This window comes from Onthophagus taurus, chromosome 8 (assembly GCF_036711975.1).
Source record: "Onthophagus taurus isolate NC chromosome 8, IU_Otau_3.0, whole genome shotgun sequence".
NCBI classification, from domain to species: domain Eukaryota; kingdom Metazoa; phylum Arthropoda; class Insecta; order Coleoptera; family Scarabaeidae; genus Onthophagus; species Onthophagus taurus.
Window position 1 is genome coordinate 10,638,336 of NC_091973.1, and position 72,089 is coordinate 10,710,424.

A 72,089-nucleotide genomic window follows, 5' to 3' on the forward strand; every position below is an offset into this window, starting at 1 on the left:
AGAAGAGTGTATAGAGTTGATTTAATCTTATTAGCGTAGCTGGCTGTACTGTCTTCTTTTTGTGGAACCAAACTATTCAAATCATAAGCAAGAACCTCTTCGGATCTTTTATCACCGAATGAATTAATTAGAATTTGTTTAAGTTCGGGCCAAGTGGTGGGTGTTTTATTTGCATCCACCGCCTCGCGTGCTTTGGCACGTAGACTACCCATAAAAATCATTAAGAGTCTTTTAGGTGTGCGAATTTCTTCTGGTCTGGCAGGTGCTGTTGGTAAATACTCTTCAATTAAGAATTCGCAGGCATTAATATAACTCTTCAGACTTATTCTGTCTCCGTCAAAGACTGGTATCAAATCTTGATCTACTTTCGATATTTCTCTCGCCATTTCTATTTCGTTGATTGCCTCCAGTAAGTCGTTTAAATAGTCCAGAGCGTATTAGGTTTAAGTTAGGTTAGTTTATTAGGCGAAAATGAGAAGGAATAAAAGGATGACAGAAAATAAAGATATTTACAGTGCGATAGGAATGAATAAAATTGTCGTCATTGATTCTCTTTTGACTAGTCCCGGGAATCGATCGGCAATTGGAGAGGATCCAAATTCCTCGGCGGGTTCTACTTTTCTTCTTTCTTCTCGTATCCGGTAATAAAGAACTAGAAAATTTACCACGAGTGTTCCGTAAATCGGACCGATTTTAGGCACGATACAAGATTTTTATCACTCGCGTTTACCGGATCCTACTGACTGCGCCAATTAAATGATTTGATTGTTGTTAAGAGTTTTTTTTATTGAAAGAACGTTTTAATTCTTTTACTTTTATTTAAAATTACTATTATTTTATAATACGTTATGAAAACGGAAGCGTAATTCGAACACCGTACTGACGATTGGAGTACCCCGTGGAGTCGCAACTACAATTCCCTTGAATCGAAGTATTTGCTGTTATTTATAATAATTAATTGGTGACGCTTCACCTTCGGTCATTACCGGTGTTAAGGACGGCTACATTTGGTAGCTCTATAAGGAGAGATGTGGCACTAGCGATCCAGATCAAATATGAAAGGAACACAATTGTTTTGTACTCTTTGCAACTTTTTACACAGTGTAATCGATAAATCGGTGCAGACTGTATCAGCATAATCTAAATGAGGAAAAATTAACGCGTAGTACAGATTACGACGAATTAAAAAGCGGAAGGAAACATCTTAGCCTACGTAGAGAATGAAAACAAAAATACACTTATCAAACACTATTATCAAGCATCCAGGCCCTTAACATATTCTCAGCATCCTGATTACATTGTTCTATACTGCCCTGTGACTGTGGATGTCGTGGACACCCATGAATAATTTTCAGATCAGGCCATAGTTTATCCAATTCGATAATTACACTGTTTACGAATACGCGACCATTGTCACTTTGCAGTATTGCAAGTGCTCCAAATTCAAGGAAAATTTTTAATAGTTCTGAAGCCAGTTCAATGGACATTTTTGATCTAAACGGACGCAAACAGATAAACTTTGTTAAATTGTCTTGGTAATTTAATACCCATTTGCAGTTTCCATCCTGACATGATTGGTAATTAATCAAGTCTATTTGACCCCGAGAGCAAAATTCTCTTGAAATTTATTATTTATTTATATTGGAGAGCAACAACAGGACATAACCAATAAAAAGAATAAGCAAATATTGAGTCTACAACCAAAGGGGGGTTAAATTAAAAGACCTCCTTTTACTGAGCCAAGCTTTCGATTTCATTTTCAAATCTTCTTCTGGGCACGCTACAAAGACAACACTCCCAATGAGAGTGGTTACATATAATAATTTAAAACACTTACGTTTAGAGGTTAAATATGTCTCATAGACATAGATGTTGAAGTTAAATCCCTCAAAATGACAATCTTAACCACGATCTTTAGCGAAAAAAGGCCAGCGAAACAAGCACGCGTTATAACAAGATCCACTGTCAATATTTGGCGCGAAACGCGCGACGGCAAACCGTCTCTGGGGGGAAACTTGAAAAAGTTAAGAAACGCCAAATGGAATTGACAGTTGGCAACAACATGACAAAACAAAAGAAACCAACGAAGAGGACAGGACCCAATATGAGAAAATAATGGAAGTTATGAATTGGAAAAGGAACCAGAGACTCACAAACGACCTTAAAAATACATATAAAATATAATTAACAGTACCCACTAACACTAATTACAATAATTGTAATAAAATTCACATACGGCAGAAGGCCGACACAAGAGATAATGTTGACGTTAGCAAATAACGCAACCAAGGGGGTAGAATTTAAAAACAAAATTAAAGGGGCCAAACAAATGGCCGAAATATGCCCAATAAAGAATTTTTGAACCTAAAACAAGCGAGAAAATCTTTTTTTTATAATTTTTTTAACAGAAGAATGGGAAATGTCACTTAGGCCTTAAAAGTCAGTCCTAAAGTTGACCGTGTTCGTCAGGGGAGCTATGTAGAACATTTCTAAGAACATACGCTTAGAATAAGTGGCTTCTTTACATAACACCGAGGCATTTGGTAGGTCGAACTTATGACCTGTGGTGACGCTGACGTGATGTTCAGCTAACGCGGTTCCACCCGAACGTTTCTGTTCACAGTCCGTTCTATGTTGAGAGACTCTAGATTTTAAATATTGAGAACTGGTGCCAATATAGCAGCAATCACAACCTAAACAATCCACTTTATATATCACATTGGACTGTAGTAAAAGGGGGGTTGGGTCTTTTAATGTGGAAAACATAGACCTGAGAGGTTTAGCAGTGCATTTGGCAACCTTCAACGGGTCACAATTAAATATCTTAATCAAACTATCTGTAAGGTCCGGTATAAACGGACCAATAACCGCCACCAATAAAGTTGCTACACATAATTAGTTATATATAAAACGCTTTTTTTAATTAAATTGTTTTAAAAAATTTTAATTTTTGTTTTAAATTAAAAAAAAAATTAAATTGCTTTTTTCGTCCCGATGCATAAGAACAAAATAAACAATATTAATTTTCAAAGTGTCCCGACGTTTCTGATTAGCGTCTAAAGCTCTCTAACTCGTTCTCTATACAGCCTACGGTTTCTGATAGAATTTAGAGAAATTCAGTTTAGAACCAATTGTATCTTCCATAAATTTTGCTAGACCATTCTAACGTAGTTATTGTCTCAATTCTTATCAGGTTCATAATCGTTCTCAGATAGCGTTCTACCTGACCATTTGAACGATGAACATCTGGTGTAGTGTAGTGATAAGATACACCAAGGTCATCTAAATATTCGGAAATCTTCAAGTGTTTGAAATTCTGTCCAACGTCCATAATAATTTGACCTGGTGTTCCAAATAGAGATTGGAACGCATCTTCGTTTCATCTGCCGTCACAGTTTTCAATGGCAACAGTACACAATACTTCGTAAATGCGTCGATCATAACTAAAATATGTTTGTATCCGCGATGAGTTTCGGCAAGCGGTCCTAAACAATCGACATGCAGTACCGACATAGGTTTGTTGGCTTTACAATATTCTTCATAAATCCTTGTAAGGGTCCGAAAGATACATAGATTCGTGTCTTTTTTACTGCACACATCAAACAGTGCTGTATGTAGTTCTTAACAAAGTTTGTTAATCTAGGAAAAATACATAGTAGCCCTAATCTACTGTGTCTGGGCACAAAAGGTTTGTGAATACGACCTTGTAGCGTCTCAATCAAATAATGAAGGATACCGTCTCGTGCAGCATACAGTGACTTGTCCAACCTTCCATTTTAAGCGTCTTCAATCTGGCTTAGTTCAGCATCACCTCGTTGTTCAATGTAAATCCAGTTTCCTTTAACGATGCGACGTATAGTTATAGAATTTCGACTTAGGTAGTCGACGTGTGGTAACGAACTTCCAAGCAACATTTGTTGGAACATTTTTCCAAGCATGTACTACCGCAAGAGATTCCATTTCATAGGAGTGGTATCTCGATTCGGTTAGAGTTGTCCTTCATCTTTCTGAATTACCATAGCTCCGAATCCCATGGAACTGGCATCTGTGTGAAATTCAGTGTTAAACTGGAATTTGATGAGATGCAGACGACATATCAAGAGAAGTGAAGAACTTTCCCTTTCCCAATCGGCCGAATTGATCTTCAATTAGCAGTAGGAGATAACGATCCTTGATTATGTTACGATTCAACTTCCGATAATCCACACACATTCTATAAGCTCCTTCTCTTTTTCGTACTAACAGAATCAGACTAGTGAACGGTGATTCGCTTTCTCGTATAATACCATGTTCTGCTTCGCGTTCAACTGGAGCTAGACGGTACGGGTTTCGATTAACGACAATATTTTTATCTGTTAAGCGAATCTGCAAACCGGTGTTCTTAAGAGCAGGTATAGTATTTCCGGAAGCAAACAAATTCGGAAAACGATCAAGTACATTGTTGCGAGGTATTAAAAATTAAACCCAACTCTGTCTTTTTGTTCAATTTATTTTCAATTATAATTGTTACAAAGGTGTTGACATTTCGGTGGTAACTTATGATCTAAAATTCTTTATTGTTGACTCCCAGTTCATCGAAGTTCGCACCTAAATCGTACGATTTTCTTAGTCAATCAAATTAAAGAATAAAAAAAACACGTAACAAAGCATTGAACGATTATTTATTGATTTTGCAAAAAAAAGTAGAACTGAGTGTCAGCGATTCACGTGTGCAGAATTTGTCGAATCTAAACAAAGAATTTAATAAAATAACAAAGATAAAATGTATATATATACTTATATTATATAGGAGGTAAAGCAGGGCTTTACAACACCTCTCCCTTAGTTTTGAAAATTGTAGCGAGGATTGGTACAATTTTCATCGCTAACATTACTAACATTAGCTTCTGTATCAAGCTCTATTTCAGGATTAGCTTTGTTTGACCTTTTTTCAATTTTTTCAATACAAGCTTGAATGTTAGCTAATTTTGAAAAACACAAATACAAAACAAATATGACAATAATTGTTGATAGTGCTGTATTAATGATCACATAGTGGAGATGCGTTTCATCTGCGGATGAAGTATTTTCTAACATTTTTAAAGTTTCTAACCGTTGCCCTAAATTGCTTAATTCCTGCTCGCTGTTTGAGATTACAAGTGAAGATGAAATTGTAGGAACATAATCGCTATTTTTGGTCAGGCTATCTAATTTAAATAAAATTCGAAATAAATGTATTACAACTGGTTTATTTTAAGTTTAATTTCAACCTGACATGTTTCGGTCTTTCAAATGACCATCATCGGAGGTCTATAACATACAGTTAGAGATGTACATAGATAATGAACTATATTATTTGAGGTTGTGTTGTCAAAAACTTTAAAATAATTCCAATAAATCATTAAAAAAATATACTCACATCGTAAAAAAGTGACACACGAGGAATAACATATAATAATATTGCTGCTAGCAGAAATGTATGGAAGATATCTTCGTAGAAAAGATCAGGAAATGCGGGAACCACGTTATAGTAGAAGGTTAGGTTGTCATGTAAGAGGGATGCGCATGTGTAAGGGGATAAATTAGGAATGGCGAGAGTGGGAGGGAATATAAATTTAAATTCACAATGATGATTCAAATTGTAAGGAGAAATGATATCAACTTGATCTAATTAAAAATCTAATTGAAATGTTGATTTTTGGCAAATAAATCACAGATATTTGATCATTAAATATGTTATAAGTTGTCAATGAAACAGATTTTGTGTAAGCTGAACAATTGGAATTTATGCGTAAGATGCCCGTTGCATTTAGTATAAGTGTTATTTCCCTATTATCAAATTTGCAATTTATATGAAGATAATCCTGCAGAGGTGTAGCAAAAATCCAAGAATTCGGTTGAGCCAATTGTATGAAAAGTGTTTCTTTAATGATGACTATTCTTTTGTCACATTTATCAAATGATTTTGAATTTAGTGTTAAAAAATTTATTTCACAATCTGTGCTTAAATGTGAACTGGTTTTATGTGTTTACAAATGTAAATTTGAGATAAATCTTTACACTTTGAAAATTCATCATTAGTTAAATAAAAATAGTTTTTAAATAGATTTTGGTAAGATGATAGAAAATGTTGAGTTAGATATTTGATTTGGTGTACTAGAGATTTTCAAAATTTCGTGCACACGTGGCTCAACTAAAGGTATGTATTCAACACATTTTAACTTATTATTAATGAAAAATATTCCGATTTCAGCGGTATTATAAATTAGCAGAATGTTTTCTAATTTCTGTGCCACAGGAAAATTTAAACCTGTTAAATAGGTTTGTTTTTCTGATAATTCATTAAGAATGCGTTGCGGACTTAAAACTAGTGGATGAGAATACCTCGTTCGGCCATTGATATAATATCTACAAGGTTATTTTGTGCTAATCTAAATGTACCTAATAAAGAACTTGAAACAATAACTACGTCGTTTATTTGTTGTTCTAGCCTATTCTTATAAACAATACTTGTTACATTTTTTAAAACGGAACGCAAAGATTTAGAAATATTGTTAACATCTGTCTTCATTTGGTGTAATACATTTGATTATTTCTGGCAGTTGAATTTAAAATGTAAACCGTACTTTCCAATATTGAAGTTTGCTCTTTGATTAAATTGAGTACATGACTTTGCTTGGATTTCAATAATTCAATTTGCGTGTTATAATAATTCGCGTCGTCTTCTTCTAGCGTGCCGAAAAGCGAATTGATAAATTAAATTGTTTTGTAACCGAAGAGTATAAATTTCAGTACCCATAGTCGAATTTATCAAAGAACAATAATCTGATGAAATATTTTTGTCTACTGATAATGCACATAGAGAGCTTACTTGTGCGTATAACCTTAAAATTGTGTTTAGTTCTGTGTAATAGTTACCTAAATCCAAATATGTGACCAGTTTCCAAACGGTATGGAATAATTTTAAATTTCCTATTTTTTCATCATACAAGCTGGAATCATTTAGTGGTTGTAGGGAATATGGACCTGGACTTGCCAAGCACAAGGTTGTTATACAGAGTACTACAACAATCGACATCCTGTAACAAAATGTTCTAAATTCTAAAATAACTTTAATCTATTCTTATGAACTTTGACTAATTTCTTATTTATTTTAATAGTGCAATTTTGATCGTTATTTACAGATATGACTTCATAAGGACCTTGATATAGAGGTAAACAATTTGTTGGTTTTCAAATGACGTTGGTTTCATTCCTAAGAAGAACTTTGTCTCCGATATTAACAATTAAGTTATGAACGTTTTTATCGTAGTATTCTTTGGAACGTTCCTTTTTTGAATTAACGTTTCTCTTGCGATTTTATGTGCGTGTTGTAACCGCGATTTGAGTTCATTGTGATAATCATCGAAACTGTACATTAATTCCGGATCCTTTCGAAGAACAGCTGGTAGATCAGCTTTCCTACCATAAAGCAGATTTTGTTGTACTATAATACAGCACTAAGTCTAATTTTTAAAACGTATTGAATAAGTTGAGTTTTACACAATTCATCAATCATATATGTGGGTTCGTGCTCACTTTTATTCTAAATCTTGGAGTTATGTCTTTATTTATTCACCAAAACATCGGAATTGTAATTGAAGTTTTATTTAATAGTGTGACATAATAACAGTATTAATTCATTTCACCATAACTGGTCACCGTTTTGATCGAATCTACAATAGAAAACAATTTTTACTCTCGCGTTTGAATTTGTCGCCCGTCATTGATCTTATAGATCTTTTGCGTTATGTTGCTTTTCGACTACTGACCTATCCTACATCTCGGCCATCTTGCAAAACATTCCTCTCGAATGGACTGTCCAGACACCAGGGCTTCATGAAATCAGCGCTGCTGAACGTTTTTCGGAGACCCTCGTGGTTACCAACTTTTTCCACCTCGTAGCGATCAAGACCAGATTTATGGCCACGAGATCGCCGATTTTCTTGTTGGATTTTGATTATCTGCTTTTCAGCCTCTCTTCTCATATTCTCTCGTTCCTCATTGAATTCCTAAACGTATTCCTCCTCAATTATCTCTCTTAACTGGAGTTCTTCATGCCATTTCATTGGTACACCAAACATCAGCTGAAAAGGTGTGCTATTTACACTCCTTCGAAATATGCTATTTATAGCTTCTTGTACTTTCTTAACGTATTTGTACCGAGTTCCTGGTTTTTCAATCGTTAATTTGGAGAGTACGGGGATGATTATTCGATTTATTCGCTCAACTTGTCGTTTCCACGCGGAACACCTGTTGTAACTGTTACGTGTCTAAAATGTTCTTGCGTGCAATAATTGTTAAATTCTCGTGATGTACAAGCGGTTCCTCGATCCGAAATTATTACTGCTGGATTTCCAAACGTTGTTTTTTGTAATTCTAATTTGTCTAATACTTCCTTTGTTGAAGGAAGTACACAAATTTGGTGAAGGCGTCGATGACAGCAAACAAATATTTATAGCTTCTACAGGTTTTCGCCATCAGACCCAGATGATCGATGTGAGATGTGTGTAAGGGGACATCACCCTTCTCTATTGGATTTAATAATCCTTCGGCTTTTCCTGATTTTCTTTCCACTAAAATGCATCGTATGCAATTTTGTATAATCTTTTATTTTTTCGTCTAAGTTAGGTATGTAATAATCGCGTTTGATTACCTCACTCGTTTTTTTCAAAGAAAAGTGACCATTTTCATGAGCCTCTCGTATTATGTGCGGTTGTATGTATGTATGTATGTATATAGGGGTGCGTAATTTTTACGCGCCCTTAGGCCCCAGTGGGCCCCTTGTGCATACTCCCTTGGAGGCTCGAGATGGTAGAGAAGATCTCATTAGGTGACGATACCGCTTACTCGTTTCCAATGACGAGTTACCGCCGCCCCGACCCCGAGGGGTCAGAGGGCGCTCACGCGCATTCGTCCGTATAAAGCCGGATTTATATTTGTCTGACGTGTCGTGTTGTGATGCATCAGAACGGTATCGATTGAATACATTTACTATGGTGAGATTTATATTTGTGTGTCGTAATGTGTTGTGGTGCCTTGTGTTGTGTCGCATCAGCAGCGATCCCAATGTCCATCAGAGCAGTCGAGAGGGAAGTGACGCATAACGACAGATCAGACAAATGTACATCTGTCTTATTACTCGTCAGATTTGCGTTTCTTCTTTCTTTCGATATTAAATTTAATTACATTTAACATTATTAGCATCGCTCTCAAATTCGCCTTTAGCCTCTCTCTTTCTGTTCACTGGATGAACCCAATATCTTCTCTCTTTTTCTTTTTCTTAGAAGAGTTGCCAGTACCATAATATGAATATCTTCTTCATAATTTGAATCAGAAGATTCATGGGAAAACATTATAGACCCACGTATGAACTCTCTGAGTGTTACGATTGTATTGATTCAAAATATCGCCAGAGTGCGTCAGAACACAACATATAAATGTGAACACTAACCATTACGTCAGAGCGCATCACGACACAACACGTCAGACAAATATAAATCCGGCTTAAGTCGAGGCTCACACACATGCGTGCTAACGGCAACCAGAGATGTTAGACTGGTTGCCGGGACCGACCGAAGAACGTCCCCTCCGAAGGACGGGGGGCGACTCAACGTGAATTCACCGGGGTTCAAACCCGGGACGTCTGCGTGTTAACCCGAGAGCTAATACGCTGAGCCATCACGCCCCCTCGTGCGTGATGGCTCAGTCCGTGCGGTTGTATATTAATTGGAATCACAAGGAGTTTTTGCCCGTCCATCGTGCGACTCTTGTGCAAAAATATTTTTCTTCGCGTTCATTCTTTTTGTGCTTCAAATCGGTGTCCTTAGTTTTATTTTCTTTATAATCTCGTTTATCTTTATATTGCTTAGATTTCATTTTCTCATAAATTTTTAGTTTTGCTTTAAAATCGTTCATACATTTCGCACCATATAGCACGGTTTTATTTACTTCGTCGTCAGTAATCCCGTCAATAATATCGATCAACGCGTCTTCTTGTAACCCCGTGATGCTATTTGTCGCATTTCTAAAAGATATTGCGTAATCCTCTCATTCTTTCGTTCTTTTCTGGTAGTTAGCATTTTATGTAATGCTGCGCTGTTTATCAAACTTAAATCCGACAATCGTGTACATAAAACGCCCACCATATCCTCCTTATTATTCGCGTTGTTTGGAATTTCCAAGATGTTACAAATTGAGTTTAATTTCCCACAGTCAAACTTTTTATCGCGTAATCTAACTTCTTTTGTTTTTCGTCATTATTTTCAAAAGCAAAATCCATAAACTCACGTAATCTTTTTCTATTGTTACGATCGCCGTCATTTTCGAAAACCAGTTTGTGGCATGCCCTTATAGCAGCAATATTTAAATTATCGCCTAAGCGATCCATTTTTATTTTATTTCTTTTATTTTATCACGTACTCGACTCTTAAGGCAAACGTAAGTTTCCATGGTGACCATGCAACCGGCGCCGGCGCGTTACTTCCTATCCATGATTTCGGAAATGTTCGATTTAAATGATTTCGTACCGTTAGCTTTGTGGTGGTGCCCCATCGTGTTGAAATCATTTAAGCAAATGATGTGTCTGCAGGGGCAATTTATTGGTATTTATCCTTGGATTGGAATAATTCTTCGGAATGGTATACTGGATTAATTGGATCAGGAACCAGTTAATTTTCTTGCTTATTATTAAAGGTGAATAATTTTAATTCAAATAATCTTCTTCTTTAACTTATTAAATAATAAGTTTACTATTTTTGAGGTTATGTCACAATGATCGCGGACAAAATAGAGTGCAGACTGAGACTGGTAGCGTTGCACCAATCTTAATGAAATTAAAAATTAATCAGTAAAACTTTTCATCGCACTGATTTAAGGCGCTAATGAAGTTCTCTGGGAGATTTTCCTTTGACATCCAGTGTCTGAAAGTATAACATATTTACTAACCTGTGTTAACATCACTTTAAAAAAGTAGTACTGCGCCACATGGTCAACTCTGCAACAAAATCATCAGTAGATGTAAAATCATTCAGCCAATATTTTTCCAACGTTTGAGCCGTTTGTCGAATATCATCAGGTTCTAATCCTATTGCTTTATTTGGCAAGATGTTCTGTATTTTTGCCAATAAATTTGTGTGTTTTATAAACCTTAAATTTATTTGATCTAAATAATGGTCAAGGAATGGTATATAAATTGAGCATCTGTAATAATCTTCTGGTTCTCCCAAGTAATTATCACGGTTTATTTGGTGTCCAACTCTTCGAGGCACTCTATTAGTACCCTAACCTTATTTGCCATTTCTTCGGCTAACTGGAAGATATTTTTGAACTCCTCTTCTGCGTTTCGACGCATGCGGTCTATTTCTTCGTAAATTGCTTTGGAAAAGTAAAGCAGCGGCTGAGATCACATTTTTTTTCCTGCAGTTGCACGCTGATATTCTTTGTCAATGCAAAAATTGGCTTACTAACTGTCAACGCAACAATAAACTGTGATATTTGCAGAGAAGACAGTAAACCGTGAGGTTTCAGACCATCTGTCATTACGTTGTTGTAATTTAATTTCTCTACACAGGTGGTCCTGTTATCATGTCTTCAGGAGTGCCTCAGGGTAGTCATCTGGGCCCGCTCTTATTTACGGTGTACATAGGTGACATCACCAGGTCTTTTCTTACCTCAAGATGTCTTATGTATGCCGACGACATTAAAATATTTTCTCCTGTTGCTGTTGTTTCAGACTGTATTAACCTTCAGAATGACCTGAACAGATTTTATGAGATTAATAATTTGTCACTTAACATATCGAAGTGTCGAACTGTTACTTTTACGAGAAAAAAGCAGTTCTTTAAATTTGATTACCGGTGCGGAACATGCTTACTGGATGGTGTTGACACTATTAAAGACCTGGGCATTATTTTAGATAGCAAACTACTGTTTGATCAACACGTTGACGCAGTGGTGGCTAAAGCTAATAGGATGCTGGGATTCGCTCTTCTGAATCGTTTTGCTGCTCTAGACCTATTATTTCTTTATACAATGCTTTCGTTAATAGTATTTTATCGTTCGGCAGTACAGCTTGGAACCCTCAGTACGACGCATACGTTAACAGAATAGAGAGGATTCAGATAAGGTTTCTGAAGTATCTCTCGTATAAATTCCGGCATCCTTATACAGATTACCAATCTGCCTGTCAAATGTATCATATGCCCACACTTCTACAGCGCAGAACTTGCAGTGATGCCTGCTTTCTGTTCAGATTGGTCAGAGGTTACTGTGATTCTTCCTATCTTCTTTCACGCATTGATCTGCATGTTCCCCCTCGTCGGCTGCGCTATGACTTTCTGTTCTATGCGCCGACTGCCCGGACAAATTCGTATAGAAATTCCCCAATACTTCGCATGGAGAGGACAGTGGATCGTCTTGGGTTGGACATATTCGCCGTCACGCCGCACAACTTCAAGCAAATTATTCGTAATGCCGTGCTCGCCCTACCAGTTGTGTGATTTTAAGTACATTATCTCGTTGCAGCGGTTTGAGTTTTGCCTTGAATTGATTTGATCACATATGCTTAACCCTAGAATACTATACTGGTTTTGATATACGTGAATACTATACTGTCGTAAACTTGACGATCATTAAAAAACATTATATAGAAAGCGGATTTTTATTACAAAATATGTACAATCTATGAAGATATCTTGCTTACGTATTCAGTAACACAATAATATATAGTAAACCTAAATTATCTTAATGCGAGGCGCATTCGGTGCAGTAATTTCCACGATGCGTTCCACAAAATGCCTTTCTACACTGCACACAATAGGTGGTGGTCATTCGCCTTAATTTGCTCGGGCAGTAAAAACAAATTGTACGTTTTTTGTCTTGAGGAACCGTATTTTCATCCACCACATCTACCTTGAGTATTTCGCAAATGTTTTGGCGTAGATTTCGACGTAAACTTGGAACGCTTATTCTGTGCTCCATCCACGGCTTTGCAAGGCGATAGGCCAATTCAATCATAAATCCTTCCCGTGATAAAGGTTTTTCGCCCCTCTTAAATGTATTGTAGCAATATACTATATATGAATTAATACTGGCTGAATTTACCATTCCGTAAAATACACATAACGGCCATCTTCTGGTTTTTCGACTGCAACTCATATTTGAAGAAAGTTGATCAAACGTATCGACCCCTCCTTTGGTTTCATTATAATTAAGAATCATCATTGGTTTACCATTTTCTTCTGAAATTTCCGCTCCGTCATGCATCGTGGATAGCAATAAAACGATTTTATTTTTTTTCGGTTCGTAAGACACCAATGTTTTGTTTCGGTCAAAACAAAACATTGAAGTTTTAGGATTCCTTCCTTTCGTTTCTAATAGTTGTGGGGGTATCTCCCGTTTATTTTTTTTTATTGTTCCTAACATCGTAAGTTTATATGGTTTTTGTAGTAGTTCATCAGCAAGGTCAACCGAAGTGAACCAATTGTCCATCGTGATATTTCGATTGCTGCCGTGAACAGACTTTGTTAGTTCTTTTACAAAATAATTTGCTACTGGTAAACCTCCAGTTTGCGTTCCCTTTCCTAAGTATGGACATGCGTCAACTAGATATTTTGATGAAGAATCACATAGCATCACTATCTTTATGCCATATTTAGCTGGCTTAGTAGGTATATACATTTTAAAAGGGCACCTGCCGCGGAAGCCCAGAAGTTGCTCGTCTATTGTCAGATAAGACGATGGCGTATACGACGTTCTGCAGGTGTCGATGAATATTTCCCATATTTTACGTATATGTGTAAAAGAATCATCTTGCTTTCTCGCTTCTCTACTTTCTTTATCATCAAATCTAAGACAATTAACTAGAAAGTTAAAACGTTCGTAACACATGCAACTTTTATAAAATGAACCCGAAATAGCAGAATCAAACATCCGTTTGACGTGAAGATGATTATCTTTTTTCACGGCAGAGTAGCAGCACTGCAAAAAATGCCATTATTTCCTCCTTAGAAACATGTGAGATCCAGGCTTCGGCTTTAGCATATTTCGCAGATTGTCTGGTAATTTCTTCATTAGTGTGTTGAAGAATTATATTCAATATATCATTGGAAATAAAATGCAAGAAGTGATCCTCAACTGTTAAACACTCTTTAGCTTTTCCTTTACTGCCTACCAAAAAATGTACCATATTTCGACTAGCTGTTCTTTTAGATCTTAGCGGTAATTTAGCTGACCATTTATGTCCGTTTTTTCCCTTGAGATTAGTTGTATTGGGCAAAATTATACTCTTCTCCTTTCGGGGTATTTTAGACAATGGGAGATTTTGATCGGTTTCTTGTTCAACGTTTTGTGGTACTACTGTTGAACTACGTACATCAGCAACATCTATGGGAACATTTCTAGTCTCTTGTGTGGAAAAAACTGAGGAATCATGGCGTGCAGTTCTAACATCCTCATCCGAATTAGTATCATCATCGTCATTTGAAATAGACTCATCGACTTCTAAATTATCTTCTTCCCAGTCACTTCCGCTATCACTATAAAGTTCTGAATTACTTTCTTCTCCATTCATTATTCGTTCAATTTCCATTTGTAATTCAAGTTCAGACAAAGGTCTTTTGGACGACATTTTACTAAAAGATCGATTAGTATTAGGAACATAATAAATTAGGATAAAATTCTCTTACTTGTTAGAAAAATTGAATCTCTCGAAAATTGTACAAATTTCGCGAACATACGTCAACACTATTCCGTCGTAAAATTGACGACAACCTTTCGAAATAACCAATACTGGAAAACAATTACGCACGGTCACCTACACTGACGTATAGCTCACGACTAGCTATGAAGCTACTGAGAACGTTGAAACGGGCAATCACTAGAAAGAACCGGAAAACTAGCGGGAATACCCTACCGCGGTAAATTTTACGAAGGAATAGTATTCTAGGGGTAAGGCCATTAATTAATTATCTGATCCATGTTCAATTTTGTGTTCATACAATTTATTGTAGTATATAAAATGTATTATAGTGGAGTAGCTTTTATATGGGACTGTGTCCTCTTGCTACCCCCGTGTGTGTAAATAAATAAATAAATTAGAGAGTAAATTAAGAATAGTGTTATTATTAGAGAAGGCCAAAACAATACCAAATTTTGAAAAAATATGTTTAGCTTCATAAGTAAGGGAATTAAAAGGAATTGCCTTGTAAACATGATCAGTATCTTCCCTTGTGAAAATTCCCCGTTATCTTCCCTCCGTTGAATAATCCTATTGTGTAATTGATTTAAAATTTTTAAAGTAAAGTTGTTTTGTGTAGCAAGTTTCTGTATATAATTAAATTCTGCAATTTTATTTTCATCATTTAAGGGGTATTTCAGAATTCTATTTATTAAAAATCTAAAGTTTGCCAATTTATGTGAATCGGGATGAAAAGAGTCAAAGGGTACTGTGGTTGGAATGGCAGTAGGTTTTCTGTATACATTAATATCAACGGAATTGTTCGCTGTTATTTTCAGGGTCAAATCTAAAAAATTAAGTTTTCTGTTTTCTTCTTTTTCTAATGTAAAGTTTAATTTTGTATGCAAGTTATTCAAAAATCGATTAAGAAAAGTATTTAAAGAATCTGAGTCACCCTCCCAAACACAAAAGATATCGTCTACATACCTTACCCACTTAAAAACATTTTTATTATAAGGATTTTTATCATTAATAATGAAACTCTCTTCAATATAATTAAGAAAGATATCTGCTAAAATTCCAGAAAGAGGCATACCCATAGGTAAGCCATCCTTTATGTCATAATATTCTTTATTAAAATAACAAACATTTTGAGTTACTACATGATGTAAAATTAAGTTTAAATCATTAACGATATTTTCATTATTATTGAAATGCTTTTTAAAAAACTTATCTACTATTAAGGGTTATACCAACAGGAACATTTGAATATAAATTGGTCACATCAAAAGAAACCATCATCTTTTTATTAAATTTTATATCTTTAATCATGTTTATAAACTGAATTGAGTTCTGAACAGAAAAGGCAGTCTCTCTAAGGGCGGAGAATTTGTCTACAGTTACGACCTTTAATAGGAAGCGTGCGGCGACTAGCCCGACCGTTCCCACCGGCAAAAGACTTAGGGCCGGAGAGGGCCCGACCACAAGTGCGAGCTCTAAGACTCCTGCGACCGAAGCACCCCGCGAGGAGTGGATCGAAGTCGGGAAGGCAAAGAGAGGAAAAAGAGCCACGCAGGGTAAAATTCGACCCTCCGAAAAGGAAGGAGGGGATAACTGTAGACGCAAGGGTGACCAAAAACCGCAAAATTCAGATCCTGAAAAGAACAAGATCAGGAGACGACGGCAAAGAAATTCCGCCGTGCTTATAACGCCATCCGAAGGGACAACTTATGCCGATGTTCTGTGTCAGATGAGAGGCGGTGCAAAACCTGAGAACACGGGAACCGGCATTAAAAAAGTACGCCAGATAAAAGCCGGAGGTGTTCTATTAGAATTCGAGCGAAATGCTAAAAACCGAGAACAGTTCTGTAGTAGAACCGGCGGCAAGATTCTGGGCGATCAGGCGAGGGTAACCACTTTAAGCCCAAAACCAGCTTAGAAGCCCTGGACCTCGACTTAATGACTACGGTTGAAGAAGTCAAAACGGCGATCATGACGGCAATTCCGACCCTCGACGAAGAAATAAACGTTAGATTGAGGCGGAAAACGCCCAACAACTTAGCTAAATGTCGGCCGCTTAAAAATCGGGTGGGTAAGCAGCAGGATCAGGAGACGGCTAGACATCAAGCGATGCTATCGCTGCCTCGGATTTGGGCACGGACAGGCAAAATGTGACGGCCCCGACAGGCGCTCCGAAAACATCTGCGGTATAATTGAAGAATAGACATGTCGCTTAAAAATCGACAATTTTTTTTTACCGGTGGTACTCAAATAAGCCGTTAAAAATAAAAAAAGAAGTGCGGAAAAGTGTATAAGTTACCGAAAAATTACTTTAAAGTTTCGAGGTGACGTCACGTTTTCTGACGTCATCAATCATGCTCTAACCATATATTTACGCAGCACCACTGCTAATTCCAATCGTTTCATTGTTTTTCACAAACAATCACATTACATTAATCCGATAAAATTATAAATTAAATAATTTAAACAAAACAGAAAGAATTAACAGTTTCTTAAAACGCATATTTTCGAGTTAAATAACCTTGTATCTTAGGTATACGACACAACAATTGATATGTCGTTTCTTACCATCTACCTGATACCCCGTCCTCCAATCCCTTTTTTTGTTATTGTTAACGTTACTTTTTTCCTTACAATTGTTAAATATTTTTGTATTGTTTTCTTGAAAGGATTATTTTAGAAAACGAGAGGAGTAAGACGAAAAATAAGGTCATAAAATATGATAAATATTTTTAAACAATTGTAAGAGCGATCATTGTCATACCACCCCCTTTATAGTTGTGTAGGAAAGAAGGGGGAATGGAAATTCCGACTTGCTTTTGGGTAGTATATAAACCGTTTTCGTTTTTAAAAATTTACTTATGTTTTTAACATGGCTGAGGTAAGTTGGATATTTTGATAATAATATTAGATATAATTTTATTGTTTTTTAGAGTACTGAATACTGCATGTTTCCACTGCGTTCCGTTGAAGGAGAGGAGTTACTGAACCGTCTGAGGGATTGGGGTTTCATTCCCAATGAAGGCGATTACAAGTGCCCGCAATGCGAGAGTCCGCTAGTCTTACAAGAACAGAGTAGAGCAATAGATGGATATTTGTGGGTATGTAACGGACGTGTTTCCGTCAGGAAACAGAAGAAGCAAAAGCGTGGTACGACTGTATCGTTTCGAACCGGTACGTTTTTTGCACAGTCTAAATTAGATATACCCCAAATTTTAGGATTCATCTATTTGTGGGTGGAGAAAGTTAGTATTGCATTCATCGCAAAACTAACCAATATGTCCTTAAGAACTGCGGTCGACTTTGCATCGTTCTGTCGGGAGGTCGTATTGGATAAATACCTGGTGCATCCAGAGATGTTAGGCGGTCCGGACTCTGTCGCCGAGCTTGACGAGAGTAAATTTGGCCGGCGAAAATATCACCGAGGACACCGCGTTGAGGGCCAATGGGTTTTTGGCGGATACGAACGTGGTACAGGACGTGTGTTCATGGAGACCGTGGAGGACAGATCAGCGGACACCCTTCTCCCCATCATCCAAAAGTGGATACGGCCGGGTACCACCATAATTTCCGATTATTGGAGGGCCTATGATTGTTTGGACATGGAAGGGTACGTACATTTAAAAGTTAATCATTCGATTAATTTTGTAGATCCGGATACAGGCGCGCACACCAACGCCATAGAGAGTACGTGTCGACATGCTAAGGGTAGCATGTCCTCCTCTGGCCGGACGAAGACCCATCTACCCGGTAATCTTGCGCGATATATGTTTCTTAAATCTTGTGCAGGAAGAGGGGTAGATAAGGCCACGGAATTCTACAAATTAGCTGCATCAGTGTATGACCCTACCAAACCAACAGAGCAACGAGATCCGGAGGATGTAGGTGATAAGTATCTGTCCGATAATGATCAACAATAAAATAATTAACATTTGGCAATTTCAAATATTAATATTTGAATTGGACAAATTTTTATTACAGCGCATATACTTAATTTTTGGGTTGCGTCTCTGTTCACTTCCTCGTAGTGCAACCTGGGTAACGCTAAGAACAGAATAGGTACAAAATATTAATTTTATTGATAGATGCGATTTTTTAGCTGCGGGTGGGTCAAATATTGGTATGGTCTTGTTGAAAAAAAACTTTACATTCGGATCCACCTAATTTACTGATTTATATAAGTATTAATTTTATTGATAGTTTTTTTTTAGCAGCAGGTGGGTTAAATATTGGTATGGTCTTGTTGAAAAAAAAAACGTTACATTCGGATCCACCTAAATTACTGATTTATTTCAGAATTTTGTATAGAAATTAGATTTTGAGTTAGGTTAATTCACATTTAAACAACTGCGAAATCCTGAAATGTCGGGTTCGGAGTAGGGGAAGAGTAAACACACGAGCAGGAAGATGGTTAATAAACGCGTTTGATCACGTTTTAGTCGTTATTCGTTGAGTATCAAAGTAACATGGGTGTTTCACCCGAAAATAAGCGTTATAAGACTAACAAGTTGTTAATCTTTCATTACATTTGAGAAAATGATTTATTTTTACTTACATTATTCGTGTTGTGTACGTGAATATGGAACAAATTATTTATCGGACCAATTTTAACCGTTGTGTTGTGAAAAATACGTCGTAAGCATGGTCACAAAATGTGACGTCACTTTTCCTCACGTTCTTTTTATTTTTAACGTGTTTTTTAGGCATTTTTACGTCGGTAAAAAAAAATCGTCGATTTTTAAGCGACATGTGTATTCTTCAATTTTTCCACATCTGCTATAACTGTGGGACAAAGAGCCATTTAAAAACGGAGTGTAAAAACACTCCAAGATGTTATCTCTGTAGCGACGATGAAGACCCGACGGATCATGTTCCGGGGTCGGGTAAGTGTCGAACATTCAAGCTGGCTTTGGAAGCAGCTTTCTCAGTAATCCAAATAAACTTGCACCGAAGCAAAGCAGCGGACGACCTGCTTTCCCAGTACCAAAGGGAACACGAGGTCGATCTGCTGATGATCAGCGAGCATTGAATATATGTGATCTCGCAAAGTGCGAGATCACGGTCGACCCACCTTGCGGTATACGACCCGTCGGCCCGCTATCCAGCGCCACCACCCCCAAGACAACCCACCTCCTCCGCCTTCCAAAAATTAGCGGGAGATGAGTCAGTTTATTTTCAAGTCTCGAATAATATACAAACAATTTCATACAAATCAAAATACAAAAAAAATATATTCCGCAAACAAAAAAACAAATAAATCCGCTACAAAGATAAGCATAAAAAAATTTAGTGTATACACATATTCTGCTACAACGAAAAATGCAATATACATACATATTCCGCTACCAAAATCAAAATTACATCCGCTATCGAGAAAAAAATACAATATATACACATTTCTCTTTCCGCTACAAAAATAAAATGGTAAATCCGCTACACGGAAACATAGAAAATATACACCTACTCCGCTTCAAAAAACCATAATAATAAATCCGCTATAAAGAAGAGTTTATATCTACGCACATTTCGCGACAAAAATCAATAACAAATCCGCTACAAAGAAAAATTAATATCTACGCACGCCCCGTTACAAAAATGCAAAGGTAAATCCGCAACAAAGAGACATACAAATTGAGGTACAACATGTACATATATTCCGCATACCATTTTTTTTCTTTTTCATTCTGTCTTTTCGTTTTTCTTTCTTTCTGTCTTTTTTCTATTTACCCACTCTTTATATGCCAACACAATACCTTTGCACCTTACAACTATCGAAGTACAACAATATGATAAACTAAAAAAACAGAAAAGAGCGACGGAAAGTAATGGAGAGAGCAACCAACCAATGATGCAATAGTAACCGTACAGCTATTAACCCAATTCATCACCGTCATAATAAAACACCAAACCCGCGGCTAACTTATTCCAATCCTTTATATCCTGCTCCCCTTCAATACCCCTCCATTCACACCTTACCTCCTCATTTCGCCTACTCATCACGCGCTCCCTACAACTCACTCGTCTAGGGTCGGTACACTCCCACAATATGTGGTTGAGTGTATCCTCCCCTCCACCACACACACACCTTCCATCTCCCTCTCTCAAACCAAACCTTTTCAAGTAACTGTTAAAGGGCCCATGCCCACTAAGTAGCTGGATCCCTTTTGCCGACATCGCCATTTCACCAACCCATTCACACCTCAACCATTCGTAAACACTTCTTCCCACCTTAGACGCCTTCCACAATTCTCTCCATTCCTTCGTCAACCTCATTCTTTGCTCCCTTCGGAATGTTCCTCTCGCCTTGGACACCCTCATGAACCCCCAGTTCTCCCCGTCTGTCTTCACCCATTCATCCACCGACCTCATCCCTTCTTCAGCCCTTCATCGCCACTCCACCTTAATCATCTTTCCGTTCGACAAGGTCCTCTTCAGCACCTTCGACACCTCGTTCAACTCAACGCTTCTCATGCCAACTTCACATATCTTTTCAACTGCAAGACGGTTATCGTTATAAATGTAAAAACTACCGTTACTCTGCCCACATATCCATTCCAGCCCCAATCTTATCGCCTGCACCTCTGCCTGCAGAACTGTAGCATGAACTCCACGGTGCGCACTGAACAAGGCGCTGGACCTGGATTTGTCTGGGTAAAATCCGATAAAAGCATGCTCGTAAGCTGTTAGCTCACACCGAACGAATCGATAGCCGATTTCCAGATACTTCTGGCGGGAGACTTAAACGCCAAGGCGATCGAATGGGGCATGAATAAAACTGACTCCAGAGGCAGGCGGATATTGGACATGGCCGCTAGAATAGGCTTGACAGTTATTATCTCCACATTTAGGAGAACCGGGTCTGGCGAAACCATTCCGGACGTCACATTGGCGTCCGAAAACATGGCGGGTCGTATACTTGACTGGTCGGTCCTTGAAGAATACACAGGAAGTGACCACCAATATATAAAATTTCATATTGCTGATCAGCACGCAAGGCTATCCATGCCTAAAAGTACTATTATACGATGGAATATTGCCAAGCTAAATGTTAAAGCGTTTACGGAGGCCATAGAAAACGGTAAGGCGGAAGCCTTAAAAATGCGCGATGGGGCGGAACTCGTAACTTCCCTTACAATGTCCTTAGTCCGACAAGCGTGCGACCTTAGCATGCCAGGTAAGAGGCCGTCTACGGTCAACAAAAAATCGGCATACTGGTGGATGGCCGAGATAGCCAAGTTAAGAAAACAATGTAACCAACAACGGAGGAAACTGACAAGGGTTAGACGGCGAGACCACCTTAACGCACTAAACGACTCTTCCGAACTCAAAGCCGCTAAAAAGGAATTAAAGCGAGCTATTGCAAAGAGTAAACACCAGAAATGGGAAAAGTTCCGGGATGATATTAACCGCGACCCATGGGGACTCGGGTATAAGCTGGTCATGAAGAAACGGAGAAAGATCTTCTCCCCAACAGTACTTACAAACGAGGAAACGTCGACCATTGTTGCCGACTTGTTCCCGGAGTGCAACGAAAACGTGACTCGCACCTCTGAAGAAGTTACCGACCTTCCCGTAATAACAGAACCCGAACTCCTAGCGGCGGCAAAGCGCTCAAAAATAGAAAGGCCCCTGGTCCCGACGGGGTCCCCTCTAAAGTTCTAAAGATTACGGCCGTGGCAGCACCGGAAGTCCTCATAAACATGTTTAACTGCTGTCTGAAAGAGAGGGTTTTCCCGAAGGCCTGGAAAGTCCAAAAGCTCGTGCTGATTAATAAGGGGAAAGGCGGCGATCCGCTCGCTGCAACGATATATCGGCCCCTCTCTATGCTAGATTCCTCAGGCAAGCTTGTCCAACCGTCAATATAGTTTCCGCAACGGACCTGTGTTTCACGACATCGTCGATACCTTTCAAGGAGCGCAGCGAGTGAATCGTCATTCCAGACCGATTATAGCTTTGATTACGCTCGATATTCGAAACGCTTTCAACTCGGCACGGTGGGGAGAGATACTTCTCGCACTTCAACGAGATTTTTCCACTCCAACGTACCTAATGAGAATGTTTAGAGCTTACCTCTCTGACAGAACCATCATCTACGACACCGCTGAGGGACAGAGTACAAGAAAAATGACGTGCGGGGTGGCCCAGGGATCCGTGCTGGGGCCCGAATTATGGAATGTTTTCTATAACGACATTCTTAAAATACCCATGCCTGAAAATTGTCACCTAATAGGATATGCCGATGACTTAGCTGCCGTGGTTCTCGCCAGAGACACGTTTGAGCCTCAGCTGAAAACTAACGGCACCATGAGGCGGATACTTATCTGGACAAGCAATCGCGGGTTGAAGTTAGCATCAGAGAAAACGGAAGTCGTTCTCCTCACGAAGCGAAGAATCCCTCTGGAGGTGCCACTGAAGATCGGCAGCAATGATATCACTACCGCGACGGCAATAAAATAACTGGGCGTGACAATCGACAGCAAGGTCTCTTTTACAAAACATTTAAGAACGGTCTGCGATAAAGCCGCAACAGTGGTGTAATCCCTTTCGCGGCTGATGGCGAACGTCGGCGGGCTCACGGCGTCGAAAAGAAAATTGTTGATGGAAGTATCCAATTCCATACTACTTTACGGTAGCGAGGTCTGGTCTGCGACAGTCCGGTCGACAGCATGGAGGCGCCTAAAAGCGATACAACGTAGACGCGCGCTCCGAGTAGCCAGCGCCTATAGAACGGTCTCCGGCCTAGCTGTTTCAGTAATGGCTGGAGTAACACCAGCCACCACTTCTTGCGCAAGAGAAACGTAGAAGATGGGAAGCAAGGGAAAACCCGGAACTAAAGAGCCTGATCGCAAAGCGCACCAACGACGCATGACAGGAACGGTGGGATCAAGATAGAAGGGGCAGGTGGACTGCACGCCTGATTACTAACGTCTCTGCTTGGGTGGAGAGAAAGCACGGCGAGGTTAATTTCTACCTAACCCAGTTCCTCACCAGCCATGGGTGTTTCAACAAATACCTCCACACCATGGGGAAGGTTAACAGCGCGACGTGCCATTATTTGGACGGCGAAACTGACGACGCCGAACACACCTTCTTCCATTGTAGAAAATAGGACGAAGTCAAAAACCGCCTGGTGATAGATGTAGGCCCCTTCGACTCCGAGTCCATAGTCGTCCAAATGCTCGCTTCCGAGGACACGTGGAATAAGGTCACTATTTTTGTCACCGAAATACTGACAAGAAAAAAGAAAGATATGGACACCGTCACTAGACTTTGAGAGAGTAGAAGAAGGAGGGAGGCGCTTCCTAGCGACCGAAGAACCCTCCTCCAACCACGGTGAGTTATAATTTAACAAATATTATTATAAAAGTAACCCGGAAATTTTTAATTTCATACTTACCATTGGAGTTGATCGATACGTCTGAAGCCGTCAGCCAGCAGCGTACACCTGGAAGAGAGGAAGACGGAGGGGTGCGCTCCCTTGGGACCGAAATTCCTCCGAAGAAATCCCTTGACGGGTGGTACCGGAGAAGAGAGGGGGGGGTTTACTGGATATGCACAGAGAGTCCCAGTCTACCGGCCGAAATAAAGTGACCTTACGGACATCTCTAGGCGCCAACAGTAGGCCGGGGTGCATTAATGCATTTTCCCCTCTGCGCAAAAAAGAAAAAAAAAATGTATTGATAAAATATTTAAAATATACCTTGTCCTCTTAAAAAATTTAAATTCACACCCAAATCTCTCAAGGAAGTCAATATCGTATTTGCTAGACCAATTCAAGTGACATCCACAACCGGAACAAAGCAGAGAAAGTCTTCACAAATTTGATAATTTGTAGATACATAACGCACATATCGAGCATAAATTGAAGGCTACTCGGTGCCACCGACATCCGTTGTTTCGTCCGCAATTGCCGAGAAACATTTTGAATCCTATATGCGTTGAACCAGTTTAGATGTAATGATTTTCTCTGCCGCTTCGATTATTTCATTTTGGATGGTTTTGCTATGTAGCTCTCATTTTCACCTGCCGTCATTAGGTGATTGTTTAAATTTTCATCGCCACTTTCGATTGCGAAACGCAGGATCGCTCGAAAGTTTTCATCATTTTCCACAGGGAAATCTTTCAATAATGGTCCATCATCCAGATGACCTCTCAAGGCCAATCCTTGCCTACCACAGAATAGAAATGTCCGAACAATAGGAGCCAACTTTTTTCAATTTTCCATTTTTGTATGTTTTAACCCACGATCAATTTCACATACAATATTATTAGTTTAATTATCATATATGAATTTGAAATTTTGTGCATCCTTTGCAGCATTTTGAAGGTAGGTTTTCGTATCATGATCCCTCATTTTTCGCAATACCTGGCCATCGCCTGGTATTGCGAGCACAGTTATACTTACCACATAACTGGTCAACTGAATCCACTCCACCTTTGGTTTGATTGTAAAAGTGAATCATGTCAGGTTTCTTTTTTTCTGTATCATCAACCAAGTCATCATGATGGAAACTTGACGCCAATAGAACACATTTATTTTTCTTAGGAATATGTGATAAGATGGTGATTTTTTCTGAAAAATCAACGAGAGTGGAATGTATATCTCTATTTTTAGGTTGTATGAAAGCATAAGGTATCTGTTTTTTGTTTTTTCGAATAGTTCCAACAGCTGTCAGACGATGATCTGGCAACATCTTTTCCATTATATCAATTCCAGTGAACCACTTGTCCATGGTGACATTCCTTCCAGAATTGATAACTAATTTACATAATCTCTCCACAACATCGTTAGTTTTGTAACGTATTTTGTAAGGTCCTTCCGGCTGCACTTCGCAATATATTTCGAGGTTCGTTGTATAATATGTTCTGGAGTCTACCAAAGCAAAAATCTTCAACCCGCATTTTGCAGGTTTGTTAGATATGTACATCCTAAAACTACAACGTCCTCGGAATGACCACAGCATTTCGTCCAATGGTACGTATTCTCCAACACTGTAAGATAATAAGATAAAAGTCTCTGACAGCACTTATTTTATCTAATTCTTTTCGTTAGTTTCTTGTATTTATGTTATCCAACCTGATACATTTCAACAAGAAACGAAATCTATTTATACCCATAGTAGCTGGAAATACATCATTACCAGTACCATCAGTTGTCCAGTATTCAGAAAGATTCATTGTTTCCATGCAATACTCCGATTAAATATAACATACCAATGGCGGCTTTGACTTCGATTAGATCAGTCTCCTTTTTTTGTAATCATATTCCATATTTTGTGTTATCTCATCTATGTATATGTTAGTACTTTCAACTATCATATTTGGCATATTTTCTCTCACTAACTTCAGCCAACGGGGTTTGTGCATTTTTGGCATAAGCTCTAACACCAGGTAAATGGGTTATGATATTCTCCTGTCTTGTACGAACAGTTTTTCGTGCACACTGTCTTCTCCATTTTGTACCGTCTTTACCAGTAAGATATTTTGGTCTTCTCTCCTCTAAATAGCCAATATCTTCAGTATCAATGGCTTCTTTTTCTGCTACATTCTGTGCACGAACTAACTCATCAGCGATGTTTTCTTCCGAGTCAGTCTCGTGATCACTGACTTCCTGGAAATTAGGAACTCCACCGAATCGTCATCGCTCTCCAAGTCCTCATCATCTATTTGAACTTCCTTCGACATTTTCTGTAGTCTAGCAATTACTCTTTCGTAGTCGTCCATTTTGACTAAAAGCCGTGCTTTGGAATAGACTTATTTCTTTGGAATAAGTAAGTACTACTGTTTACCTTGAAAATATAAGTAGATAATCTATAAAAACTATATATAGATAAACTATAAAAACTATATATAGATAAACTATATACTATACTCTCTCATAACTTATTTTTAGTATTAGTATAGAATTTTCAAACATCAATAAATACGTTAGGTCTCAGAAGCCTAAAGCATCCTCTATTCGTAAATGGATCAATTAGTAAATGATGTCATTTTAGAAATCTGTAGCACCTATAAAGTTAAGAAGCTACCAACGACATAATAAAAGTATATTGAAAAATGTGAAAGTTACAGCAAAAACATAATGTCATAGGCCTGTCAGGCCCAACGTATTCACTGTAGGGTTAAATTGAGTTCATGAAACCGCAATTCTTTCCCTATTTGATCGTCTCTCTATCTCCGCTAGTTTTCAAGATCTCCATACTAAACATGAAAAAAAAAACTCACCCTGTATATGACGTTTTCCATCGTTTTACCAAAAACGACGTTATTCATTAATTTGAAAAAGTGTTTTTCGAATTGATTTTTGGCCTGTTGTCGTAGGGTGGTGTTGAAATCGATGTAGGATTTCAGCCAAGGTGACTGTTTAAATCCTCAACAATATTCGATTAATTTTTTCAACAATTAATCCATGCTTGATGGATCTATAGTTTTTCTTATTCATGAAATTGGCTATTATTGAATATTGGTCGGAGACTGTTTTAAATTAGGAGGGCAAATTCTCTGCCAGAAACGGTGGATCATTATGTGGATCGTGGAGATTACCAGGATAAATAATATCCACATCCAATGTCTAACAATCATCCGAACTGTCATCAATATTATCAATATTAAAATTTTCTATTTCCACTTCACTCATCCACTTGTAGTTACTTATTGGTAGATATTGAGACATCGCCCACCCATACAAATTTCGGGTCATATGATGGTAGATATTTATTATTGGCGACCGCTTCTCGCAGGGAACATAGAGATATACCACCACGTATCCATTTCTGGATAAAATGTACCATATCGATATCAGTTAGCAACTTTAAATTAACGTTTGTTTTATTGAGCATGCCATCCCACGAAAGATCAGGAGCAGTAAAATAATGGGCGGGGTCGAGGTTATAATAATTATCTCAAACTTTCCTGAATTTTTCGAAAACGTCCGATAGCAGTAGCAGATCTGTTTTTAAGTAAACGTTTGAATAATATAATAATGTTCTACAAGAAGAATTATTCCAAACGTTTACTGCATGCGTATACTGCTCATCAGTTACATTTTCATCGAACATTTTACTGGAGAAAGCCACCTTAGGTGGTAGAGCAGTTTCATTCAGCCTATCAAATGTCGTGTGACTAATTTGTGTGCGGGGAAAGATTGTTTAACATGACTAAAGTAACATTCGCTCAGATTACTAGCCAAACTATCTAGCGAAGAGGCCATGAATCGGAAGGAATCGAGGAAGCGTAATGTAAGATATTTTCGTCTGTCACCTTCGTTATTATTTATATTTTATTTTCTTTATTATTCGGTATGGCATCATATCATTATCTATATCAGCAATTTGTTTGATAAAAAGGTGGCTGCCAATATTCGGTTAAATTGTGGAAAAAAATTGGTAGGATAGAGGGAATTTTGAAATTGAGGTTAAAATTAGAGTGGGCAGGTCCTCCAAAATTTCCAGTTATCTGAGAATGATCAGCTACTTTACGATTATCACCAGTACAATTATCGAGTGTTTTTTTACAAATATGACAATTTAATGATGTATCGTAAAATAGCTGTTCAGCCTGTGACAGTGGGTGCATTGGAACAATATTTTTATAGCGATTATCATAAATTAACTTAGCGTTTTGTATTAACCGTTCAACAAACACATTAACGCAATCCTGCCCCGCATATGTAACAAATTTTGAATCAAACGCGCAGATTATTTGATAGGCGAAACTGTATGGTATATGTCTATGGGCGTTGGTCGTAAACGATTCAGCTTGATTAGGTTAACAGTGGGGGATGGGCTGTAAAAGGGACTCGAAGTCAGTGTAAACAACAAAAGATACCGCTAAGGTGTTTTTGAAATTTTGAAAACTTAAAATATTTCCTGGCACTAATTCACCAAAACAAATACGGCTAGGTTTGTTGGTCGGCAATTCCGCATGGATATGCAATTATACTTACAGTCACCTTTACAGATCATTATCGCTTTTAAAACAGTGGAGGCAACCATCACACAACCATAACATTACGAGCACTGACCTGATTGGAAATTAGCCGAGAAAGATTGCTAATTAATACATAGTGACCTCTGCCACCTTTAAAAATATAGAGTAAATTAATATGACGTCCCTCCACTCTTTTTCTTGTAAAATAAATTGGCCCATCTACAGCAAATATACCTTTAGACCGCTCACATAGCTCGTATACATTAATGCTGAGATTATTTGTTTACTCGATCTTTGTGAGATCGGTTAACTTACGGTTAATGGAAAGTCAATTCCAGTTAAGTTTAAGACCTCGGAATGATGGTGATAACTCGTTTTGCGATTTCTATTTTGACGAGCTGGGTGAAGTGCGGCAGTTAAGCACCACGCTAAACATGCGTTATCATCATTTCCGATATTAACTTTCTCATTATCGGTATCGATAGTGGGATGTATGAGTTCCCGGCTAACGGAGAGTATTGGTTGATGTTCAGCTCCAAGTGAGAGATGGAGAAAAACGCCCATCCGCTATCTCTCCTGGAACTCTTCACTTTGTTTAACGATGTCGTCAGCCATTAACTCATACACCCCATCTAACTTAGTTGATAATGTCACGACTCTGAAGTTTGTATTAAAATTTTTCATAAAGTACGTGACATTATCAACATCCTCACCACCCCCATCTCGCACCGTCTCCGATTTCACAAAGGTCGCGAATAATTGTAACTGTACTTTAATTGAACCATGTCTACCTTGTGAATTAACGATCAGCTTGAAGACGTCCGTCCGATACCGCTGGAGGTAGCTTGGAATGTCATCTTCGAAGTGGCTTCCAAATATTCTGTAACTGGCTACGCGTTCTTGAAAACATATCACCAGCTGCTGGATGCCACCCTGCAACGTCCCGATTTGCTAACGATGACTTCTCCTGTGCCCTACCAGTGTCGCCGCCCTCTGAAACACCAAGCCACATTGGTCGCAGACATATTGTTGTTGCTGCTGCTGCTGTTGCTATTAACTCTTTTAGGAGCTCTTCTATTTGACAAAAAGAAAGAAATGAAAGAAATATGTGAAGCGTCAAATAGAAGAGCTAGTAAAAGAGGTAATGAGCAACAGCAGCAACAACAATATGTTTGCAAGCAATGTGACTTGGTGTTCCAGAGCGCGGCAAGACTGGCAGGGCACAGGAGAAGTCATCATCGTGAGCAAATCGGGACAGATGACATGGCACAATTAACTTTTGTGAAATCGGAGACGGTGCTACTGGAACTTACTTCTTGATGATCTCACCCAACGCTTCGTTTGCCACGCTTGGTTTCGAATACACTTCTCGTCGCCAAATAGATATTGTGTTTTCAACTGTAGGTTAAATAAACGTTATGTTTCTAACTGTAAATTGCTCGTTTATTCAGGACACCGACATCTTTACACTCTGTTACATTCTGTTCTACACACGCTCTTACACTAGCTTAGTTGCCTATATAACAGATTGATACAAACTGTTAGCGCGACGATGGCAAACCTGGTTCACGGTGAGACCGGTAGCCGCGCACATTTCGGCTACGAAGGGTTTATCTCTCATAACTCTGTAATCTATGTTGGCAAGTTTCTCAAAAATAACCGCGTCAAACTCAGGTACGACGGCAGACAACGTGTCAAAATATTGGCTCTCATGAGCCTTGCGTTCATGTGCGATGGTGGTCGTGTAATGTCGGGATTTAACAATGAATTTATTAAGGTTAATCATATGGTGTTCGTTCAACGTTCGGACGACAATTGTATTCTTATTCTGCAAATCCAACGTTTATTAACCTTCGTTACAATGACGTTCAATTCGCAATGTGCTTATGCAATATTCTTAGCTTACACAATCAACACTTAATACAGTAATACCCCGAAGGTACGTAATAGGTGGGACCGGGTAGGATTACATAAGTCGAAAATTACGTAAGTCGAGTATATGGATAGGTTGAAGCAAAATATATTGTTGTATATATGTACAACAAAAGGTAAACCGGAAACATATTCTAAATCAAATTTATTTAAGCATTCTAATAACAGTATGAAACAAACCAAAAAAAAATTAATATTTTATTTATGTTTTGTAGACTAATTTATTTAGATTTAGTCATTTAAATTGGACGGTTCTATAAAACTGGTGATGGTAGTTTGGCGACATAAATTCTTTTTCCAAAAGCACAATGACATCTTCATTATCATTACCAAATCGACTTGTTTTCCTAAAGAAGCAATATTTAGTACTACTTCGGTTATATAGTTTTCTGGCGCTGTTTCTGGTGAGTCGGCGAAGAAGTCCGGGCAAAATTTTTTCCAAATCCCCTTCAGTGTATTTGAGGAAACTTCGTCCCACGATTCTTTATTAATCTTTATTATTATAAAAAATAATAAAAAAAAGCGTTATTTACAATAAATATGTACATTATTATTATTTAAATATCATCAACAAGTATTTAACAAATAGATTAATCATAGATTATCACTTCCATCTCTTTCCTTCTCATTTTCTAACATTAATGTTGTTAACTCTAATCTTTTCTTTAATAATTCATTATAGGTATCCTGGACAGCTTTATTGGACACTACACCATATAAAGCAGATCAATTTTTTATAAATACATAGTAGGTTAGTTAGTATTTTGATTGTACTTTTACCTTTCCTTGTTGTTTGCAAAACCCAATCGTTATTTTCCACGTACTAACGTGGCTATTTTCATTGTCGAGGACATTTTTATGATGCGCCACCAAGTCAAGTAAAAGTGTTATTTCTTCAGGTTTAAAATTTGCCCTCCGAATACGCTTTTCGGTCTGATTTGCGGTTTTTATTTTTTCGTGATCGTTAATTGCCACTAACAGAACTGACAGGTTTATGAGAATTACCCACGAATTACCGACCATTACCGACGGACAAAGGAGATAGAAACCTGTAATACCTCTTTTACTCGTGGTCACCAACAGTCATTATAATATTCCCCTAGATTTTTACGTTAACTACTACATAGCCTATCCATTAGTTAGATCGAAATGGTAAAAGTCGTTTCGCAGTTAACTAATAGATAAGCGTTATCTTATAGTTAGACTAACGACCAGTTTAACTAGAGGTGGTAAAAGCGGGCCTAAGTGAATAATATATGAACTCTATATTAATATTAAATATAGTGTACATTAGAGTTATTTTTACCATGTAATATTACAATTTTTACTATAATTCTTTTTACCAACTACTCTAAAATTTTTACACGACACGATTTTTTCCTGTGTACGTTTTATGAGTTTTTAACCTAGTTTTATTAAAATCACCGCTCTCTCATTTGTTATGTGGGTGTTGGTCAAACCAAATAAAAAACAGTTTTCTTCTAATTATATTAACTTTAACTTTATTTATTACAGCACTCTTCGTGTAACGTACCCGTTCGATTAGTAATTACAATAGATTGACCAGTTATTGATGATAGATGATTTTGCATTCAATTGACCCTCTTTTGTGTCTTACATTATGTTTTATAATTGTTCCGGACACGCGATTGTGACGATGCAATCGACCAATCCCAGAATGACATATAAAATAATGAGTTCAACACCATCGATATCAGAATCAGCAATTTAGCAATGAAAACAATTATAGTAACCAATTCTGATGCCGTTGCTACTTTACACAATTTAGTAATTTTTTAAAAATTAATTATATAAACAAACATCTATGAACTAGAAAATATTATAAACAATTCTATTAAATTGAAGGGTGTAAAGGGTGCTTTACAACATCATTCCCTCCTTAATTTCGAAAATTGTACCTTGGATTGGTGCAATTTTCGCCAGTACTTGAAAAACTATAAGCATTCATTTCCAAACTAGTTTCATTAACACTTGTGTCGGGCGGATTTACAGTTTCAGGTGACAATTTAGGATTCATTTTATTACATTTTATTTTGTTACGAAAAATGAAACATAATATAACAATTAATATGCAGAATAAACATAAATAAACAATCAATGAATGAATATTAATATCATAAAAGTTATTGTAATTTAAAACTTGTCGTAAGGTATTTACATTACTGGTTGATATTAAAATACTATTTTCAACGACAGGTACGTTAAGAGTATCTGATATAAGATATAAGAAATGATGCTGCTATATGTATTATGAGAGTTTAATTTCATAGAAGTGGTGTAAGCTGAACAATTTGGGTGAATTTGTAATATTCCTGTGTCATTTAAGTGGGTAGAAAAACGTTTATTGCATGGTGTGCAATGGATATATATATTATCAGAAAATGGTATAACATATAATCATGAATTTGGTGAAGCCAATTGTAAATATACAGATTTCTTAATTTCAACAATGCGTTTCTCACAATTGTCGGGGATACTCGATGTTGGTAAAAATAAACTAGATTCACATCCATCATGGAGATGCGTGAAATATAGGGCTTTGGTTTGCTGGCATAAGTATGTGTTTAAAATTAATTTACATTGAGAAAATTCTAAATCGTTAATAAGAAAATATTGTTGTTTTGTTGAATCCATTACAAGATAATTACTTTGCGGCCCAATAAGAGCATAGCGATTTTAATGGACTTTTACGGGTAGACTTGAATTTTTCATTAGATTGTACGTTTTTGAGTCTGTTATTGGGATTGACAATATAAAAGTTAATTTATCATTGATATAGAATACATTTGTTTTAATCATATTATAAAATAAGTGAACATTCTCTAATTTAGGCGATAGGTAAACCTAAATTATCTAAATGTTGATTAATATAATTAAGTTCGTAAACTAAACGTATCGATGCAGTAACGGACGGGTGAAGGAAACCATTAATAGCTAAAACAATTCCATCTAGAAGCTTATCTTGACTATTACTAAACATAGTAATAAACGCACTTAAATTAATCCTTAGTTCCTGAATATGAAGAATTAATTTATTTTTGATTTCTGAAGTTGTCCGATTTCTACTGAGATCATTTACAAAATATTGTATTTTGTTAATTCTGTCTTTAAATTGTTGAAATTCAATAACGTTACTTGAAGAATTTAGAACTTCTACAGTACTTTCGATTACGGAAGTCTGTTCTTTTAACAATTTAATTAAATGATTTTGATTTGGTTTTTAAGTGTTAATCTTGGATTCAAAATATTTCGCGTCTTCATCATCTAACGTACCTAAAAGCACTTTTGAAGCAAATCCAACGAAGTTAATTAAGCCTCGCTTTGATCTAAGCTTTAGGGTTGAGGGTAAACCTAAAAATTCCGAAATGAGCGACTGTTTATGATTTGCGTTTTCTAATGCAGTGATAATCGTGTGATCGGTTACTAAACATTCACGAATACCGAGGTTACTGTTTATTGTTTTATTACAAAGATTCTGAAATTCGTGATGTAAATTTGAATAATTAATATAAAATTCAGTTAAATTAGATAAGTGATTAATTTCCAATTGTTATTAAAAAGCTTTAATGATCCAATCTGCTCGTAGTACAACCCTGGACTCTTAAAGATGGGTGTGTAATTGTAGTACAGGTTTGCTGAATCAGTAAGCGATAACTTCATGCAAAGCAGGATTAGGAGCTGAATGTTATAGTAAGTCATGGTCGTGGAATTCCTGAAAAAAGTTTAATACTAAGATTACTCAAAAACATTTTTTTTAGTCGATTAACATGAACCTTAACTAATTTACGATTAATTCTTATTGTATAATTTACGTCTGAATCTTTAGAAATAATTTCGAAGGGGCCGTTGAATAGAGGTTGTAGTTTTTTTGATTTTTCGACTGTGTGCGATTCGTTTCTTAAAAGAACTTTGTCGCCAACGCGGAATTTAATATCATTTGTTTTTATCATAACGTTCTTTGGAATTCATTCAAATTCAATTCGTCAAAGTTATAAAGAAGTTCGGGGTCTTTTGCTAATTCGATTGGTAATATCGGTTTGAGTCCAAAAACTATTTCGAAAGGTGAGAATGAAGTAGAGGTATGAGGAGTGGTATTATAACAAAAGCACGCATATGGCATGAACTCATCCCAGTTGTCTTGATCTTTATTTATAAAATGTCTAAGATATTCTACCAATGTTCGGTGAGGTCTTTCGAGACTACCATTGCTCTGGGAATGATAACTAGTACAATTTATACGCTTTATGCCTAATAATTTGCATGTTTCCTTAAAAATTTCGCTCATAAAATTGGTTCCTTGATCAGTGACTAATAATTTTGGAGTTCCATATTTAAAAATTATTTGAGAAGTGAATGCTCTAGCGACAGTATTTGCTTCTTGGTTTGGTATTGGTACAGCGATAGATAATTTTGATAAGTCATCTTGACAAGTAAGAATGTATTTATTATAATTATTGGTTATGTTCAAGGGACCAACTATGTCTAGGAATATTTTCTCGAAGGGTTGAGATGAAGTAGTGGTAATACACATAGGGACCTTAGTACGTTTGGATAATTTGTTCTTTTGACAATTTTCGCAGAATTTAATGAATTTCTTAATGTCACATTACATATTGTGCCAATGGTATTTTTCTTTTATATGTTTAAATGTTTTATTGACTCCTTGGTGTAATCCTATTGGTGTATTATGATATTCTTTTAATATTTCCTGAATTTGGTCTTTAGTTAAATCTTGTTCGTTATGAATAATAGAAAATTGTATGTCAGTATTTAGGAAAACATATCTAAGCATGGTTCTAATGGAAGATATTTTTAATCGATATTCCTGTATATATGAATCTTTTAAGTATAAATTGTTGATATTATTCGCTATACAATCATCTTTTAATTGTATAAATAGAGAAAACATAATAGAATAATCAGGTTTAGTGGAATAATTATTAGAAACGATTAACACAAATTTATTACTTTTTTTATGTTGAAAATACGAAATGTAACCAAGCTGTAGATCAGTTGTTGTATTCAAAATAAATTTTTCTTCCTCAGAAAGGTTTGAAAAATTTCAATCGGAGAAAATGATTTCAGTTTGATCGATATTGGAAGCGTTAAAATGATACTTGCTGGTGTCAATTATGTTATTATTTTTGATGACCTTTTTATTAATCTGATTTAAATAGTTCGAATATGGTGTATCAGTTTCAACGTGTCGACAAAATGTGGAATCAGGTGGTGGAATACGAGATAAACAATCAGCATTACGATTTTGAGTACCAGGTTTATAATTTATGTCATATTCATATTCTTCTAGTTTTAAATCGTAACAAACGAGATGACGGATTTGTGACATTTTGTTGGCGCATTAAGTAGATCGGTGGCTTGTGATCTGTGTAGATTTGAAACTTTCGTCCGTATAAGTATAGACGGAAATGTTGAACACACCAAACGATAGCTAAAAACTCTCGTTCGATGGTTGAGTAGTTTAATTCTGCTTTATTTAAAGTACGGCTTGCATACGCCAACGGTTTGTCATCTTGGGATAAAACTCCACCAATAGAATGTTGTGAAGCATCTGTAGTAACGGAAAACTGCTTAGAAAAATCGGGATATTGGAGAATCGGGGGATTAGTTAATTTGTCTTTGAGATCCAGAAATGACCTTTCACAAATTGGAGTCCAGTCAAAACTAACATTACCTTTTAATAAACGAGTTAAAGGATTTGCTACTTCTGAGAAATTGTTTATGAATCATCGATAATATGATGCGGTCAACACATTATTCATTAATCTTTGAAAAGTTGCGGGTGTATTTTTTAAACTCATTGGACATCTTTTGAATTGAAAATGGTCATAAAATGAGAATGCAGTATACAGTTTACTCTGGTTGTCTAAAGGAATTTGATGAAATCCCGTTGCTAAATCGATTACACTAAAATATTTCGAATTTCCTAATTGCTCTAGGATTTCTGTTATATTGGATAACGCATCACCTTCAGAAATTTCATTTAATTTTCTACAATATACGACTAAACGCCATCGTTTATTACCTTGACTATCGGGCTTTTTGGGAACTAAAAGAATTGGGGAATTGTATGGTGATTTGCTAGGTTCGATTATATCATCATTTAACATTTGAGTAATTTGGTTTTGAACTTCAGTCCGCTGAGCTTGTGGAAGACGATATGGCTTTATAAAAATGGGTTTGTCCCTGGATAATGTTATGTTATGAGCAGAGCCGCGACGTTTCGGGCTGTAATAGTAACATGCTTCTATCGAGCACATCGATGTGCCGCAACTTAACAATACTAGTTGAATGCTGGTCTATGTAAGATTTGGAGGGGTTGTCCGCGGTGCAGCGTTCAATGCGTGTTTGGCCGATTGTCCGACTAAAACTCAACCAGTGGCGTGGAATGTTTATCGCTATGTAAAATTGTAATTTATATAAAAAAATAACAATTTGTTAATGTAAAAGGGCGTTTCCTGTTAATCTGTATTGTTTAAAATTTATATTTAGCATTTTCTATAATTTTAAAGAATGAATTGTTTATGAAGTCTGGTAATATACGAAAATCTACAGGAAAATCACGTATCTAGTAGTAGATCCTTGTTACAAGTTGCTAGTACAAGTGCTTCTAAATGTTCGCAAGTTAATGATGTACGTTTTGACGTTAAAATGTCTTTGAAAGTCGAAAAAGTTCTTTCAACGTCGCAACTTGTTAGAGGGGTATATATAAAATAATTTGAATACAACTCGGAATGTTCAAACGTTAAATTGTTGTTGGAATGTAATTGTTGCAATGTTTTTAAATCCGGATTTCTATCAAATATTGTATTAATTTTTTTACGTAAACGATAAGAAAATTTACCTGATACTCTTTCTAATTTGTTTATAATTTCTTTTAATTTATTTATTGACTCCTCCAGTTTTATGCCCGATTGCTCAAAATATTTGATGCCGTTATTTATATCTGCAAAGTTTGTTTTAATATATAGCAAATGTTCTTTTAAAGATGGATTTTTCAATAATTCTTTGCATTCTACAATGCTTTTGGAATCATTGTTTAAAGATTCGATAACGTTTGCTACCAATAGGAACAATAAAATAATATAAACAACCAGACAACAAAACTAGGAAAATAATTCGCAAAAAAAACTGTAGAAAACGTAGGGAATATAAATTCGTTACTACTCTATTGAACGCTCAATACCTAACCGGCTGACCGCTATATGTGACGTAATGTGGCCCGTGTGGTCCGAGTCTCTACCGTAATAGGCCCCATACACCTGCATACATATTGGGCAACTTGATGTTGCGCAACAAAGTGTTGTACAAACATGGTTAGCCATACACTGTGCGCTATTTTATGCAAACCTCAGTTGTATGTGTTGCGTTCATACGGAAACATGCCATCTGACGAAGCGGCCTGTTTAGCTATAATAATTGCTATAACCTCCGAGGATGTTGGTATTAAAAAAAGAAGGAGGAAGAGGAGAGTATGGATGAAAGAGTGGTTGAAGAAAAGATCCCTTTTTAGCCACGCAAATCTCCTCAAGGAACTTCAATTGAGTTCACCACTAGATTACAAAAATTATTTACGAATGGACCCCACTACTTTTGGCGAATTATTGGTAATGATAACACCACTTATAGAAAAACAACATACTATAATGAGAGAAGCAATATCACCCAAGCAAAGGTTATTTGCAACTTTACGATACCTTACTTCTGGGCTTACTTACGAGGGTTTAAAGTTCGAAACAGCAATAGCTGCTCAAACACTTGGAAAGATTATTATAGAGACCTGTGACGCAATCATAAAGGTTTTGAAGAAATATATAAAGGTAAGTAATTATTACTTTATTAACGTTCATTAAAATAACAATACAAATAATATGAACTAAAAATAAACAAAGTAATATAAAACCTGAAAAACTGAAGTTATTTGACTGTTGGGCAACTTTCTCCTACTACAATATATTTAAATAAAATCTGGGTCTGGATATGGGTCTTCTGGTCTGCCTATCTGTACCGGAGCTGGGGAGTAATGAGTTTTTGTATTATTTGAATGTGATGGGTACACGTATTGGGATGAATGTTGTGGTCTGTTCTCTAGAGTGGTGATTTGTACTGGAGATGGAGGGTATGATTGAGATAGACTACTATTACTTGTATGAGGTGAATATCCGTATGAAAGTAGACGTGAGTTTGGCTCATTTATTGTTACAGAATTTCTGTGAAGGGTTCCAAAACGCCCTTCATATAAGATGTCGCTAATGGCCTTTTTCGCGTGAATTTGCTGCTCGGGCGACATTTTCACTAGCTCCAGTGCCCAACTTTTCGCTAGAATGTCTACCTCATTGTTGGAAGCACGCAGATGTTGGCAAGCCATTCTTAATAATTCATTTCGGGTCTGAGATTCCTCGGTTGTCCCTTTTCGTTTTGGAGCTCTACGTCCTGTGGCAGCTTCCGGCATTTCTATTTCTTGAGAAGTATCTGGATTTTCCTCTTCTGCTGCATTTGCTTCTGGGTTACCATCGTCCCGAGAAGAATCCTATAAAAGGCCAAAATGGGTTTATAATATTCCTACTTTTCTTTATTAAACAATTCTATAAATAATAATTGAAGAGTCCACTGCAAAAAGGCGGAATTTCAAGAAATCTTTCGTCTTTTTTGCAGTGGGCTCTTCAATTGTGCATGATTCAAGGTGCAATTCTATAAATTATTATTAAAAAGCTACCACAAAGTGAAAATGAGTGGAGAGCTGTAAGTAAAGATTTTGAAACGAAGTGGAATTTTCCACTTTGCTTAGGGGCAATAGACGGTAAACATATACACATATTTAAACTCCCCGGAACAGGCTCCTATTACTTCAACTATAAGCATTCATTTAGTATTGTTTTAATGGGAATTGTAAATGCAAACTATGAATTCTTGATTGTTGATGTGGGCGCTAATGGACGTGTTTCTGATGCAGGGGTGTTTTCAAATACCTTCTTCTATAAAAAACTTGTAGAAAAGAACTTGGGCCTTCCTGAACCGGAAAATTTGCCTTTAACTAATACCAAAGTGCCTTGTGTTTTCGTAGGGGATGACGCTTTCCCACTTCTGGAGAATTTAATGAAACCATTCAGCAAGAGAAACCTCACCAAGGAAGAAAAAATTTATAACTACAGGGTGTCACGCAGCCGTCGGATTATTGAAAATGCATTTGGGATACTAGCTTCTCGATTTAGAATTCTGTTAAGTCAAATTAATCTATGTCCAGAAAAAGCTGTTACTATAACAGTAGCATGTTGCTATTTGCACAACTTTTTACGACATAAAAATGTAGAGTGTTACTTCCAAGGATGGCATAGATGAAAATATAAATACCGGAGAGTTTACAAATGCTGATTGGAGAGCAGATCCTACGTTACAAACACTACAACCACTTCAAGGGAGAAACAGTACAACAACAGCAAAAGAAGTAATAGCACAGTTTTGTAATTACTTTAATACTGTTGGAGCTGTTCCGTGGCAGGACAACATTATATCTTAACTATAAATTATCTGTTTTTCACAGTTGTGCTTAAAAATATATTACTTTTTAAATAAATTATTTCAAAATAATATCAGCATTTAAATAATAACTGATTTGATTACTTACCCTGCCTTCATTTTCAGTCTCTTGGGGCTCGTCCATGGTAGAAGTCCCTGGTAATTGACTTTCTTGGTCTCTGAGGAAATCTAATTCTTTAAAATACCATAAACTTGGTTCATAAAGATTTTCGGTGCCTGTGCCAGATCTATAGCTCGCCACTACTTTTTTCAATTCCCTCCGATACACAGTACGCAAAACATTTATTTTCTTTCGCACCATCTCTCTATCGGCGCTAGGTTCTATTTCCTTTAATGTTTCGATTAGTTTTTCATACGCGACGTTCTTCTTGTTTCTATTTTTGTACACATCACTCTTCACTTTCCACACTTCTGGCAACTGGCGATATAGATTAATAAATTCGCTCCAAAAGTCTTTGTTGTTTATAAAGTTCGCCATTTTAAAATTATCAGTACTACTAGTGTGTGGCGTATGCGGAACTTGTCCAAACCTGCCCTTAACTGTACAACCTCTCGAGCCAGGACCCATATATGATGCAATAGTTGCACAACGTCATCCGTTGCGCAATTAATTTCAAACAATTTTGAATTTCTACAACTTGTTGCGCATCACGTTGAACAACGCCATACACCATACAATTTTTGCACAACAGCCTCTGTTGTGCAATTTGTTCGCAGATGTATGGGCCCTTTAAGGCGACGAGCCGCCAATGAGTTGCCCGACAACGTCGCGGCTCTGGTTATGAGAGTTTGAATCGGTATGTGTAAAACATCATTCTTTAAGTGAAAAATATCACAAAATTGGTGACAAATATCTAGAATTGACTTTCGTTCTTCGTCATTTAAATGTGTGGTAGGAATCTGGTTTGTTAATTCTTCAATGCGATTATTAAAAGGAGTAGACGAAAATGTTAAGATGTGATAATTATCAGGTTTATCAAACTCTAAATTTCGACAATCGATCACTTTATCTTCTTGAGTTGAATTTAAAATACTTATTTTATATAAACCATTAACAGGTTGAGCAATAGAATTAGCAATATAAACTCCGGGAAGCATTTTCTTTTGTAAGCAGATACTTAGCTGATCATTTCGTGCGGGAATTTTAGCGATATATTCAAATCGGGCTGATACAGTGACTTGTAATGGACACGATATCGGAAATTGAAAATTAATGTCATTCAATTTTAAGGAAAGTGTTAAATTTTCGTATCAGATATTTGCTTTGTGTTTGACAAAGAAATTGCGACCGATTATACCGTCAACAGATATGGGAAAATCCTTTGGAACAATGTGTATCGGATTCATAATTTTATGAGTTTCAGAAATGTTAAATACGCCCATTGCTAAACCCAAGGAGGATACAGCATCTTTCGTTATACCACGTAACATTACTGTTTTATCAGAACCGTTATCGAGATACATTTTAGCAATCTTATTCGCCGCTAATTGAAGTGGTAAATCAACACAAGTCGTGTTTCCCTCAGTGCATTGTATATTAAAAACATGATTTTGATTAGAAATTGAAGTTTTAAAAATAGTAGAATCAGAGATAGTAGAATTAGAAGCAGAGCTCATTAACGGTGAGTCATTGGCGGAATTTGCAGAATTAATAGTTGGGCATGAAATTGTAGAAGACAAGTGTTTTATTTCATATCGCGAGCTCGAGTTACTGTGCCCGACGTACTCGGCTCTTGGTCGTTTCCCGACTGAAAATTTCTTGGAAGTTCGTTTTTATTGTCGGTATAACTGTTCTGAAAATTTTGACTACGATTAAAATTCGATCTGAAGTTGGGATTAGAATTTGTTTGTTTTTACGGATTCTGTGGATTGTTTCGAAGAGAGTTATTATATTGACGTTTCCTACACTGGTTTATGGTATGACCTAAGTGTTTACAATAATTACAACTAATTTGGTGAACATTTGCTTAGATTTTCACATTTGGGTTGCGATTTGGAAATGATAATGGACTTGGACTGGAACCTAAATTTGTTTTGCATTGATTCGCTCTATGATTCAATTTTCCACAACGAAAACATTTAACTTTACTCGCGAAACTTGATCTGTTTGTATTTAAAACGCTCTCTTCTTCGCAAGCTGCTTCGACAGCGTCTTCGAACTTATTAAATCGGCTGGTTTCAATAACTAACTAAATTGGATCTTTTAAACCTTCTACAAATGCTTTTAAGGCAGATTTTGCATTTAAATTTCTAACAATATCCGCGGATTCTTGACCTTTACTTGCAATGCAGGCATCAGTGAGATCTAATGTTAAACGTTCTATACGGTTAGCAAAAGTTCTAATATCTTCGTTCGGATATTTTCTCGAAGTGAGCAGTTGGGTCTGCATTTGCGCGATTGTTCTTTTCTCTAAATACTGTTCTTGTAGAATCTTTTTTAAATCATCCCAGGTTGCGTACGTTTTGTATTTAATTAAATTAGAAGCGGAACCACACAATTTTGAAATTATAACATTTAAAAACATGTCTTTATCGACGCGAGCCATTGCGGTGCTTGTAACAATGTCGCAACAGGCAACAAACTTATGCAAATTTTCCCGATCGCCACTGAATTCGGGGATCATTTTAAGACAAACATCAATAGCAAATGACATAATGGTGGCGTCGAGTCCGGATTGTTTGGGGGATCGGTCGCGGCACTACACTGCACAACTCTGGTAATGATGAATCTTGTATCCACAACCAGATGGTGGTCGGCAGCTGAAGTCGTGAAGAGTAGATGGTGCGCTGTCTTCCAGGAATGACCAGTTTCACCGATAACCAAAATTGATTGATGTGATTCCTCCAGATTTCCTCTTCGTAGCCGACAATCAGACGTTTTCGCTCCGGTTTTTGGGTAACTGTAGCACTTTTCGTTTTGTCAACCCCACACCTGATACCACTTTTGTTATGTGGGTGTTGGTCAAACCAAATAAAAGACAGTTTTCTTCTAATTATATTAACTTTAACTTTATTTCCAGCACTCTTCGTGTAACGTACCCGTTCGATCAGTAATTACAATAGATTGCAGTTAGTGATGATAGATGATTTTGCATTCAATGTTTTATAATAGTTCCGGGCACGTGATTGTGACGATACAATCGACCAATCCCAGAATGACATATAAAATAATGAGTTCAAGACCATCGATATCAGAATCAGCAATTTAGCAATGAAAACAATTATAGTAACCAATTCTGATGACGTTGCTATTTTACACAATTTAGTAAACAATTAATTGTATAAACAAACATCTATGAACTAGAAAATATTATAAACAATTCTATTAAATTGATGGGTGTAAAGGGTGCTTTACAACACATTTAATACTTTTGCATGCATTGAAAAGTCATCTAAGAGATGACATGCGACCACTCTTGTAGCAACAGGAGGCGCGACTACTGGAGTGTTAAATAATTTGTATTAATAAACGTTGGCTTCATAATAATTAAAGTAAATATCGTCTGTCATTTGAAAATATTGGTTATTAAACATGAAGAAATTCTGACTACATACTAATTCAAGTAGGTTGGATAGGGCTAAAATGTTTACAAATTTAAGTTGCAATTCAGTACGCCTTTCAATTAAGACTGTAGTCTCACGGTCACAGAGTTTTTGAGGGGCCCAGGAGACGGACGTTCGGAAGCAAGAAGACGGGACTTATTTCTCCATATGCCCCGCCCCTTACAGATATCGATTTTTTGCTGTTCTCAATCTATTTATCTTTTGCCCAAGCAATCCGTTTCAATTGAATGTGTTTATATTACTCGTTTTTTATGGAGAATATAGAAAAAGACGGAAATACGGGAATAGTAAGTAGCGTTTTCATCAGTAAATATCTAATAGAACAAGGATTTTGTGGATTATGCAGATGAACACAAATCAAAAATTTTATGTAAAACGCGGTACTGTAAAGACAAATAGTGGTTTGTAACAAATATTGACAAGAAATTTACCGATAAATTGTACACAGTTGAGAAATGTACACAATTGTAGAAAATAATAGACAAAATTAATTTACTAATAGATAATTGGGAGTAAGAAATACCAAAAAGGTCCTTACTCTTTCAATGCGAGGTTATAGGAACAAAAATTTTAATAGAGCAAGATCAAGAAACGGTTGAATCTTTACTTTTATTGTTATATCTAGGGTGTTTTATTTCTAATGGTTAAACTACTAGTGTGCCGTGGATCCACCAATTCAGGCAACATGTTGTCAAAATAAAATTTTTTCAACTTTTCTTTCATTTTGTCGTTCCAAAAATTAGGATCTTTAGAAATCTAAAAAAAATAGTAATATAAACAATGATAATATTAAACATTTGTTATTGTATCTTTATACCATTTCTATCTCGATACCATGTGGTGTCCATACAACAAAATAACACGAATTGCAACGTGTTATATGTAATAGTCCTTGAATTTGGAAGTAGTAATCGTGACCTCTATTTAAAACCATTTTATTATTTATAAGTTTACAAAATTTAATTATCCCTTCTTCTGTTGCCGCTCTTGGCGTTAATTTCTTTGCTGAAAAGGGACATTTGATTTCACACAAGAAATCCTCCCCTATTAGCCCATCTGGTTATGCAGCTAAATAACAGTCCGTCTTATCAATAAACAAACCACACGGCAAAACATTTACTTGTCGTTCGTTTTCAAGTTGTTGCCTAGCGATAGGTTCTTTTTCAATGCCATATTGCATTGCTATTGTCGGATGAAAGGATTGGTAAATTAAATATTTGACAATATTTGATGGATTAGTGCTCTCCCTCTTCTTACAAATTCTTCCGAAGTTGGAAGCTGTGAGCCGCTTACTTCTTTCCTCGTACCAAAGCTGACTATTGGAATGTCCCGCTGTCCTAATTTCTATTTCCGCTAACTCGTCTTCCGGTTTGTAAATATTTCATAAAAACGCTTCTTTTTTAGCGGTGTATTTAGCGGGCGACATATCTGGTATCAATTCATCTAAACCGTAATTTTCATTAACTGGTTGCACTACTACTTTACGTCTCTGTTGGAAAATTTTACGTTTAGAAACACGCCCTGAATTTAATTCGGAATACCTTTGAGTGTATACTCCTAAATTATTTCCAGATAATTTTTTATGAATACTTTTAATTGCTTCTCCTTTGGTGTTGTATGAGATAGTTGTTACATTACACCTCAAATTGTAACCAAATCTTCTACAATAATTAATTCGTTTACCTGCCACATATTTTGCGATAACGAAATTGTAACATTCCGCCACATTTCTCGACATATTTGTTAATAAACTGTGTGCATTGAAAATTAGACGGTTCACGAATGAATTGATGTCATCATCTAACCCACAATTTTTTAATTCTTCTATCCAATTACATTCGCCTAATTGTTGGCGTTTACAAAAGTATGTTTTGCAATTGGAATGATCACCAAATACATGATGTACACTATTTGCAAGGTCTTGCGATAAGAGCCTTACATTTTTATGGAGTGCCCTATATTTAGCAGCAGATAGAGCAGCCGTTCGAAGCCTACGGATATTGTTTTCTACTAACTTCCTTAACAGGAACGTTGAACAGGAACGAACGTAACTGAATTTTCGTCCACTTATTTCTTTTAATCTTACGCAATAATTCCGCAAAAGATGATTAGAGCATTTAATCCTTTGTACCAATTGCTTCCCGTAGGGTCTTACATTTAGAAATTTTCGGTACACACTGCTGTCCCCATCTCCTACCAATTGCTCTTTTTGAAGCCCTCTGCAATTATAGATGCTTCCATCCCTGTAGAAGGCCGATTAAAATTTTTGGTACATGCGTGGGGTTTAGCTTCAATATTTAGAGCGGTTGCTCTTTCACATATAATACAAAATTTATTTCTTATTCCCTAAAAGATTATTTTTTTTGTTCGCATCCCTATTATGCAGGCCTAAGAATGAACAGGATTTACTCAATCATTTTATAATGATACACGTTACAAGCGTTTGGACCAAACACCATCAACAATAACCGTTAATAATGGAACACCAAATTTATCTATGTCGCCATTTTCCTTTGCTAATTGTACTTCTTCGTTACCTGCTTTTTCTATTTCACTCCAAGTACATTCTCCAACAACTGTGTGTAAATCTTCTTGATGTTTATAATATAGACGCTTAGATATAGGTGGTATGTTGAGTGAAGCTGTTATTTCACTCAGTTGTTGGAAACCATTTCCAGACATAATAGTACCAGAAACAGCCGCCATATTAACATTAGGTTGACTAAAAGGATTTTCAGAGTACATTTCTAGTTGTGATTTAGCTTGCAAAGCCGTCTCTATTTTCTTTAACAAACTGTAAATTTGCTACAGTACAGTTATATAACGCAACGTGTTTATGTTCAATTAGTTGCTTTACTATGTAACCCACATCCACAATACGGCGACCAGTCGACATTGCACTATAAAAATAATTCTTCTATTAAAATATGCGATCACTATGTTTTTATTACCCTCATTTTATTGATTACTTATATATGATTACCTGTACATTATCATGTAATAATTCTAAAATGGGAGAAGTGTTTATTGGTAATTGAGGGGAGGGTTGATTTGGAATAATCTGATCTATTCTGTAAAAAATGTTATATGTAGTTAATTCTCATAATTATTTATATCTTATAATATTCACATACCCAAAATAAATAGCAACATTCTCAGCTACAGGGATTTCTATTCACTCACTATGTGATTGAATAATTCTACAAATGTGCGAAGAAAAATGTCAACATGTACTATCGGCTTCGGGGAAATTATAATAAATCAAGAGTATGATAAAGATTTGCCTTCGCGAGGCTCTACTGGCTTGAATCGCTCTCTTCTTTTTTGATTTCAATTTACAAAACGACGTTTTAGTTTTACCCATATTTTACATACAATATTTATAAAGTCACTGTCTCAAACTTAAATCACTAATCACTAATTAAACACTAAATCTATACACTAAACTAAACTATTCAACCAAAGGACCGAAATACCAAAACCATAATTATCCTATATACATAAACCGTTCAAAACAGGAAATCAGTCGTAATTTAAAATAAAATTCGTATTTTTTGTATTTTTATTTAAAACCATTTTTAATACTAAACCAAAATATTTATTACTACTAAAAAAAATTAATAATAGTAATGTTTAGGAAATTAATAATTGAAGTTACCTAGTTCAATGGCGGACCTAATTATAATAAAAAATAAATAATCAGAATTTAATTCGGTTACCTTAAACTATACATTTATATAGTATTCAGCTTCACCTACTTATATAGTTTTATTTCAAAGCAATTGAAACAATGCTATTCATACGAAATGGTCGAAATATACGATAAGATCGTAAACGATGCAATGTAAATAAACAGACCGCTCGCACAATCTGTTTGGCCACACCATGCACCCTTTGAGGGCGCAGCTAAATTGAAATTAGCAAAGAAATTAGAATATTCTTACCGTGGGAAATTCCAATCTAGCTCATTTATACCAAAAAATTTCAAAAAAATGTATATATAAAAAGTAACCGGAAAATTATTATCTACTGCACCAAGGACTCGGTTTCGAAACTTTTCTTAAATCTCTTCCTAATCTCCGTTATTATCAACAATTATCTAAATATCTCACCGTGAGGCCCTAGAGTTAGTCTTTCTATATATTTTTTATTTGAAAGTTTTTTGTCTATATCAAACGGTAACTGCGTTCTATTGGAATTAAATTTTCGGCCCTGAGAATACAGCCTTAACTGATCTTAATGATTGTAATTGTCTCTTTTATGGGGAGATTGGCATAAAGAATTGTAATATCAAAAGATATAAGTCTAGTTTTCCTAGAAATAATTAAATTTGTGGTCTTTTTTATGAGATCCTGTGAATTTAAAACATTATAATGAAAACTATCCTCAAAAGTTGCAAAAAGGAATTTTTGAATGATTGTAGCGACTCGACAAGTTACGGTGTTATTATTACCAATAATGGGTCTAATGCCTTTATTTTAATGCCATTAATGCCATTTTTAGGGGTGATTTGATTCTAAATGAAATCACGGATTTTATGAAAGATTTTTCATGAAATTCATAAATTTTAACGAATAAATTATATAATAGTTTTACTTTTAAATTTTTACTACTAAGCCACACTTTTACCACCTCTAGTTAAAGTGGTTGTTAACTTTAACTAATGGTTAGCACAAAAATCGGCTTTTACCACCATATTTACCTTGTTGATAGCGCTAACTAATAGTTATTTTCGGTCTATCCTTAACTATCGGTTTGGGGGTCGGGTTAAATATTTACCTCATTGATAAACTTGGTTCAAGGTATTTTTAACCAGATGGCGTATCATAAATCTAACCTAAAATCATAATAAATGCTTACGTTCGCTCAAAACTCCATAATAGTGATTAAAACGGTGTTATTGTCGTGTTATAACAGTGTTACACAGAGATAGAATAAAAAATCATGGATTTCGAAAGATTTGAAATTGATGAGCAAGAAATCTTGGAGAAAATTAATTTTAACAGAATAGACTACGTCTGCCATCAAACTGATGAATTTATTAAAAGATTTCGATTATCAAAGGAATGTGTGTTTTCACCACATCTTAGCACAAATTGATAATGACATCAAACCACGAACGAGGAGGTATTATATATGTATAGTACCTAGTTTTTATCACTAGAAGAATTAATAATTAATTTTTTTTAGAAATTCTGCAATCCCTGTTTCAAATAGATTGTTGCTTACTTTAAGATTTTTTTGCTACAGGCAACATGTTATTGGATGTAGCTGACTTTTATGGAATCAGCGAATCATTAGCTTACCAATTTTCGTTGGCAATTAAACAACTTTTTCCTTAACTGATTTAATTTATTTTTAACGAAATTTGGCACAATACGGTGGTTTGACCATTCGACGATATCAATACAGTTTTTACAATAATTTTAACTCTAATGCTAATAATGATCACTCTAATAATGATTCTTTGTTCTTCCCCTACTTATAACTAAATCCCTTCTTTAACTTTTGCAACTTGGTGGTCTGACAATTTGACCAATGAAAAAGCTTTTATAATGAAATTCTGAGAAATGCATTTCAAGTCCGTATGCGTAAACGTAAGCAAAATTTGAAACAAAGAAAAAGTGTAACCTATTTGTTGCAAAAATTACGAAGTTAGATTAACAAGAATTAACGACAAAGTAATAATTCATTTTAACAAATACAATTTAAAAACGAAGGGTGGATTACAACATCCCTCCCCCCTTATTTTTGAAAATTGTACCGCGGGTTAGTGGTACAATTTTCAATTTCGACTTCTTCGGTTGCGGCTGATAATTCTATATCTTTATTTTGAATGTTTTCCTTAATTCTATTTCGACGATACAGCTTATATTTAACATATATAAGGTAAACAATAAAAATAATAACGATAAAAACAAAGAAAATTCCTATACCAAAATTAACATGATGAAAATATGACGGCGATGAAAGAGGATAATTTGCTTCTATTGTTAGTGAATTTATTTTATTACTAATTTTTTGTAGTTCGGTAACATCTGTGTTTGGTATTACGAGTGGATTGGTTAATACCGGTAAGTATGAACTTTTTACATAGGTTTCTAAATTTGAAATACTATAAAAAGAATGAACAAATTCAAAGGTGATAAGTACGAAGTGATCTTTTTGAACAAAATTTCTTTTGTGTTTTTAAAATTAAAGAATTTGTATACGCCGCACAATTTGGGTGTAATGTTAAAATTCCGGTTTTATTTAAGGTAACTGATATTCGCTCAGTACCTGGTGTACACGATCTATCTATGTGTTCTGTTTTAGGTACTGCGTAAAGCCATGAATTAATTGAAGATAATTGAATAAATAGAGAAATCTGCAATTGCATTACTCGTTTATCACAATTATCGGGAATGTGCGACCTAGGCACGAATAGACTCGCTTCGCAGCCTCCGTACATGTGGACTAAATAAATTGGTTTTGTTTGCTTACAGACGTAGGTAGCTGAACCTTTTGTGCACGCTTGCAACTCTTGCAAATTCATTTGGAAATAATATTGTTTAAAGGCGTCAATGATCAGGTAAGGTTCTTTTGGTGCTATGAAGATGTAATTTGAGTCGTTTAAAGCAATGGGTGCGCTAGTAAAGTAAGTAATGTTCAGCAAATTACCCTGATTTGATATCATAGATGTTAACAGTATTTCATATGAAGATTCAATTTGTTCGAGTACGATCGTTTTCGCGTTAATAGCTGTTAAATTTTTACTAAAATCGTTTACGTGTTGTGTTATGTTGTCTAAACTGTTTTTGACGTTCGCGAAATTTGAAGATGACCGAAGAATATGAATGGTATTCTGAACTATACTTATTTGTTGTTTAAGGAGATTGTGTAAATGTTGTTGATCGTTTTGAAGCTTAATTATTTGAGAATATTAATATTCGGCATCGTTTTGATCTAAAGTTCCGAAAAGAGTTTTCGAAACTGTTCCGATCGCATTGATTAATCCGCGTTTTGTTCGCGTAGAGAGTTCTTCTCCCAACATGTTTAATATAACCTTATGTTTGTTAGTTAATTGTTCCATGACATATCATAATAACTTTTTTAGGGAAGTTCCACATTGGGGAGGATATTGGGTTACGGTTTTGCAAATTAACAATAATTGTTGATTATAAAATTGGATAGAATTGAATTCATCATGATATTCTTCTAAGTCTAAGTGAGTAACTAATTTCCATTCAGCGTTTGATAATTTTAATTTGTTTAACTTTTCGTAGTGTAATCCAGAAGTAGTTTCAAGAAGAGTGTTGTTATAGTAATGAGTATTACCATTTACCTCGCCATGGTAAATAATGAAAATCCAAAATGGAAACCAAGTTAGAAGTGACATATTGGATGGAAACCTGGAACAACATAATTGAGTTTTTATTGAGTAGCCTCAATAAATTTCTTTAATCGGTTAATATGAACTTTTGTGTTTTTATTTTTGACCTTTATAGTGTAATTTACATTTGAATTTCTTTTTGTTATTTCATAGGGACCAGTGTATAATGGAAGTAATTTTTTAGATTTTCCTATTGGTTTTGTCTCGTTTGATAGTAGTACCTTGTTACCTACATTGAAATGGATATCTTTGGCGTTTTTGTCATATTGTTCTTTAGCGGTTTCTTTAGCTCTTAGCAATGTTTCACGGGCATTGCATGTGTATGTTGCAACCGAGATTTGAGTTCGTTATAGTAGTCGTCGTAATTGTAAAGTATTTCAGGATTTTTTATCACTGTAGACGGTAAGATCGCCTTATGTCCGAATAACAATTCAAACGGAGTAAAACCGGTAGATGTATGCGGAGTAGTGTTATATGTGAATGTGGCAAACGGCATGAATTCATCCCAGTTATTCATGTCTTTGTTGATGAAATTTCTAAGATATTCGGTTAGAGTTCTATGACTTCTTTCCAGACTTCCGTTACTTTGCGGATGGTAACTAGTCGTTGGGATACTTTTCATTTTTAATATTTTACAGGTTTCTTTGAAAATTTGACTAAGGAAATTGGTACCTTGGTCAGTTAGTACCATTTTGGGTGTACCGAATTTGCAAATTATGTTACAGGCAAAAGTATTGGCTTCTTGGTTTTGAATTGGAATCGCTATAGAAAATTTGCTGAGATCGTCTTGACAAGTGAGCAGATATTTGTTGAACTGTTCAAAAGTAGTTTCTTTTTTGAGAATTGAGTTGAATAATTTGAGCAAAATTTTTAATGAAACGTCGGTAACAAGATGCGAGACCGAGAAAACTCTGTAGTTGTTTCTGATTTTTTGGAACAGGAAAGGTAGATACTGCGTCAATTTTTCTACCATCGGGTTTATGCCTTCTCCGGAAATAACATAACCTAAGTACGTAACTTCTTTTTGAAGAAAATGACATTTATTTGGCTGTAACTTTAAATTGTGTTCGCGTAGTTGTTGGAAAACTTCAATAAGTGGTAAGTTATGAGCTTGTAGGCAATTACCATATATTACAATATCATCGATACACAAAGCATTTGGTACCTTGTATACCGGCTAAGACACTATTCATGAGACGTTGAAATGTGGCTGGGGAACCCTTTAATCCCATCGGTAATCGTTTATACTGGAAGTGACCTTGAAATGAAAAAGCTGTAAAGGGGCCCATACACGACGATTCTTGCAACGTCGCATGCAGCGACGCCAAGAGTCGAACCGCATGAAGCATAGTGTGTAGGGAAGCGCCAGGACTCATGCGCCGGCATCAGCAGCGGCGACGGCGACGGGGACGGGTTCAAGACCGTGCCAGGCTCTGGCGCCTTGCAAGAGTCAACGTGTATGGGCTTGCGACGTGCATACGACACCGAAAGTATCGCTTTAGTTTGTTTCCAACGTGCACCGAAATGGCATCGTTCGCCGAAAGAGATTTTTGGGAAAAATTCATAAACCTTTATAGAATGTACCCTTGTTTATGGGACACAAAATCAAAAAATTATATAAACAAAAACTTAAAACCTACCGCCATAAATGAACTTGTAAAATTTACAAAAGAACGATTTCCGCAGGCAAATGCAGATTTCGTACAAAAAAAAATTCACACTTTACGTGGAAACTTCCGCCGCGAGTTGGGAAAAGTACGGAAATCGTTAACGGCAACTGGACGAGGGCAGGATGATACATATATACCGAAATTATGGTATTATGACCATCTATCTTTCATATCTAATACTGAAACGCCGAGGCCAGGACGTTCAAATATAGACACTGAAGAAGAAGAAGAAGAAAAGGAAAATGAAACGCAAAGTAAGGTAATCATAAGTTCTATTATTATATTTTCACCACGCAATACTTCTATAATTAACCAACTATTCAGCAATTCAATAACGCCATTTTTTCTTGAAAAGGAACACTTCCCTCGCTATTAAAATATTGTTTGTTTGCGTCCTTGCCTCCGTGGTTGCGAGTGTTGTAGGTCTTGTCATTCTTTGTAAAGGTGTTAATTGTCGTTCTTCCCGCCATTGGCCGAGTCTAAGTTCACCTACCTCAACATCTTCTTCATCGGCGTGCCTGGGTGGTATGTAGTGTTTGCTTTTATCATGAAGAAAATTGTGCAAAGCACAACAAGCCAAAACTATACAATCCATTTTATCAACAGAAAGAGATATATCTGTTTTAAAAACACCAAAACGGGACGACATTATCCCAAACGAATTTTCCACAATACGGCTTGCACGAAATAGTCTGTAGTTAAAAATGCGTTCATCGGGATTAAGTTTTTTTCGAGGATATGGTTTCATAAGATTGGGAAGGAGTGGGAAAACTTCATCTCCCACAAACACGTAAGGAAGCGTAAACTGCGTTCCTTCCACGTTCTCTGGTTTTGGCAAATTAAGCGTGCCATTTACTAACTTGTCATAGAACATTGTATGGTAAAGAACACCACCATCAGATACCCTTCCATTCGTACCTGTCTGCGCCATAATAAATTTATATTGTGCATCCACTACAGCCATTAAAACAATACTAAATTTTCCTTTGTAATTATAGTAGAAGGATTCGCTGTTAGGAGGCTTCACAATGTTTATATGTTTTCCATCAATGGCTCCCACACATGTATCAAAGTTCCATCTTTGTTTGAATTCTAGAGCGATTTGCTTCCATTCTTCTTCGCACTTTGGAAACTACAACAAGTAATTATTATTCAACAAAGATCTCTTTGTTTTAATGAAAATGTTTAAAAGGCATTCTAGCACTTACAGTAGTATAATGGTACTTGTACTAACAAGCGACTAACGAAAAAATTATTTAATTACAATTTTGTTAATTTCAAGCACATTACGAGTAAAGTAATTAATAAGCCTCTAATTATTTTAGACACTACCTGACGACGATGAGACAATACGCTCTGCAAGAAGTAGTTCTATATTAAATATTAGAAGTCCGCAGACACCTTTGTCTACGAGTTCCCTTGAAGTAGAACGCATCAAAAAGAGCAAAATAAAAAAAAAATCTGAGAACGAATTGATTGGCTTAGCCAATGAAGCATTAAAAAAATTTTGTTCTTCCAATGAAATTATTGAAAACGATTTCGATATAGCTGGAAAAAAATACGCTACTGACCTTAAAACTTTAGAAACTAATCAACGAGTAATCCTTGAAAAACTAGTAAGTGATGCTATGTATTATGCAAAACTAGGAAAATTAACAGAAACTGCGTCAGTTACAACAGGACCATCTAATTCAGGACAATACAACACAGAATGGCGATTCAATATGCATGCAATGCCACCACATCATACAATGTCACCACATACACAATTTACTGATTTAGACAGGGCTACCTCAAATACAAGTCAGGAACTATTAACATTTAATTACAATAAACATGTAAACTAATGTGTGTATTTTTTTTTGAACTAGATTAGTTAGGTTATGTTAAAAATAAATAAACTAAAAAAACCTAAATGGCATTAATTAATACATATCAGGTATTCAAAAAATTACAATCTATTTCATAAATCAAGTTTTCAATGACACTCAATTTTATTATATTTACCTCCATATATGTTTTCTGAAGTACTTTGTAAATGGCATCGCACGTTTCTGGAATAATCTTGCCTAGCAGCTGGGGCGAAATTATCGTTGAAAATTTCAAATCTTCTAAACTCTTTCCTGTAGCCAGATATTGGAGTGTCACAGCTAATCTTGTGGCACCGCCGCAAGAGTCGTCGTGTATGGGCCGCTTAAGTGGCTTACTTTCGTTACTTAGTAGAATTTGATGGAAACCTGACGCTAAGTCTAAAACAGAAAAATATTTCGATCGTCCGAGTTGGTCCAAAATTTCGGTTATATTTGGAAGAGGATAGGCAGCAGCTTCCGTGACGTCGTTGAGTCATCTAAAGTCTACGACAAGACTCCAGTTCTTGTTTCCGTGTTCATCAGGTTTTTTGCGGACAACTAAAAAGGGAGAATTATAAGGCGAATTACTTGGCTCAATGATGTTTTCACGCAACATTCTATCTATTTGTCTTTGGACTTCCGGTTTCTGAGATTCCGGAAGTCGATACGGTTTGACGAAAACGGGCTTATTTATAGTTAACGGTATCGAATGTTGAACGGCATCAGTGCACGTTAACTTATCTCCTTTTAAATAGAACAAATCGTGATAATTATGACAGATGTTTAGGATAGATTGGTGTTCTTCCTTAGGTAAATGATTTAGATTAATTTCCGACTCGATCGACTCTAATCGAGATCCTAGATGTTGATTTTGAAAAGTTAGAATTTCGTAATTTCGCAGGTTATCGAATTTTAATTGATCGATTTTGAAAGAGGCAGAAGTTTCAGTAGTATTTAAGACAGTGATTTTACATGAGCCATTTTTGGGACAGGTAATAGAATTTCCCACTATGAGACCTGGAATTATTTCAGTTTTTAAACAAAGTTGTGGTTCAATGGAATCTATAGGAATTGAAGTTAGAATTTCTGTTCTTGCGGGTAGTGTTATTGATCTTGATGCTTATTTTGTACTTGAAAACTTGATTATTTAACGTAATTATTAATAATGGGATATTGTAGTCGATGACTGCGTTGTGTTTCATAAGGAAATCCTTTCCTAGAATTCCATCGTAAGATATGGGAAAATTATCGGAGACTAAGTGAACGTTATGATTGAGTCTGGTTTCATTATTTAAGATAAACTGAGTTTCACAAACGCCTAGAGAAGATACTATTTCAGAGGTGATTCCCTTTAATTTCAGCTGTTTTGTTGTGTCGACAATTGCGTCATCTTTAGCATATTTTATTTTTAACAACGTGATATCTGAGCCTGTGTCAACAAGAAGATCGGCGGTTCCTAAAATTACGAGATCGAGATTCATTTTTACAGAAGAACCGTGTTTTTAATAATGCTTTTGTTATTCGTAAAATAATTAACTTTATTTAAGTAGAAAGGTTGCTAATACAAAATGCTTGTCACAACATGCGAACACGGTTCGTTCTGACTGCTTCTCGCCGCGCGATGGCGTCTCCCCACTACTACTCTTCTAAGAGCAGCCAACGTAATAAAAATAAAATAAAATGTGCAATCTTAACATAAACGTCCCCCCTTTGAAAGGGTTAAGACTTTCAAATATACAAAACCAAACGATTGATATAAGGTAAGTACAAACTCTATATTCTACTAAAGTAATCAAATTGTTCCTTTTTAGTCCACAGGTAAAACACAAATCTTCGAAACACAACGCTTTACAACTGAACCACTAGACAATCTCACCGATACCACTCTCACCACTTCATCTGCTCCAGGATGCGTTGTCACTATTCTTCCAAGTTTCCACTGAAGGGGTGGTAGGTTGTAATCTTTCAGTAGTACCATTGTTCCAATATTGATTAATCTTGAACCAATTTTCTTCCATTTCAAGCGTTGCTGTAGCTCTCCAATATATTCCTTTGACCAACGTTGCCAAAAGTGCTGTCGGATCTGCTCAATACGTTTATGAATGGTAAGTCTTGAAGTATTAATATTTGTAATGTCCGTTTCAGGAATAGATGTAAAATTTCTTCCAATCAAAAACTGAGCCGGCGTTAACAGATTATCATTAGATGGATCTTCGGAAAGAGGAGAAAGGAGTCTAGAGTTAAGGATGGATTCTACTTGCGTAAGTATCGCGTACATATGTTCAAATGTTAAAATTGTATTACCCATAATTCTCTTCAAGTGACCCTTCACCGATTTAATTCCCGCCTCCCAAATACCACCAAAATGCGGTGAATGAGGAGGTATGAATTGCCAACTTATAAATTGATTTATCATCTCTTTTGACAATTCCTCTGAACTCAATTTAAGAAAATCCCTCAAACCCTTCAGCTCATTATAAGCGCCACGAAAATTAGTACCATTATCAGAGTATATAATTAATTAGGTTGCTTTTTGATGGGGAAAGAAATGAATTTTTAAGAAAAACAAAATACTATTCGTATAAAGAATGTTTTTAGGATCTCAATAATAAAAAAAAAATTTTGGTATTCCATTTAAAAAAAAAGTTGACAGTCGCCATTTTGAAATAATTCGTCCAATTGAAAATATCAGATCACCATCGTGTAGAGAATGCCCTAAAACATATTACTGCCAAATATTTTGAAAGTAGTACCCATAGTGTGGCTAAAAAAAAAATAAGGCGCTTACTCTGAATCAGGCTGTATACCCACTATTTCAAACGGAAAAGATGTAGTTATTCTCCTTTTAGGCAATTGCCCCATAATTGGCGTAGATGTGGAAGGTGATGCTTTGAAACAAGTTATACATTTTCTAACTGTTTGCTTTGCCAAATTGCGTCCACCAATTGTCCAATATTTTTTTCTGGTGCTAGCTAGTAACAACTGAGGACCAGCGTGACACAAGTTTAAGTGTTCAGTTTGAAAGATCAACTTTGTGAATGCATGTTTGCTGTGTAGAAGTGCTGGATGTTTCTTTTCATATGCGAAATCAGATTTCTGCAATCTACCCCCAACCCTTAAAATTTGTTCATTATCAATGATTGGATTTAATCCCAACAAATTGCTCTTGATATGGATTTCATCTCGTTTTTGCAATTGTTCGATCTCGTCGCTAAACATTTCTCGTTGAGCTATTCTCAATAGTATATTCATAGTTGCATTCAACTCTTCTATGGAAATATTATTTTTCATGCGATCATCTGCATTTTTTTGACAATTATATATGAATCGTTTCACATAGGAAATTACTCTGAGTAATGTTCGTAAGTTTGAAAATCTCTGAAATATTAAAAATTCTTCTACATTGCCTACAAGAACGGTATGAGACTGAACTTTAATTCTGGTAAATTGTCAATGTCATCTTTCGTCTGCAATGGCCATGCTTGTCTATCGAATTCTAACCAACGCGGTCCATTCCACCATAATTTTAAATCCTTTAGTTCGTTTCCATTTAATCCTCTCGTCAATAAATCAGCTGGATTGTCTTTGGATTTAACATGATGCCATTGTTCCAAATTTGTAATAGCTTGAATCTCAATTATTCTGTTTGCTACAAATGTTTTTAGAGTGCTTGCATTTGCATTCAACCACGCCAATACGATTTTTGAATCTGTCCAAAGATAAATTTTATGTAAATTCAAAGTCAGTGACCCCTTCACAATGGTTAACATTTTCGCTAAATGTAAACATGCACATAATTCCAATCTAGGAATAGTGATTATTTTCACTGGTGCAACTTTTGATTCTGCACAAAGTAATCTAGTATTTACGTAATCACCATTTTCGGACCTCAAATAAATGCAACAACCATATGCTTTCTCGGAAGCATCTGCAAACCCATGAATTTGAAATTTTTGTTTGCATTCTCCTAATATAAATCTAGGAATTTCAATATTCTCAATAGCTTTTAATGTGGCACAAAATCCTACCCAATCTGAATAAATTTCCATGGGAAGTAATTCATCCCAAGTAACCTTTGTTTCCCATAATTTCTGAAGGAGTATTTTGGCTTTGACTGTAATAGGACTAAGTAGACCAAGAGGATCGAATATTTGACCAATGATAGATAATATCGTTCTCTTATTTACGTCTTTATAGTGCTTAAGTTTTATTTTGTAAGATAAATTATCCCTTTCATGTGCCCAAAACAGACCAAGCGTTTTCGTAATTTGATCGTTTCCCAAAGAAATAATATTTGACGTGGAATCCAAGGTATGTATATCACTAAACCTTTTCGTTATATTGCTATTCCATTTTGCCAATTCGAAACCGTAAGATCTTAAAATGTTTGTTATTTGTTCGGAAATCTTTGTGGCTTCTTCTACAGAATCGAAATCTGTTATCAAATCATCGACATAAGAGTCTCTTTTAATTCTCAATGATGCCTCTTGTAAGTTTTCATTCTCAAGAACCGTTTGTAATAAAGATCTAATAGCTAAGTAAGATGCTGCTGCTGTTCCATATGTAACGGTGTTTAATTCGTAAACTGAAACATCTTTATCTGCACCATCTCGCCATAAAATTCTTTGTAATGATCTTTGATTGGGATCAATAAGTATCTGCCTATACATTTTTGAGACGTCAGCAGTCACTGCAATCTTATGTTGGCAAAATCTAATCAAAATAGAAAACAAATCTGCCTGAATCACAGGACCTATCATTTGAAGATCATTTATGCTATAACCACTTGAAGTGCTAGCTGATGCATCGAAAACCACTCTATGTTTAGTAGTTAAGCTGTCTGCTTTTTGAACGCAATGATGTGGCATGTAATAGGAATAATCTGCTTCTTCTGGTTTGTTTATCTTAATCATGTGACCTAAGTTTTCGTACTCAAGCATGAATTGGTTGTATGCTTTTCTAAGAGAAGCATCTCCATTTAATTTACGTTCTAAATTAGTAAATCTATTTAATGCCATGTTGTAAGAATTACCTAGTTTGTCTAACGAATCCCTGCATGGAATTTTAACGACGAATCGTCCATTTTTATTGCGAATCGTAGTGTCAATGTAGTGCTGTTCGCAAAATTGTTCTTCTTTGGTAAGTTTTCGTGTATTTTCAAAATTTTCCAATTCCCAAAATTGTTGTAATTGTTTGTGAATCTGAAGCTGAATTTGCCTCTCCCGACACCAGCCAGCCAAAAACGGTTTTGTTTAATAGGGGTTGACCTTTTCCCAGAGATACTTGACCAACGCATAATGATTTCCAGAAAATATTTGCACCAATCAACAAATCTATATCGCCAGGTCTATTAAAAGTAGGATCAGCTAGAGGTAAATGTATTGGTATATTTAAAACATCAAAGAATTTAAACTAAAATTAGAACTAACACTAGAAACTTTCGGGTTTTGCCGTGCGTCTTTTAATAAAAGGTTTGACGTTTCGGATGCCATGTTGCAACCTTCTTCAGAAACTGGTTCGAAGTGATCAAAAAATTTGTTTGGCAATGCGTCGCATATTTGTGGAACTATTGAACATGAAATTTCCGCTTTGAATGAACTATTACAAGAGCTTATTATTGTTTTGCATTGTTCAGTGATATTACTTGACTTTTGGTTTATTCCTTTTATTGCGATGTTTATCTGTGTTTTAGTCAATTTTAATTTACGTGCTAACCGGTTACTTATAAAATTTGATTGCGAACCAGAATCTAATAATGCTCGACATCTTTCGCAGATGTGCGCTCGTAGAAGATAGACGTGTGTAAAGGCGGTCCGTAATTTTTGTGGTTCAATTAGCGCTTTCATGCAAAATATGTCTACCCGAAATCGTGCAGTTGTTGATGAAGGGTTGTTGAAAAAGTGCTTGGTGGTTTCCTTAGAGGCACGTGTTCTGGATCTCGAAAAACAAATTTCCGATAATAAATTTACGCTCAAAGAACACGAACAATATTCTCGCCGAAATAATCTTCGGCTGTATGGGGTACCTGAAAAGTCCAAGGAAGTTCTAGATGAGATGATTGTTAAAATATGTAAGGAAAAACTTAAAGTGGATGTTGGTGTTGGGGATATTGATTGTTGTCATCGCCTTGGACGTGGAGGAGACGGGGATTCTAGGAGCAGACCAATTATAGTTAAGTTCACCCGGAGAACGGTGCGTAATGAGATTTATAGACTTAAAACAAAGCTCAAGGGTACAAAAATTATAATCCGTGAAGACTTGACTCGAGAACGTGCGGCAATACTAAAGTATTTAATTAATAAGTACGATCAAAGGAATGTGTTTACGGAAAATGGTAATTTTTTTTACAAACACAATAATATTGTTAAAAAAATTAAGTCTACTCGCGATAAATCTTACCTTTAATTTCTGATGTCAGATTTTTTTTCCTTTTTTTTGTTATTATTATAATTGTATCTAGTTTTTCATTTTATTTTTTGATGGTTACTAGTATCAGGTTAGCTCATTTGAATGTCAGATCTCTAGTTCCTAAAATGAATCAAGTTATTAATATTATAAATGACGGACGCTATGACGTTTTTGCTTTTTCTGAGACTTGGTTGTCTGCTGATATTTCTGATGAGTTCATTCAGATTGATGGTTATAGTGTGGTGAGAGCTGATCGTGTTGGCAGGGGGGGTGGTGTATGTTTTTATATCAGAAATAATTTAAAATTTAATTTAATTCAGACTTCTGCTAATATTGAGCAGTTGTGGTTAACTCTGCAAATTAATAAACGTAAACTCATTTTGGGTGTGCTCTATCGACCTCCCAGCTCTCCCTGTCGGACATTTTTGGATGAGCTTGAGAACGTTTTGGCTGCCTGCCTGCCGCAGAGTGATGAGATAATCTTTTGTGGGGATCTTAATATTGATTTTTTTGATTTAGATGGTGTTAATAGGAATGATTTTATGACTTTACTGTCTTCTTTTGATGCTATGCAGTTGATAAATGAACCTACAAGAGTTACTGCATAGACGGCTAAAATAATTGATGTAATTGTTGCTTTCAGTACAGTTCTTGTCCGGAATTCTGAGGTTAGAAGCTGTCAAGTGTCTGATCACGACATTGTCTTTTGTGACATCGACTTCTGTACGCCTGTATAGTTCTCCTATTTGGAAACTATACAGAAACTTAAAAAGAATAGATATTTGTGAGTTTCACGACTTCTTGCGGAAAATTCCGTTCAATTTTATCTTCTCCATGAATAACATTGATGATAAGCTTTATTTTTTTAATGAACAACTACTTAATTCATTTAATGTTTTTGCTCCACTCATTAAGGGTAAAGTTCATAAACGTCCTCCTCCATGGCTTACTGATAACCTGAAGCTAATGATTTCTTTAAGGGATAAAGCAAAGGATGACTATAGAAGGAATCGATCTGATGCTAAATGGGATTACTTTAAATCTCTTAGAAACTTAACGGCTTTCACTATTAAAGTGGAAAAAAGAGCATATTTTCGATATATTGGTAGCATTCGGGACAAAAAATTAATGTGGGGTAAGCTTGATTCGCTTAATTTAAGAAAGAGGACGCAGTGTAATATTCCAGAGGCTTTGTGTAATGTTGAAGATCTGAATGACTTCTTTTTGAGGAGTGTTTCGGATATCACTGACAACTTACCGCCCAATCCTGCTATTTTTGAGTATTATTCTAATTTAAATGTTAACAACGAGAAATATTTTAAATTCAAATCGGTATCAACTGATGTAGTAGACAAATTGATCTATAAATTGAAGTCTTGTTCTGAGGGCAGTGATGGGATTCGGGCGGATATGATTAAACTGGCGTGTCCTGTTATTTTACCTTATCTTGCACATATTGTTAACTGTTGCATCGTTGAAGGACATTTCCCGAATTGCTGGAAACACGCTATAATCAAGCCTATTCCTTAAAATCAAAACCCATCAAGTTACACTGACCTTAGACCTATTAGTCTGCTTCCTACTTGTTCGAAGATCTTGGAAGGGATATTGAAGTATCAGTTGAATGATTACATTCAAACTTCTAATTTGCTGCCTGACTGTCAGTCAGGGTTTCGTAAAAATTATACCACTATTACTACTATGACAGCACTTTTGGATGATATTATTTCGGGGGTTGATAAGAGTAATATTACAATTCTAGTTTTGTTACATTTTAGCCGGGCATTTGACACCGTTAACCACGAGATCCTTCTTTGTATTCTTTCTTCGTTTGGTTTGGACCCTGTTTCACAGAGTATTATTGAGTGTTATCTTCATGACAGGTCTCAACGTGTAGCTATTGATGGTGTAGTATCTCAAAGCAGATTCATTTCTGATGGTGTTCCTCAGGGTTCTATTTTAGGCCCGATTTGTTCTCGATCTACACTAGTAATTTACTTAAATGTATTCAACACTGTACACCATATGTTTATGCGGATGACACTCAATTGGTGCTCTCCTTTCTTCCCTCCGAGTCTGGTCCTTCTATTGATAATATAAATAGAGATCTTAATAGTGTGTTTATCGCAGCTTCGCAGCACTGTTTAAAAATCAATCCAGACAAGTCTGCGGTCATGTTTTTTGGGAATAAAAAAAATTGTGCTGAATTGTCTCACGCTGCTAATATTGCTGTGAATGGCTCAAAACTACCTGTAGTTGAAAAATATAAAAGTCTTGGACTTGAAATTGATAACTCTTTTCGTTTTTCTAATCAGATCTCTAAGTATATTAGGAACGCCTATTGTGAACTGAGACTACTTTATCCACATAGAGAATACTTACCTTTTGATGTTAAACGAAACTTATGCGAGATGATGAACTTATGCGAGAGTTTTGTACTATCTCAATTTAATTATATGGTTCCAGTTTACCATCCAGCGTTGACCACTCTTGATGCGGGTAGAATTCAGAAAATTCAAAACAATTGTTTACGATTTGTGTATGGCATTAGAAAATTTGATCATGTCTCTCATAGGTTGGTGGACGCTGGATGGTTATCAATGAGGAACAGAAGAGAATTACATACCTTGATTTTTTATCATAGGTTGATGATCTCTCAAGCTCCGCATTATTTATTTAAAAAAATTAAATTTAGGAATAAGGATGTAAATGCTTGTCAAATGAGAACGCGTTGTCTTATTGTACCACCTGCCCATAGAACGTCATTATTTCAAAGATCTTTCTCTTATCATATCTATAAGTCCTATAACCTCATTATGGAATCGGATTGGACAGCCAATGTCTCGGTTTTCAGGTCTCGCCGTTTTAGACGAGACCTTTGAATGCCGTTTGAATCACAGACAGAGGCATTGAGACGAGGTGTTGCCTTATCTCAATGTGTTGCTGGATACGCGTCATAGCTTCCCTTGTTTTTTTTTTTTTTAATTTCTTTCATTTCTTTTTTTTATTTGGTTACAAGATTCATTTTATGCTTTTTTTTATGATGGTTACTGTTTAGTTTTATTATATTATATATATATTTATTTTTGGTTATTTACTTTATTTATTTTATTTTTAGTTACATATTCTTAGATATTGATGCCATAATCAGTACTTATAAATGCGAATTTATTGTTTCTGTTTTTTATGTTTCTTATTGTGTTCTTTATTCTCAAATTTACTTGGTTTTATTTTGTTGAGGTTCCAATGGAAGAACAGGAGCTTCGGCTTCCTGAATTGGCGCCTTGTGGTTTGTACCAAAAAAGAATTATTCATGGTTTATTTTCTTTTTTTTACTCTGCAATTTGTATTTTGTTTTTGGTACAATAAAGTGTATTATTATTATTATTATCTGTGAAAAAATCCTCGTTTGTCGGCTATTTGTAATATTACTGTGGATAGTAAATTTTCAGACGACTGTACTCTTGATGATAATGTAGTTGCTAATTCATTTGTAGCTGGTTTGTCAAAATGCAATAACGTGTTGTGCCGTGCATTACATTTCTTACATGAACTATAATTACAATTGGCGTTGAAATGGCCTGGTTTTAAACAATTATTGCAAAATTTCATTTTCTTGATATGTTCAATTCTTTTGTTGATCGGCATTTCTATGAATTTTGAACATTGATAAATTTGATGTTCTTGTTGGCAAGCAGAACATTTGTTCTTTGTTACTAACATGACCCTTTTAATTTCCTTTGGTTTCTGTGGCTGATTTAATTGTAAAGTTTCCAATAATTCAGCTTTACGTTTCAGAAATTGTTTAAACTCTTCTAAAGTAGGAAATTCACTTTGATATTTGCATTCCTCCCATTCTCGAGCTGTTTTGTGATCCAATTTGGCTGATATAATGTGTATAATAAGTGTGTCCCAATGCTTAGTGGGCTGATCTAATGAAGTTAAAGACCTCATATGCTTTGACATATCGTCGATTAATGTACGAATTTCTATAGCAAATTCCTTTGCAATAGTGTTTATGCCAAATATAGATTTCAAATGATTATGAACCAAAAGACGTTTGTTGTTGTACCTTTCGCACAACAAATCCCATGCAAAGTTGTAATTAGTGGCCGAAAATTCAATTGAATTTATGATTTGGGCAGCTTTGTCGTGCAAAGATGCTTTGAGATAATGAAATTTTTCTATTTCACCAATCTCCAAATTCGCGTGTATTAATGATTCAAATGTGTCTCTATATTCAAGCCAATCTTCATATTTTGCTCCAAATTGTGGAAGTTTAATTTGAGGTAATTTAATACTATTTTATTTTTGAAATGAAACAGGTAAACAGCTACTAATGATATTAGTTGAATCAGATATTTGGCTATTTTTATGATGAACTTTTGCTTCAGACAACAATTTATAATAAGTATTTTCGAATTGTTCGCGCTCATCTAATTGAGCCTCTGAATCCTCGTGTAACTTATCGATGTTGTTTTGAATGATTTCATATTGCTTTATTATTGACGTGAAAGTCTCGATACGTGAACATAATTCGATTGTGTAATTTTCTGTGATTGCTTGTGTTTGCGCACTCTTTAAAAACTTTTCAAATGTTGTTAATTTATTTTTTAAAGAAGCACGACGTCGGATTAAACCGCTTAATTCGTTTGCCTTTGTTTCTTTATCCGTCATGTTTATCGATACTTGTACACAAATAAGGAAATAAGGGATGACTTACTTGGTAAATGGAAATTGTTATGTTTTATTTTGTTGCAGGCTCACGTAAGAATACTCGGAAACCTTCGTGAATCCTCCTTGCCACTCACATTGGAATACTCGGAAACCTTCGTGAATGTGCCTTGAATCTTCGCAGAACTCAAACAGCTTGACCGTTATTGATTTTTGGTTTTGGCGCCGTTATGACGAACGAACAGCTGCACGAACCATTGAATGATGACAAACACCTTGTTATTGTGAAATGAATGCACTGAATCGACGAAATTGTTTGTACTGTTGACATTCGGCTCGAAGGGCCATGTTTTTAATGATGCTTTTGTTATTCGTAAAATAATTAACTTTATTTAAGTAGAAAGGTTGCTAATACAAAATACTTGTCACAACATGCGAACACGGTTCGTTCTGACTAGGGATGGGAAACACCTACCGGTTTATACAGAAAACCGGTGTTTTACTTTTTATTAACCGATTTTTCCGATTATTTTTTTGTCGCAATTTTAACCGGTTTTTTTTTAATATGCAATAACCGTTAAAAAGATAAAAAGCCATTAAATTCTAAGACAATAAATAATTTCACAAATTAATAATTTTATATTTCTCTAATAGTAAGTTGGCGACACTGAGACAATTGATCACTCAGTTACTAACTTCAGAACAGTATTCAGTGTTGACCGTGTTGTGGTGTTGACTCGTTGACTGTTCTGTGATTTGGGCGTCGTTGTCTGCGTGGTTGAATAATATTGTTGTTATAAATATTTCCGCTATGTCATCCATAGTGTGGAAGTATTTTACTAAGTGCAGCGAAAGTGAAGCACAGTGCTCCGTATGTTTAAAAAAAATAAGAACAGGAGGAGGCACAACTAACTTACGGCAGCATTTAGAAAACAAACACTCGAAATATTTCGAGGAAGAAAAGGTAATTTTGATTTTTTTAATATTATTTATTTATTTTATTTTGGTCTATAATTCTTGGTTTAAGACCTTAACCAGCAATCAGGAACAACTATTTTGATGATTTGACACTAAACCGAATGGGCTTATGAGGGGAAAAATGTAGGAATACGTTGAGTAGTTAGCATCTGCAAGATCTTTATAGATCTTGAACAGACCAAAATAAAATAAAAAGTTGTATATGGGCCCTGGTGCCAATTAAAATCCCATAAACCCATGGTGTATGCCCTTAAAAATAAACAACTATTATTGTATTAATAATGAAACATTTTGTTATGGTTGCTTTAGAACAAAAAATGTGTAGCTTCCAAAAGTGATGAAGAAACATCATCAACCTCTGGATTTTCAATCTCGCCACCGCCAAGCCCTTCGCCTTCACCAATGTTGCTAGAGATACAGACAAGAAGATATCCAAGAGTTTCAAAACTGACTTTGAACACAAACATAACTCGATCAAGGAGCCCTACTCCTTCATCTTCATTAAGGCAAATTACTCTTTTGTAAAACCAACAAAGAACATGTAGCTATGAGAGTAAGTTGCAAAGTGAATTTTTGTAAGAAAATAATACATAATAAGTATAGAAACATCACTTATTTGTAGAAGGCGGAAAACGTGATCTTGATCTTACTAATGCATTGATTTCTACGATATGGAAGGACAATTTACCTCACTCAATTGGGAAGGGTTTATTAATTTTACAAAAGTTGCAGTGCCACTATACAAGCTACCCTGTAGAAAAACTGTAAGTACTTATGGCGCATGTGCAATAGAGGTGGTGGTATATCAAGGTTTATACAGGGTGTCCCGCAACGATTGTACAAAATTGCAGCAGCGTATTCTATGATCAAAAATAAACAAAAAAAGCCTAATAAACATAGGTCAGAAAATGGACCATTTTCGAGATATTCAAAGATTTAGTTTCATAAGTTGATATTGTTAACATCATGAATTTAAATTTGTTTTTATAATAATTAAGTCGTTACTATGATTACGATAAGTTGTCTAATCAAAAAAAAATAATAGTACTTCACGAAATTATTATTTTACTATTTAATTTAATAAACCTATTAAGTATGGCTCCTATTAATTACTCCAAGGAAGAGATGGCGGATATGGTGTATTGTTACGGACTAGCTGATGGAAATGCGTCGTTAGCAGCTCGTCATTAGGCGCAAAGGTTCCCGAACAGACGATTGCCTAATAGTCACACCTTTAGCAGACTATTTCTCAGATTAAAAGAAACGGGAAGCGTAACCCACACCCATTCCACGGAGACACATTACACAAGGCCGGTGGAATTAGAAGAAGCAGTTTTGAGAAGAGTCGATGAAAATGCCTCAACCAGCATTAGAAGAATTTCTGCACAAGAAAACATTAACAAAATAACCGTTCACCGCATTTTAACTGAGCAGTTGCTTTATCCTTATCATTACAACACCGTTCAAGCTCTAACAGAAAATGATGGCGAAAAAAGAGAGATTTTTTGTAGGTGGGCCATACAGGAAGAGGTAGTAAACGTCGACTTTCCCATAAACATTGTGTTTACGGATGAAGCAACATTTACTCAAAGCGGAATTTTTAATATTCATAATGCGCACGTTTGGAGCGATGCAATACTAGAAACTCATCATCAGTGGCGATTCAGTGTTAATGTATGGGCTGGAGTTATAGGTGATCAGTTATTAGGTCCATTTTTTCTTCCAAAGAGATTGACAGCCGATGCCTACATACATTTTTTACAAAATGACCTTACAGAGGCATTTGATGAATTACCTCAACAAATTCTAGAAGATTGCTACTTTATGCACGATGGAGCACCAGCACATTATGCACGCGCTACTCGAGCATACTTAAATAACAGATTTGGCAATAAGTGGATTGGCCGAGGAGGTCCTGTCCCGTGGCCACCTCGTTCACCAGATTTTAATCCGTTAGATTTTTGGTTTTGGGGACATTTAAAACAAATTGTTTATTCTGAAGACGTTCAAAATGTGCAGGATTTGAAGAATAAAATTAGTAACGCATTTGACACAGTAAAACAAATTCCTGGTATCTTTGAACGCATTAGAAGTTCATTTAGAAAACGTAACGTGTTTAGAAGTAAATGGTGCGCATATTGAACATTTATTATGACATGAATGTTTTTCAATTTGTTAAATATTCGTTGTTTTTATGCTGGTTGAACGATTTTCTTCGACAATCTTTGTTACTAGTTTTGTTAAATTATTAATGAACTGTATTAATTAACTTAATATTATCTTATTATTTATTAAACTTTATCTTAACCATCGTAACCGTGGTAATCATATAATTACTGCATCTAAATCGTTAGAATTAATGATGTTTACAATAGGTCAGCTTATGAAACTAAAACTTTGAATATCTCGAAATTGGTCCATTTTCAGACCTATGTTTATTATACTTTTCTTGTCTGTTTTCGATCAGAGAATACGCTGATGCAGTATTGTACAATCGTTGCGGGACACCCTGTATATTAAAGGTTGTCTAAGTACCTATGCTGCAATACTTTGATTTAGTTTGTGGGCGAGGGGCAAGAGCAGGAGTGTTTCGTGACGTAAGCGATCACGAATTGCGCACGCAACCTCATGGCCATGTGGTGCTCCGTGCATTTGTTTAATTTGAATTGCTTGGCGGTATTATTTTCCACATGTGACGTAATGCGCAGTATGGTTGCGTACGAATCTAGACAACCTCTTAAGGTCCGTATTCACCAAAAAAGCAAACATGAGCAAACGTTTGCTCGTGTTCGCGGAAGTTTGTTCGTGGTTTTTATAAATGCTCGCTTTGTGTCCACACCAGCCCGAATATGTTCTTGTTCGCAGTTGATCGATTGGCAGTGGCGAGCAGGTACTACAAATATGGTTGACCAAAACGACGAGTTAATTTGTGCAAGTGGATGGTATTACAAGATAATGTAAAGGTAAGTGAAACACTTTGTCAATTTAATCAATCAATTTAATGATTATCGTAATTTGAAAAAAAAGTTGAAAGTGTACTTCCATAAGTTTCCTCTGTTGGAAACATTATTCTATCTCGATTGGAATTTGACCTTGCATTACAGGTGGAGTGCAAATTCCTCTCTGAAGGCACTGAGGGAGCAGGAGAAGGTGTGGTGCTTTGGGAGAGTACTTCATAAGATGACACAGGAGATGACCTCTGGTGGTGATAAAATTGGGCGTATTGCCCCATATCCGCATTAAAAAGGATATTGTTCATGTGGTGCTGTACAATTGCGCGAGTCATGGTATCACAACTGCGTAGCTTTAAAGCTATATGTTCGCCATACACACAACAGTCGTCCCTAGGGTTTTCAAACATTTTTTATTTTAAACTGGACAGCACGGAATATGCCTCAGTCACTCGGGGATCTTCTTTTGATTTTTTGGGGGTGCTTTTCGGAGCTACAAATAGTTTACGCCGTTTAGCCGTTTCTGCAAAAATTGGCTCCTCAGCCTTCTCTTCAGCAGTATCACCGGTGCCAATTTGCTCTGCATCATTGTTTGTTGTTTCTTCACTGTCGCTTACTTGTCGTGTATTATCCACGACCGCATTTATCTGCAATACAAAAGGCATGTGTACCTAAATAATTCGATTTGTTTTTTACAGTTGCCACAAACTGAAGAAGATTGGTTGCATATTGCAAAGCAGTTTGAGGAATTATGGAATTTTCCTAATTGTGTCGGCGCTCTAGTTGGTAAACATGTAGTAATACAAGCACCAAGAAAGAGTGGAAGTGAATTTTATAATTATAAAAGTACCTTTAGTATAGTTTTAATGGCTGTTGTTGACGCAGATTATTGCTTTACTTTTGCTGATGTTGGGTGCCAGGGAAGAATATCAGATGGCGGTGTTATAAAAATACATCATTTTTCAAAAAGTTGCAAGAAGGCACTCTACATTTACCTGCAAACAATGTTTTACCAAATACCGACCTATCACTACCTTTCGTATTTGTTGCAGATGATGCATTTCCTCTGCACAACCATATTTTGAAACCATACCCTGGTGTTAATGAGAAAGGCTCTATTGAGCGAATATACAATTATCGATTGTCAAGGGCTAGAAGGATAGTCGAAAACGTATTCGGTATTATGACAGCAGTCTTTAGAGTTTTGAGAAAGCCGAGTTTGCTAGAACCACAAAAAGTTCAAAAAGTTGTGTTAGCTTGTGTTCATTTGCATAATTATTTAAGAAAAAGTAAATCCTCTCGCTATATCTACACACACCAAGGAAGTTTAGACTCTGAAGTTAAGGGAATACTTGCAAATGGTAGCTGGAGGCAAGACAGCGGAACAACATCATCACTCATCCCCATAAGAAAAGTTGCCCGTAAGACCTCATCCGTGACGAAAGAGAATAGACAACAGTTTGCAGAATATTTTGCAACTGCAGGACGTGTACCATGGCAAGATTTTTATGCATAATCTTTAAAAGGCCTGTTGTATGTTCTTTAATTCGTTCTGAAATAAAAAATAATATAAGACAAAACTTACGTACCAAACTTTCTGTATCCTGCGTTTGATGGGGTGTATTTTTATCTTTCAAAAACAGTAAACTACTAAACGCAAACCATTTCGTGTTATATGTTTCCTCTGTCCCCATTCCTGATTTGGTTTTAATTTTTTGTTTTTCCCTCCTAAATGAGGCCAAAAGCGACTGCATCTTTTTTTTAAATTCGGAGCTATCAGTCCCAAACATTTCAGCTAATTCGGTCCAACAATCCTCCTTTCGATTTTTATTTTTGTAAAAATTATTTGACTGATCCCATAAAATAGGCCGTTCCCTATAACTTGAACTTTCCCTTAATTGAATATAATTGATTAGACAAACAAATCGATAAACAGTAGGTAGATAGATAATAAGAAACGTGAACTTCTAATTTTAATTTGGTATAAGACAAAGTTTCGTTACGGGTCTGCTTAGACGACCGGTTTTAGTTCTAACGGTCGCTACTCGAACGACGCCGTCAGTTCCAGGATGAGTTTCTTCTATTCGACCCATTTTCCATTGCAAAGGAGAGCGGTTTTCATTACGAATAATGACGAAATCTCCAACAGCAGGATTCGAAGTAAGTGCATTCCACTTTTCCCGATGTTGAAGCGAAGATAAATAACCTTGATGCCATCTCTTCCAGAATTCTTGTATCTCTGGAGCAATTTCCAACGGTAGAGGCGATTAATTGGAACCTTACTAATATCGGGATCTACAACAGAAAATGTTATTGGTTCTAAACACAAACAATGGGCGGATGTTAATGGTTGTAAATCGTTGGGATCGCTAGTGATTGCTGACAATGGAATAGAATTGAGAACCGCTTCGATTTGAGTCAGGAGCGTGTATATTTCTTCAAAGGTAAGTCGTTACTCTCCTATCACAC

The 72,089-nt window shown here is 35.9% G+C and overlaps 5 protein-coding genes and 1 long non-coding RNA gene across 6 annotated transcripts; 3 read left to right on the forward strand and 3 right to left on the reverse strand.

The window, feature by feature from the left end:
• The first annotated feature begins 21,520 nt into the window (after positions 1-21,520).
• On the forward strand, positions 21,521-22,378 carry LOC139431068 (uncharacterized). The gene has a single exon (XM_071198636.1). The coding sequence runs from the start codon at positions 21,521-21,523 to the stop codon at positions 22,376-22,378; it is 858 nt and encodes a 285-aa protein (XP_071054737.1).
• Positions 22,379-24,349: 1,971 nt separating this feature from the next.
• Positions 24,350-25,449, reverse strand: LOC139431069 (piggyBac transposable element-derived protein 4-like). Its single transcript, XM_071198637.1, has 2 exons — positions 25,122-25,449; positions 24,350-24,366 (listed from the first exon to the last, which is right to left on the reverse strand). The coding sequence occupies exons 1-2, from the start codon at positions 25,447-25,449 to the stop codon at positions 24,350-24,352; spliced, it is 345 nt and encodes a 114-aa protein (XP_071054738.1).
• Positions 25,450-38,437: 12,988 nt separating this feature from the next.
• Positions 38,438-40,830, reverse strand: LOC111417943 (uncharacterized). Its single transcript, XM_023050375.2, has 2 exons — positions 40,242-40,830; positions 38,438-39,146 (listed from the first exon to the last, which is right to left on the reverse strand). Exons 1-2 carry the CDS (start codon positions 40,719-40,721, stop codon positions 38,574-38,576), a joined length of 1,053 nt encoding a protein of 350 aa, XP_022906143.2. The 5' UTR covers positions 40,722-40,830; the 3' UTR covers positions 38,438-38,573.
• Positions 40,831-48,356: 7,526 nt separating this feature from the next.
• Positions 48,357-51,177, forward strand: LOC111418314 (uncharacterized). The gene is made up of 3 exons (XR_002706808.2): positions 48,357-50,288; positions 50,814-50,924; positions 50,983-51,177. It is a non-coding gene; the product is annotated as an uncharacterized lncRNA (long non-coding RNA).
• A 1,436-nt stretch (positions 51,178-52,613) lies between these two features.
• LOC139431071 (uncharacterized) lies at positions 52,614-54,606 on the forward strand. Its single transcript, XM_071198640.1, has 2 exons — positions 52,614-53,018; positions 54,085-54,606. Exons 1-2 carry the CDS (start codon positions 52,614-52,616, stop codon positions 54,604-54,606), a joined length of 927 nt encoding a protein of 308 aa, XP_071054741.1.
• A 3,410-nt stretch (positions 54,607-58,016) lies between these two features.
• On the reverse strand, positions 58,017-59,627 carry LOC111418316 (uncharacterized). Its single transcript, XM_023050829.2, has one exon. The coding sequence runs from the start codon at positions 59,625-59,627 to the stop codon at positions 58,017-58,019; it is 1,611 nt and encodes a 536-aa protein (XP_022906597.2).
• Positions 59,628-72,089: the final 12,462 nt, after the last annotated feature.

Coding starts and splice junctions, on each gene's coding strand:
- LOC139431071 (XM_071198640.1), top strand. CDS start 52,614: ATGGCATCGTTCGCCGAAAGAGATTTTTGGGAAAAATTCATAAACCTT. Junction 53,019..54,084: donor AAAATGAAACGCAAAGTAAG/GTAATCATAAGT, acceptor TAATTATTTTAG/ACACTACCTGACGACGATGA.
- LOC111417943 (XM_023050375.2), bottom strand. CDS start 40,721: ATGGGTCCTGGCTCGAGAGGTTGTACAGTTAAGGGCAGGTTTGGACAA. Junction 39,147..40,241: donor AGACTGAAAATGAAGGCAGG/GTAAGTAATCAA, acceptor GGCCTTTTATAG/GATTCTTCTCGGGACGATGG.
- LOC139431068 (XM_071198636.1), top strand. CDS start 21,521: ATGGCCGCTAGAATAGGCTTGACAGTTATTATCTCCACATTTAGGAGA.
- LOC111418316 (XM_023050829.2), bottom strand. CDS start 59,627: ATGGCATTAAATAGATTTACTAATTTAGAACGTAAATTAAATGGAGAT.
- LOC139431069 (XM_071198637.1), bottom strand. CDS start 25,449: ATGGACAAGTGGTTCACTGGAATTGATATAATGGAAAAGATGTTGCCA.